General features: G+C 31.0%; 3 protein-coding genes across 4 annotated transcripts in view; 2 read left to right on the plus strand and 1 right to left on the minus strand.

The window, feature by feature from the left end:
• The window catches only part of LOC108917473 (potassium voltage-gated channel subfamily KQT member 1), a 68,872-nt gene extending 50,922 nt beyond the window's left edge, over nt 1-17,950 (plus strand). The window contains exons 8-13 of the mRNA XM_018724091.1: nt 8,292-8,525; nt 11,771-11,984; nt 12,669-12,804; nt 15,554-15,710; nt 16,369-16,491; nt 17,849-17,950. Of these exons, the coding sequence (XP_018579607.1) occupies nt 8,292-8,525; nt 11,771-11,984; nt 12,669-12,804; nt 15,554-15,710; nt 16,369-16,491; nt 17,849-17,950 (966 nt within the window). The remainder of the gene's footprint in view (nt 1-8,291; nt 8,526-11,770; nt 11,985-12,668; nt 12,805-15,553; nt 15,711-16,368; nt 16,492-17,848) is intronic.
• Nucleotides 17,951-25,153: 7,203 nt separating this feature from the next.
• LOC108917372 lies at nt 25,154-45,740 on the minus strand. 2 transcript variants are annotated; one of them, XM_018723927.1, is made up of 7 exons: nt 45,382-45,740; nt 30,523-30,664; nt 28,785-29,058; nt 28,303-28,701; nt 27,710-28,208; nt 26,650-26,899; nt 25,154-26,140 (listed from the first exon to the last, which is right to left on the minus strand). In XM_018723927.1, exons 1-7 carry the CDS (start codon nt 45,413-45,415, stop codon nt 25,561-25,563), a joined length of 2,178 nt encoding a protein of 725 aa, XP_018579443.1. In that variant the 5' UTR covers nt 45,416-45,740; the 3' UTR covers nt 25,154-25,560. The 2 variants fall into 2 exon arrangements, with proteins under 2 accessions (XP_018579443.1, XP_018579444.1); XM_018723928.1 differs by lacking the exon at nt 45,382-45,740 and adding an exon at nt 33,714-33,959.
• Nucleotides 45,741-69,441: 23,701 nt separating this feature from the next.
• Nucleotides 69,442-72,089, plus strand: part of LOC108917344 (general transcription factor IIH subunit 1) — a gene marked incomplete at its 3' end in the record, with an annotated part of 3,024 nt that continues 376 nt past the window's right edge. The window contains exons 1-6 of the mRNA XM_018723892.1: nt 69,442-69,658; nt 69,749-69,921; nt 69,991-70,156; nt 70,229-70,430; nt 70,941-71,172; nt 71,381-71,599. Of these exons, the coding sequence (XP_018579408.1) occupies nt 69,505-69,658; nt 69,749-69,921; nt 69,991-70,156; nt 70,229-70,430; nt 70,941-71,172; nt 71,381-71,599 (1,146 nt within the window). The remainder of the gene's footprint in view (nt 69,659-69,748; nt 69,922-69,990; nt 70,157-70,228; nt 70,431-70,940; nt 71,173-71,380; nt 71,600-72,089) is intronic.

Below are 72,089 nucleotides of genomic sequence, written 5' to 3' on the forward strand. Positions count from 1 at the left end.
GTCAAATAAAGTAGGTAATTAGTATTTTTTTTATTCCGATACACTTCGTTTATTAATTGAAATAATATCAGTAAACCATTAGTTAAGCCTTTTCTTTTATAGCTTAAACAACTTTATCATGAAATTTACTAACAGTTGTTTCAATATAGGTATACAGAAATGATCATTATTCCTTTGCCTTGTTCCAAGTAAGGTAATATAAATAAATATTTATTCAACATACCACCAGAGTTAATATTTGATATACCTACATAGTATAGAAAATTAATTGCAATATACACGCAACTCTTGAATTTATCATTAGTGAGACTGCCACTAATGAGAGACACAATCGATAGAGCACTTTTTAAGCGGGATTAGAATTTAGAGCACACGTGCCTTATTTAAATTCATATTTTTCCTTATTTCAACGGTATGTAAATTATATGTTAATATTCATAATCAGAGTTAAGGTCATTATTTAGAAAAAGAAGTCGTTTAATTTACAAGATTATTCTGAAACAAATGATAAACAACGTACAGTAAAAATGTCAAATAAATGTTTAGTCCCTCCATTCCATATAAAACTTTTCAGATTTAAGCTTTATCCGATCAATAGCTTGTTGAATGCAACGACCAAACTGTGCTCTACATATTTTCCTGGAGTTATGAATGTGGCGCAGTATTTTATTCATCGGAGCGCTCTGCCGTAAAATATATCCAGAAAAGTAAAGTAGGCATTACAGTACAAAATTTTATGACATACATTTTGTAAAAGTTCTTCAAATTTGCACAGTGATTTATTCGAAAACATCCATTGCTTCTTATCTTTGAATAGTGTCATTGTATATTTTAAAAGTGGGAATGGATAATATTGGTATACATACGGGGCCAGTTCAGAGAATAACCGAACTTCTTGAATTATTATTTTATATGAGAAGATATGGCAAGCAGATGATCAGAAATTACTGAACATTAATATGTATACCAACAAATGTTAGTTAGCATCATACAGTAAGAGAGAAACCACCACCCAATTATTTTCCAAATGAGTCACGCTATCTCATCTGTCCCATTTGTTGCCACCATCTTACTGCGACATCAATAAAACGACGCTGAATTCAAAGTAAGCCCCAGAGAGAATTACTATCTATCTTCCAGTATCCGAGATTTTAGCGAGAACGCAGCGGATTGATATTTTTTATGGCACAAAATTTACTCCTGTCGTTATTCGTGAGCCTATATGGGAAAGAATATATGCAATCTGCCTCTCAAAAGAGTTTCCTATTTCCTGTTTTGTCTCTTTTATAGTACGGATGGATTCATCTAGAAATATTCAAGTATGACGCGATTTCTTAAGTGTGGAGTGTGCTACGCATTTCTAACCTAATGTTCAAGACGAACATTTATATAAAAAGTATGATGAAATTACTAGGTTTGGAAGAAACAGGTTTTCAACTTATGTAGATATTCGATATTAAAAAGTATACAAAAATGAACCAACAAACTTCAAGAGCTAATAGAATAGTTAATGAACTTATGTCAAATATTTTTGCCACATGTCCGTTATGTCAAAATGAGGTAAATGAGAACTGCTGATTTTCATAGAACCCACCAAATACGGCTATTAAATGTACTCCCGAAAAACATCACAGCAATCACTACAACAATGTATCACAAACTGACTTTCGAATACAGTCCGGTTTCATAAGAAACCTACAAACTCGTAAAAAGTGTTACATAATTTTTTGTTAAGTAGCTGCCGCGATAAAATACATGTATTTCAGCAGTTCCAAAACAGTTTTAAACAAATTTTTAATTAGCCTCTTTTTCTATAACCTTAAATTTCCGATACAAGTTTGTGACATCAGTTAACTCAGTTTTTGCTAAATCCGTTTTATATCAATACTTGCAATTGGTGTATATGCTGAGTATGCATTTTTTATGCGAGTTAAACCAACTAAATTCAAAAACACGAATACAAAAAGGACAAATAAGAACTTCAATTCTCCCTTACATGAATAAAACTTGACGGAATAGATGGCATACCAATTTATTGTCACCCTTTCATATCTCAGGATAACATCGATTTCTAGCATCTCACTGCGGTAAAATCTGGTCTGGAAATACTTTACTATAGGAATAATTGAAAACTGAAGGTAGACACGTACAGAGCTAAGGAGATGGAGAACGGATATCTCGTTTGTATATTTTTTCCATCAGACCACAAGCCCGGGAAGGTACGAGGGATGACCGAAGTTTATGAACGTAAAGGGTATCCCAAAAGTAATGTAGCATTTGCTGCTTTATAAACGTAATTGCTACTCCAGGCATGGTAAACTGCTTGACTGCTAGACCGATACAGTCAACTGTCAAATATGCTGGGGCTACAAAAATGTTTTCTAACGTTTTTATTTTTCCACTCTAATCGATTCTGGCTTTCAGTCTGACACTTTACGAAGCAGAATAACATTCCAACCGCTTGATTTCCCATCGAGGCTGTTTACCATGGTTGGTTTTTATGTTTTCACCTTGACTTGTACCTGTTCATGCTCAGATGTACATTTGATTTAATGGGTTTACGCATTTGATATAATATCCATGCCTACATGGTGGATGAATTGAATTTTAAAAAGTAATTACTTTTTCTTAATACCTAGAGATCTGCTTGAGCAAATGGGAACATTCAGAAGCAGCCCTAAAAACTCGGACTGATCTTTTACTTTGAAAGAAAAGTTAATTCATTACACATCGTTATAAATAAATTATGATATTTAAATTTTTAGCTTTAAAAAATTGAGTTACAAATATGATTGAGATTAAATTCGTATATACGTCGTAAATCTTTAATGGCTCTTCTATTAATTGCCTACTGGTCAGCCACCGATAGGAAATTTATTACTATAGGTCATAAACACGCACGCACAAAAAGAAGTGCATCACGTTTATATAGCGTGCAGTTAATACATAAGTTACAAAAATCAACACCGTCAAAAAAGCTCCAAAGCCAGATTAGTCTGTAATTTTTTTCAGGAAAACCTACTTTCTACTTTCGTGAGAGTGGTTACGTATTTCGCTAAAATATTTAGAAAGCATTTGTACACAAGTTTATGATATTTGAAATATTACAATGATGGAATTGCAAAACACCCTCTAGCTAATTACAAAAAAAAAATAACAACTATTGCTCAATGAAGATGTTTTGAATACTTATACATACGATATCATTTGCTAATAATTTTTATCACAAAACTGTAACTATAAAGGCTTCTTAAATACAAATGTTATTTCACATAATGTCTTGGCGCCTATAGAATCACATATAGATTAGCCTAACCAGAACAATATTGCACTGGGAAAATAGATGATTATTTGCAATTGCATTAAATATACTTCAATATATCACAAGCCAACGTTTCTAAAACCTTTTCGGTTTCCCTTATAAAAACTTTTAATTAAAATAACTGTAGAAGATAACCATGTTAGTTCAAACCAAGAAGAAGTGTACAAGATTTAATATTAGCACTTAGACAAGCAACTGAGAAGAAAGCCTTGAGTGAGAAAACAGACACACACTTACTTTATGGACATCCAGATGGCTAGATTTAATAGAGATAATGTTTGTGATATATTAAAGAGAAAGAGGATAAGCAGTGAGAAAAGTGTTTGCCTGAAGACTAGGAACAAAGAATTGAGCCCATTCTTAGGATAAATCAGGAGGAATGGAAGGAATTTTGAACTGAAAGAACTCTATTGTTTTTCCTTGTTATAATCAATGCCTCGAAATGAGCTAAAAAAAAAGAAAAGGATGGAAAATGACGCTTTAGGACATTGCAGATTACAAAGTGTAGAATTGCTTGATTTAATGTTTATCGGCGATAAAATAGAGCAGAGATAGAGCAGAGAATTTCAATGCTGTGTACTGAATCCTAAGGAAGATTTAAAAAAATAATCGAAAAAATAAATAAAATTGGAAGAATCTTCAAACAAGTAAATAAGTAAATATAGAAGTAAGTAAAAAAGTAAATATAGACTGATTTGGGTCTATTTTTTCTATTTTAAAATTACATGAAGATGCAGCACATGTGGTAGGTATCATCAGCAGAAAACATTTTTGTACCACAGCTCACAACTAATTCGGTATGTTATTTAAATCCTCCCCGCATCCATCTTCCAATATCATGAAAACAGTTCTGAATACATTTTCATATATTCTCTAGTTTCATACCTACAAATATTGAAACTTTTTAAATTATTGGAGATACAGGAGGTAATTTTATAGTAAATTTAGTTAAATCCTGCAAATCAGACTGGATAAATTCCACAATTTAAGAATACAACCAACATACTCGCTAGGAAAATGACATAAGGTGCGGCTTCTGACATAAACCGGTTTTATTTAATGACCTTCTCTTAAATTCCCAAAGGTTGTAGACAAATCATGTTTGACATTTCAAGAATTATTTGCGGCAAAATACTCCCGTTATAGTTTTTACACAGTTGTGGAACTATAAATCAAGCCAACCTTTAGAAGGAACTTTTACGAGTTACGAGTCCCGTGTGTAGAATCCAATTTATAGTATAAATCAGGGTGTTCCAACCACATTAATCTTGTTAGGAGCATCTCTCGTTCGGGCCCCGGTTAACGCATTATCTGCCGGATCAGGTACACAATCATGTACTCAGCCGTAGGTGTATTACACAGGGTGTCACAATTCTAATCTGCCAAACCCAAAAGTGAACTTTATTTTGGTACAATGTACCTACTTAAAATATTGTATAGTTAGGAATCTATGTCTCCTTTAATCTATTTTTTGGAATGTAATAATTAAGTACATTTTTAAAATAATAATTAACAATAATTGTTTATCGGTCTAACAAAAATAATATTGATTACAGGGCTAAATTACACAGAAATAAACTAAAATTATGATCATAAATTTTTAGGGTTAAACTTGTCCTCAAGGTTATGTCTTCATAACTTTTGCATATCCTAGTTTTATGTAATTTTATTACATTTTCCTGAATCTGCAATCGATTCTGAACAAATAATGGTCTAATAGCTCAAAAATGGACCGTTTTCGAGTAAATTAGGTCTAAAGTATCGACTGCATTAGTTCGTAGAAAAATGCATGTAAAGACTTTATTTCTTGATATCTAGTAGGCACCTGTTATTATAAAAAACAAAGTTGTTTACAAGCGTACATGTCAAAATTCATTACGGTACTCGAAGTTACGAGAAATTAAGTTTACAAAACAACAAGATATTAAGTGTTACCAAATTTTCCAACAACGAATATGCCGATTCATTGGTGGCCTCACGAGAGTATGTACGCAGGTTTCCAAACAGAAGGCAACCTTCACAGCACGTATTCCAACGAGTTTTCCAAAGAGTCCGTAAGACCTGGAGTGTTAAAATTGGAAATACCAGAATAAGAGGTAATTTGAAAGATGCAAGCATTTTAGAAGAAAATGTAATAGCTGCTGTTGTTGATGATTCCACCAGTGTCCGAAGAATATCAACGCAAGTAGGTATTCCACGGAACAGCGTCTGGAGAATTTTAAACTGAGAAGAACTGCAACCATACCATACCACCTACATAAAGTACAAACTTTGCATCCTGGTGATTCCGAAAAAAGGATACAATTTTGCAAGTGATTGTTAGAAAATATCGATAAGTAACGACGAAAATTTCCATCTAAAGATATTGTGGAGGGATGAAACTATATGAGAAATGCTATAAATAATTTAAATTATTTTAGTTCCGCTATATGTTAACCAAATATTAAATAATTCTTAGAAAACTTGTTTAGTTTCTTCATATTCATTGAGCCGCAGCTACATGGGAAACTGTACCTTAACGGTAAAAAACAATATTTATAATGACAGGTATCTACTAGATAACAAGAAATAAAATCTTTACATGCATTTTTCTACGAACTAATGCAGTTGATACTTTAGACCTAATTTACTCGAAAACGGTCCATTTTTGAGCTATTAGACCATTATTTGTTCAGAATCGATTGCAGATTCAGGAAAATGTAATAAAATTACATAAAACTAGGATATGCAAAAGTTATGAAGACATAACCTTGAGGTCAAGTTGGCCTAGGCCGCCCCTGGCGTCAGATCGAAATAAGCACCATGTAGTTTTAATGACCTTTAATAAATGTACACTTCACACAAAAATTACTTAAATCCTTGAAGGGGTTTTTGAGTTATTGCGGAAAAATTTTATTATGTTTTCTAAACAACACCCTGTAGCTCAGTGAGAGTGCACCGCATAAAAATATTTTATAAGAATTTTAACCTTATTTTGATCTGGTCTACCCCCTGGTTATTTTTGTATGCTGACACTGGGACACCCTGTATACCAGCTGATAAATAAGTAGAAAATCATTTTTGGATTGATAATTCATTTTTGACTCGGCAAATTATTTTGTTCGATAGCGATATAATTGGTTTCTTCCCCAGCCACGCTCAGCATTTTTCACGGCTAAAAATCTCACGCTTGAGTTTTCTTAAAGATGCTATCTGACGTTTTTATCCGCTTGGTAAATTGTGTGCAATCTGCTACCGTCCGACTGTTTGCTTCCATGAAGCCGATTTCATTTAGTATTTTAGATCGACCCCTTTTTAAAGATAGAACAATTGAGATGGACCAGCTTACAAAGAATGCTAAGTAAATTTCTCCCCAGAAAAGAACTGTGTTATACGAAGGTGCCTAGTGCCTACAGCAAAATTTTCGGTAGGTGTATAAGTTTAATATAATAATTTATAAATCTAGATAACGTAAGGTTATTCCCAATTTATTTTTGGATACCTACGTTCTGCTATTGTGTTTAGGAAATTGATTCTATTCTGACCTTTCTCGGGTCCTTTTGGTATTTTGTTATACCCTTGTCTAAATTGAATCGTAGAGAAAACACAACGCGTGATTTTATCTATGTGAATACATTTAATATCACCAAATTTAGTTGTTGGCAAAGTATATTAAAATACCAGTTTGGTTTTAAAAATACGATTTAAAATATACGAGGCAAGCTCATTAAATAATAGGAATTGTTTAAAAAATGAGCTTGTGTCCTATTTTGCAACATAGTTCTTCTTTGTAACAAATCCCTTTTGTCCATAAACTTGAGGATGTCATTTGTCAAGGTCTTTCGGTATGAGTTTTGGTGTATGAAGATAGCGCTTTACTTTTTGATAAAACTGAAAGAATGGTTGTGCTTTTTCCGGAAAGCTAGATTGTTTTGAAGATTTTGCTGTTGAGAAAAATCTAATATCTTTCGCGGTTTTCCGAAAAATGCAGAAAAATCAAGTGTGAAATTAGCCTCTTATTTTTTGAAAAGTTTAAAAATATGGTTATGATGAAATTGTGCTAGCTTTGTATTACATTGTGTTTATTACTTTTGCATTTAAAACAAAATTTGTATATGATTTTGAATGCTTTTTCATTCTGGTTTTGATTTCTTAGTTTCTATTTTCTTCTGATTCTGGCAAATTAAAAAGAATGTTACTAATTATCATATTGTCATCTATTTTTTACTTTAGCTTTTTTAATTATTATTAATGGACTAAATTTTGTAGTTTTCTGACATGTAGTGTAATATTAGTCCATTTTTATATGAAAACTTGTAAAATTACTGTAGTATCTGATCTTGTGTGGATTTTTCAAAAACATTCTTTAATTTTTGATACATGTAGTGATCATAGTCATAATTTTATCCAACACTTGTATATGTACCTATACCGTAACACACTAGTACCATAAATAAGCTATATTATATTATATAACATGTGTTTTATAGCAACTGATGTAACTGTAGTCTCTGGGCTTTCGCATCTTTTCTTTTCCAGAAAGATTTTTCGTCTTCACTTCTTTGGGTTTTCAAAATGGATTATTTTGCTACTTCATATACAGTTTTTACTTGGTTTAATTTCTAATTAAGTAATTGCAAATTTCATAGTCTATTGACAGTTAATTGACAGTCAATCGATGGTACTCATCTGTACCTTTCAACCTTTCATACGTAGTTTCTTATGTAAAAAACTTTGAAAATAAGAATTCTGTTCATATCACACAACTCTTGATGATTGGCATGAGGTTACCCAAAAAATGCCAGAAACCTGAAATCTCTTTGATTTGAAAAAATCAGATCTGATCTAAAAGCCAAAATTTCTGTCGGCCTGTGTAACCAAACAGAACACAGTTAAATATAAGAACTATAAATATCTGTTAATTTACCTATTCAACATTCCGTTTGACGCAAAAATGCAATTGCAATGACGTCTCCCCATTTCATTTCAGGGTATACTAGGGTCCGGCTTCGCACTTAAAGTTCAACAGAAACAGCGCCAGAAGCATTTCAATCGGCAGATCCCTGCAGCAGCCATGCTGATCCAGTGTCTGTGGCGGTGCTACGCCGCAGACAAAAGTTTCAATTCCAGGGCCACCTGGCAAGTGTACCTCAACGATGTAACCCCAACAGCCAACAATACTTCCGGTGCGGGAGGTAGTAACTATAACATGCCCTTGTCCAAGGTAAGGTTGAGCTAGAGATGCAATGCTTTTGTTCGCTAGCATTCGTTAGATCGAGATAATTAGTTTAAGGGGCGAAAAGTAAGATAAATTTATTTGGATCAATAAAACGTGTGCGAATGCCATATAACGACATTTCATTTCATCTTTCTGTAAAAAATTGTTATCCAGAGACCATGGATTGACATTATTTTCAAGACTAATGATGAACGTGGAATGAAAAGTCACATAAATCAGTTATATAGGGTGTTTCATTAAGAATGGGACTCGACTTAATTAGGAATTTTCTTACGTCAAAATTATGTGACTGATATGTTGTAATCAAATATAACTTCTCTTGAATATTGCAATTTTTTTTAATTTTGTGTGTTCTACAACGACAATTTGGAGCAAAAATATTGAAATCTTGACTTATTTGACGTATAGTAGTATTACAAAACCAAACCGGTTTTGATTTGGAATATTTTAAAGCTTAAAATGTATGGGACTTAATTTCTCCAACTTCAAAACAACAAATATACAAGGTGTATAAATGAAGGAGCAGTAGTATTTAACCCTACTAGCCAAGAATGGCCATGACTTGGTTACATATTTTCCATTTTATTTCTTATTTTTCTTTCCTTGACCATATTCCTTTTCCCTTCTAAGTCTCTTTCCATCATTTGTATTCATTTGATCCGTAGTCTGCTTTTCATCTGCTACTCTTCCTCGTTGTTCCTCTCGCCAGTATTTGTTTTGTTCTCTCTTGTTCCAATCTTCCCACATCCTCCAGTCTCTTGATTCTTTGTGTTCTGACATGTGTCATAGATGGCTTCCTATAGATTTCCATTACCTAATTCATTTGTTCTTCTATTTTTCAAGTTTGGCTTTCTGTTGTCTCCGTGTATTTTGTCTAAAAAGTTACTAGGGAGTGTTTTTCTTTCATGTTCATCTTGTTTCATTTCCATAAACAAAGGGATGAAGAGCTTGAGTATTTTCATTTTTAAATTATGTATTTGCTATATTCACTCAACTTGAAGCAAATTTTCCATTATTATTGGACCAAATTACGTAAAGAACAAACAAAGCGACTTGAGACTTCTACCGGTAGGTACAAAATCACAACTATTTTTTAAATCTCCCTTAAAAACAAAACATTTTCGAAATACTGCAGAAATTCCAAAGTTTTTATTAAATGTTTTCTGTAATTATGTACTTGCGTCGTTTTTTATTATTTTTTATTTAATTGGGTATTTCTACTACACTTTTCATTTAACATTCCAAAAGTTGTAGCCAATCACATTTTATTAAGGAATGTTTATTCAATCGCCCAACTTTGACCTCATCTCCCATCAAAGTGTGTCTCTTTCTTAATTATTAAACACTCTGTATAACTTGAACATCCCATACTGAGAGGGATTATATTGTTGTATATATATTGTATAGTGTACATTGCATGAATATGTTACGCTAGAGTTAACAGATAATGTTAATTATACATAAGTTCAAACTTCATTTATTTCTAAAGCCCTATTTCGGTTTTAATTTTCTGTTCAGCGAAATGTGCAGTCATGCGAATATTTATTAATTCTGTTTGTAAATTTAAAGGAAAGTCAGTTTATTATAAATATAATAAACATATAAATCCAACAGAATACATTTTTAGGCAAAATTATATGCATATATTTTCAAAAATTAATATCTACTTATAAGTATGTAAGTAATAAGTTATAACTTTTTATCCAAATACAAGAATAAATATTTTGGTAATAAAATTCAAATTATGTCCGCGGTACTGCCAATTTTTTTATTATTGGGACAGAAGTTGATTAAATTGCGAATGTTGTAGCAATCCCTCTGTTGATAAAAATGCATTATATGCATGAAACAATCAACTGTGTATATTTATGAGAGATGTAGATATTTGTCAATTTATTTTACCACATTGTATCACTGTAATCTTGAAATTATGATAATTTAAACATCATCAAATAATACATTCAAAATATGTCATATTGACAAAGATCTCGCTTTTTAGTTCAGCATATATAATAAAGTTATGAATACATAACCTTGAGGACAAGTTGGCCTAGACCAATCCTGGCGTCAGATCAAAATAAGCACCATTTAGTTTTAGTGACTTTTAATAGATGTACACTTCACCCAAAAATTACTTAAATTCCTGAAAGGGTTTTTTAGTTATTGCGGAAAGTTGTTATTACTTTTTTCTAAACAACACCCTGTAACTCAGTGAGAGTGCATCGCAGAAAAATAATATATAAGAATTTTAACCTTCTTTTGGTCTGGGCTACCACCTGGTAAATATTTGTACGCTGACACTGGGACACTTTGTATTATGCAGAAAAACAATTACATTCCTTTAGTCTAATTATTTTGAAACACCATATTAATAATAAATACATCAATTAAATTATAAATAATCATATTATTTACTAGTAGCAAAAATAAGTCAGGACTAATGCATTGTTACATACTGGCTGATTTATTAAAACTATTCATAGACATTTTTATATGTAGGTATTTAACCACAGATTACCTTCATCAAAAGGAAAAACATTTATATTTTCAATCGTAGAGTAAATGAGATCTCAAGATTTTTCCATACTTTCTTAGCAAGAAGTTTGTGTTTTCTAATGAATCTGTTTAAAAATTCATGTTGACCGGGAAAGCCGTTGGGTAGAATAAGCGTATTTAGGAGTCGCTTAAAAATTTATTAAACACTTTCAACTTACACCCACGAAGAGAGACGAAGTGAAGTTTCGAGCGATCTGCTAGGCGGCAGATTTATCTGTCATTTTGGCACGTACTTAGTGGCGTATGAGTGGCATTTCTAGTACCGAGTTTGCATAAAATCTTCAGCGCTTCTCGTGGGTGGTCCACAAATTATTTTTTATATGCACCACTTCATATTAAGGATTTTTCAGTTTCTTGTTTTCTTTACGTCTAATTCAAAGCCCGCGTCAGTTAAGGAACTAGATCGCTATAAAAACAGTTTGTATATTGTATGCGTAGATTCCAAAATGCTGGCGGACCTGATATGTCACTTAGTAAGTCGGCTAACGGTGTATCTCCGTGTGTGGGTGCCTAATGTACATTGTTTTGATCGTGGCCTTTCGAAATAGGAAATATACACCATCGCTGTACATACCAAATCGCTAACCCATGTATATACATGTGTAGTATTTGTTAAGCTAGTTTTAGATGCAGTGTTCGATGTATTGGTGTTAAGTATCCATGCGTTGGGTCAGTCCCTTATATTACAGGTGGCCAAGAAAGCGTCCGTTCTGAAACGAAGAAAATCCCGCAACCGCATGGAAGTAAACACTTCCGGCAATAGGACGGAAACGAACACACCTGGCCCCGGCACTCCGCTGACTGACACTCCTGCCGTCCAAGGACAGAACGCCAGCAGGACTCTCTCGGATACCGACGTCGTGTTTTATATGGAGGAGCCTAAAGCCGGTTAGTTGCGTATACAGAACTAAATAAAGTTTTTGACACACTTGCGTTTTTTAGCACACTAGCGTTGTTGTACGTTCTATGAGGTAATCACGCGACTGGAAATCGCAAGTGTGGGATTGTGAACTTTCTCGTGAATTAACGTAACGATTGAAAACCTCAAGAGTCGCGGGTAAATTAAACGACAAAAAACTGAACATGGATTATTTTCAGGTCATATCTTCTAATCATACCAAACACCACAAACTCTATGTAATACAACCTTATAACTCATTACACAAGCAGGATGATAGGCGTCTATTCTATAATAAATGAAAGGAATACCTGCCTTGTCCCAATTAGACTCCTAATAATCCCGTTTGATATTTACCTCCCAAATAATTAACGTCGTTTTCTTGGTACCTGATGTATTGTCCCTTAATATTATGTTGTCACAAAAAACTAAGAATTTTGAATTGAGTACAGCTATACCTATTGTTAAAATGCCTAGCTTATAAACCCAATGGATTTAGATTTGTGAATATAACCAACATAAGTCGACATAAAAAGTGAACGGCAGAGGATTTTAACCTTATAGGTTGGCCAAGTACAATTCGCAGCCTAGATTTTTTGTAGGTTTGTGGATTTAAAGCAAATTTGATTCCCGGGGGAACTAAAAGTGGCTTTCATTTTGTTTTTCATTTTAAGGGACTCCAAATAGGGTACGTCGAGGTGAGAGAGAAAGCGCTAGAGGAGCTGTATTTACAAGTCAGACAAGCACCGTGACGGAAGCAGCCAGCGACGACATCGACGACTTGGACGCGGAGTTACCTAGAGTTACACAGTAAGTTCGGTGCATATTACGCTGTGTTGCACATTTGGCACATTTACTGAAATTCAGGCTTTCATAATATACCTGCAGAAACGTCATTGGTTTAACCAAACTTAATTGAAATAGTATGTAAGCAGCATATTCCCATTTACCTATTGACATTCTAAACTCAAATTATGCTATATCAAATATGTATCGATTCCTATATACAACTTGTGTAAACTTGTGTAAACTCGTAAACATTTCGTTTTCAATAGACAGGATGTTAAAAGTGAAACGGTAATGTTTGTTTTAAATTCCAAGCATACTTATAATTGGATTTGAGATAATTATGTTATTTATCTGAATTAGATTTAAAATAAAGTAAAATTACAAAAGATAATATACAGGGTGTTCCTAAATATCATGTACATAAGGGAGTAATTCTTTGGCCTATTTCATGACTAAAAATTCATATGAACATAGGTCCGCAAACTGTTCGTTACCGGTTTACAGGGTGTTGAAATTTTAAGAATTTTTTAGTTTTTTCTCCATAGCTTCTACAGTTTTTGATATATTTAGCTCAAATTTGGAATATAGGTTACGCTATAGGGCTTACACTATTGGCCAAATGGTTGTGAAATTCTACAGAGTGATATTTTTTCGGGATTCATACCCTCTTTTCTTCCTCTGAACTTTTGTGCGGTGCGCCGCTGGTAGATTCTAAAATCAAAATTGAATTTTATGTTTTGTTGAGAAACTTTTTGGTATCATGATTTTTTCGTATCTCCGACTGTTATCGAGAAAAAAATAAAAAACGATTTTGTGTAATTCATTAAATGAAATTGAAATTCCTAAGATGGTCCACTAGGTCCTGGATTTATTTGCATAATCTCGCATTTGAAATCGTAACTTGGGTCTACATATGTTTATAAATTAAAAGTTTAAGTTATAAACTGTAAGGTGTAAAATTGTTTTAAATATTCATTATAATCTCTTAACAATGCCAAATTTGACGAATTTTGAAATGGCTGAAATGAATTTCATGTATTCTATGCATTGCGAATGGAAATGCAAGAGAAGCTCTGCTAGACCTCTGGACATGGAGCACTATCCCAATAGAATGACACCTGATAAACGAATATTCTTAAATATTCGTAGGCGTCACTTTCGACAATTGTTGTAAGGTAGTTTCCTTGTTATGGTTATTATTTAGATTTTTTGTATTGTAATAAATCATTGCTACAAAAATCGGGTCATCCCAGCTTTTAACAGGTATTCGCGAATAAACTGACAAAATTAATAGAAACAAGAGATTCTCTAAATAAATCCAGAGCCTACTGGACCATTTTAAGAATTTCAATTTCATCTAACGAATTACACAAAATAAAAAAGAGAAAAAACTAAAAAAATCTTAAAATTTCGACACCCCGTAGATTGCTAGCGAAGCGTTTGCGGACCTATGTTCATATGAATTTTTAGTCATGAAATAAGCCAAAAAATTACCTCCTCCCTTATGTACATGATATTTAGAAACACCCTGTATATTATGTATTTAAAAAATAATTTGAAGTTTTGACACTTTTAGTAATAATTGACGTGGTCTAATATTTCATCATCTACCTCGAATATTATTTAAAAAATCACTCTTGCAAAGCCCTTACTAGCTCTGTTATAATAGAAAGTCAAATTTGAAATAACCGGAAAGAAAAAAAATACGAATAAAAGTCACTACGGTCACACCTGGAACTACGCCCCTGTATGTACCACAGTCGTCATACATGTAAGTTTATGAAAAAAATCAGAATAACGCAATATCTCTATTGATTAATAGTTATTGTAATTGCATGTAAGGGTAACTAATAAACGGTTTGTGCATGATTTTGTTTTTAATTTTGGTTGTCATTAATTACTTTATTTAGATACTATTAATTATGTCGCCTTTTTTTAGTACATTTTTAACTACTAAACGATAATTGTTATTTTAATAAAAAAAATACCTACCTCATTTTTAATTAACAATATGTTAGAACAGCCACAGTAATTATTAATATATAGGTACTATATGCAAGATATATTCCTGGAACATGCAAGCTATATTTATCATTATCAGACTTTATCATAAGCTTCCAACTTCTACAACTGATTACACCCACAAATTAACTTCCCTCAGTCAGTATCGTGTACGTACATGAGAGAATGTTCGTGGTATATCTGAACATTGTAGATACTGTACTTCAATGATGGCAAAATGTCAGAGATCAACTTCGAAGTTAAATCACATATGGTAGTAAAGGTTTTTCATACCAACTTTATTCCTTATTACTATTTATCTGAATATTAAATAACAAAATTTATGACTGTTCCAAAAAAAAAATGGATCAATATTCCTTATTACTATTTATCTGAATATTAAATAACAAAATTTATGACTGTTCCAAAAAAAAAATGGATCAATATTCCTTATTACTATTTATCTGAATATTAAATAACAAAATTTATGACTGTTCCAAAAAAAAATGGATCAAAGGTAAACTGCAGAATGCTAATGTTAATAGAGATTTTAATCAACGCCGTCAATAAAATATGTTTTAGAGCAAATAATTGACGCTCCTCAGTTCACACAGAAGTTATGAACAACCAGAATAAAACAGAAATGTTCCCTAATGATGAATTATTTTATCGATGATTCAGTTCAAACGAGAACCTTTCGCTTTCGTGTTTATTCACCGAAGCGATTATCATCCGATTTGTCCATCTGAGATTAGCCTTTTCATTTCAGACTAACTGAAGCGCACAAGAACGCCATTCGTGCGATCCGTAAAATCAAATATTTCGTGGCGCGCAGGAAGTTCCAGCAGGCCAGAAAGCCGTACGACGTTCGGGACGTCATCGAGCAATACAGCCAGGGACATCTTAACATGATGGTGAGAATAAAGGTAGGTTACTATTATTACTATTTGTATTATTAGTTTTTCACAGTTTTCTCTGGATATTTCTCAATATAGACGGACTAAAACTAAGTCCATCAGAGTTCATTTCACTTGTTTTTGTTGCTAAATTATTTCTGCTTCTATTGTCTGTTCTTCATATTTTTCTTTCTTTTCCGAGTATTTTTTCGTTATATTTTGGTCAGATAATACTGCGCTATATCAACTGTAAGTGATATTTCCCGTTTTATTCCAAATTACATCCGGTCTGTTCTATCCTCACTCTAATTTTGAACATATTTTAATTAATAACATGTTCAATTAATATCTTTAAATTTTGAAAACAGTTTTCTTCGGTATCTTCTGTACAGTTACAATCGATGCATTAGAACTAGCTAGAGTGTTCTCTATGATCATCCCAATTTTAATTGTACGTAGGAAAAGAAGATATTAAATGACTTTCTCTTCTATTCTGGTCTTACTATTATTATTTTTTTCGATGCATTAAAAGTTTTGTATAAACTAAAACAGTACCTGTTCCAAACTTTACTTAAATCTAATGGTTCTCAAAAACTCTCTAGGGTATACATTTAATTATTCCAAGAATAAACCTTCTTCAACATTGACTGGATTATATCAATCATAGTTATATTGCCATACCTTTCAGGAACTTCAGCGAAGACTAGACCAAACGCTTGGTAAACCAGGAAGCTACCTCGCTGGAATTGACAGGGTTGGCAACGTTAAACCTATGACGGTGGGAGCCAGGTTATACAGGGTAGAGCAACAGGTAATTGTTTCATGAAGACTGTCTCATTGTTTTGCATATTATGACTACCAACGTTCATTGATTTTCTACTTTTTCAAATAATATTTTCTTTTTCTTTTCCTTTCAAGTTGATGACAAATATTTCTGAACTGAATCCTATTGAAATGAGAACTGGTAATTAATCTCATAGATATCTACTTGTAGATCCTGATACTGCATTATTACTTGTGTAATAATATAACTAGAAAAATGATATTAACGTTATGAACTACCAAAAATAAGATATCTAATGTTAGTTACATACAAAATTATACAATTGGAAACATACTCGTTTGATTTCGGTGTCGGGTTTGATAATTTGATATGGTCGTTACGTTAACTGGCGATTAAATCAAGAGTCATATGTAACCTGGTGTGACCGATACAATATCTCTAGTAAAGTTGTCTGTCTTTGTCACATCTGTCGTTTAGGTTCTGTAATATTCAATCTAATGAAACATTGTAACCTATTGAATTATGAAAGGGAACGTGATCAAACATAGTATGTGCTGAATTGCAAGATACTTGAAGGACAGTATTTATTTAATATAAAAGTTAAATAGAGAATAAATTGGTTTCGCAATTTGTTCCTTTGATCTGGATGAAGAATAGTAAATTATAGTTCTTACATCACTGGTCAAAACGAACCAATTTTATAAAAATATAATTTCTAAAACCGTGTTATGCATAGAAATAGAATTACGTATTGTTTTAAAATTAATTTCTTCTTGCATTGCTTACCTTATACAGGCTGTCATTACTTCAGCATGAGATAGAGTACCGAATCATAAATGAACAAAAAAGTTGTGTAAGATTAACAGTTTTTAAAATACAGCGAGTATTAATATTGGGGAGTTTCATCATAACGTGACAACAGCGCTTAACTGAATGTTACACAGCTGATGTACACCACGTGTACACGCGGCAGACTTGTCCTACGGAATAACAAAAATGTAAACATTATTGTGAAACATTTTGTAAATTTCAAGACAATTGTTTTCTAGTTTTTAAATAAAAAAATAAAATGTATCGCTTTGTAGTACGAAGATAGTGTTGTGCTTAAATTGTTCAAATTATGAATTTAAAAAATATGTAATTAAAGTACCCAAAGATTCACGTCGTCCAAATAGTCATACGTATTAAAAATAATTTAGGTACTTACCAAAAAGCAAAATTTTGATCATTTTTTTCTCGGAAATGGCTGAAGGTTTTTTTTTTTTGTTTATTTTAATGTATTCTATCGTCTGTTAAAATTAAGGCAGTCAAACTTCTAACACACTTCATTGCTTAGAACGCTCCAGTCTCTGAATTGCTACTGATTAGAATTTACTTTTTGCAGTTGGGATCAATGGATAAGAAATTAGAGACTGTATTACACGTTCTGAATGTGTTAGCACAAAAGCAACATATTGCGGTTCGACCAATTGAAGAAAATGTTTGAACAAATCCATATAATTTTGTAAACAATCCGTATTTTAACAAACGTACAATTCATAATACTTTATAACATTGTGAAATAGTTCTAATACATTTATTTGCTCTAATAAAAGTTCATTATATGTTATTGGATAGATCATCACCCAATAACAAGCTAATAAAAAGAATATTAAGAATAGGTATCATATAAGGACAAACATATAATTAAAAATATTAACTCTGAAATTGTTCCAAAATAATAGTTATCAAAAATAGTACACAAGTAAATTGAAACACATTTTGAAGTTGATAAATTCTATTGACAGAGCTTAGAAGTAATTGGTAGTTGATTTATATATTTATATCTTTGCCTATTCAATAATATAAAATGAATTAGATATTAGTTGCATTGTTTCAAGTATAACTTTTGCCTATGTCGCACTTTTAAAATAATACCTAAAAAAATGTCATTATAGTTGTATGAACTTTCTTCTATTCCATTTTATTTGGGATCAAAGATAATTTTGGTACTACCATTAAAGTAAAAAAAATAATTAACAGGTTTCATAGAAACAAATATATTTCTGTCTCTGGACATTACCATGAAAATCATTATGATTAATTCATGAAATTTTTTCAGTACCAAGAAAAATCAAAAGCTTTGTATAATAAAAAGGTTATAGAAGAAAGGTCTACACTTAAACGCCATTGACGAGCATTTCATCGACTTACTTTTTCCTCTTGTGATAATTTTTCTAGTCAATAAAGTTTTTAATTAAACCTACCGAAATAATACACCTGTAATTAAATAAAATATAAGGGCAATAACAACACCTACAAGAACTGAAATGAAATAACATATCTAGAATAATATTACGTTCCCTGGATAAATATTGAATTTCGTTTATCGCGTTTCCCAGAGTGGCTTTACACTCTTGTTGATTCTGTGTCATATTTGGCGAGAAATTCGACAAACAAAGCTGAAACCTGAAATATGACGATATAAAAGGGATTTGTTTTATTAGATTTGTTTTATACGAGCTCGGCTTCAGAAAATAAATATTCTCGTGAAGAAATATATTAGTATATTCATCATTAGTTCAGTCGTGAAGTATAATAGTTAAGGAAAAGGTATAAATTTGTTTCAAAATGTGGACACAGGTTATCTATTTGTTTAAAATGTTAGTTCAATTGCATTCGATATACTTAGTTGTACACTTTAGTTTGCTTATTTGTATTGGTAACAGTACCCAACTAAGACAAGTGACAAATACTAAAATAAAAATCGATGTATCTTAGAGTTAACACTCGTGTATAGAATAAAACTATAAATGACTCATTAAGCGAAAAAATACTTTGTCGGTTTTGAACAACAGTCACCAGAACGTCAAAACTATTTTAAATCTGACCAATACTAACATTAATTCACTCAATCGGATGACAGTTTTTTCATTAATTTATTTCGGACATTGATTTTAGAGCAGCCACATAAAAAGTATGGTTCTGAGTACTTCATGATATGGTAGTATTGCAGAAATTTTTTCATCGAAATCCGGGTAGATTTCAGACAATTGAATTGTTAAATAAGAAAATACAGAATTATATTTATTTTTCAATTCTCTATCACGGTACAACCAATAATTATTTTGAGCTCCCAATTTTTATGCATACCCTTTGGAGTCTCAACTATCAATTCCCATTTAAAAATTTTCGATTTTATCCATTTTAGCAATAAGTAGAATTTTTTCAAAATTCCTTCGAAAAAATACTTATAAACATTTACGCTGGAGTATTTGCATGTTCTTCAAATGTGATTATAGGATCAAATAGAAGAAGGATTAACGAACAAAATCTTTGAGAATCTGTAATTTAAAGCTAATGACATACAGATGTAGTAATTTGTGATTTATTTTGAATATCCAATAAAACTTTTCTACCTGTTCTAAAAATATGAACTGATGAGACTGATTCTTACCAAATATGACACGGTTCCTACAGACGTTGTACAAAACCATGCTTTCATATCTAAATATGAATGTAGCTTACTGTGTAAAAGACTAGAGTAATATTGTTAATTATCATACACATAGTCAATATTGATAAACCATATTCTTAAATATATGAATAAAAATTTCGGCACACACATATAATCCTAACGTTAGCGATAATATTATTAGTATTTCTACAGTACTTTTAGATGTGCCTATATAGTTGAACTACTACAAATCCCTGAATATTCTTTAGACTATAATTCATTTGGTATGGATAGTCTATTGAAACTAAATATCATATCATGGCTTTCCATGATCACTATGAATAAGAAGGTAGATATTTGACAATCTGTATTTTTTTTAATTGTAGGATATGTCTTAGTATTAATACGAATTTAGATTGTAAAATAATATTATAAATTGAAAAATTTTCATATAGTGATAACTTATCTTTAGATAACTTTTTAATCTGTTGCTAGATTTTATAGTTAAGATATATTGGACTAACTATCATCAATTTGTAACATATAGGGTCCAATAACAAATTTCTTTCCATTTGTTTGTATGTAAATATAATTCTAAAGTAGTAACTTACTAATTCTTACGCAAATCGTTTGTTGTGTTGCAGGCAACAGTTTCTGACAGCCAAATGCTAGCCTAAAAGACGCTTTTGTTTTGTAACTAATAATCTACTTATCTTTTTAGTTTCATGTTTGGTTCTGTTTGAGCAATTTTACTATCGAAATGTAAAGCAAAAATATTTAAATAAAAAAGAACATTTTAATATCATACTTTAGATCAAGGCCTAACATACTTTTAAAAGCCTAAAAATTCACACAAGTGTAATTTCAAAGCCTACTTTATCAGAATTCAGCAGCTAAAACAAGAATTTTTGGGATGTTCTGGTTCGAAAATTCAAAATTAACGATGACAGTGGCAGTAGTTGTGCTTTTCAGAATCTGCCGCCTGCAAAATTTAATTCTTTTTTGAATTTTAGGATGAGTGCCTCTAAATCTGTGATTTCGTCTTTTTACTTCGCGTACTAAAACCGAATTACGATTCCAAACCCATATAAAATATTGTATCTACTAGTGAGGACCAAACAGAACAATCTAGAACAGAAAGGAATTAATCAATATTTGAATATCTGGACTAATGTTAAATTAAAGTTAATGTCTTAATGTAACGATCTCACCTGAAGTCAGACATGTAGCTTTTAAAAATTATTTGCAGAGTGGGCTTTCTGGAAAAAGAAATGAATTTTGGACAGTTACTTCAGAAAAATTTCAGAAAAACTGTTAGATACCGCGTCTTTCTCTTTTTCGGCGCAAACAAGTTAAAAAATTGTCTAATATTGTCATTAAAACGACTACAATATACACTTTCTACGCTACTGAAATAAAAACTGCATACAAATTAATATAGCGTGCCTTCCAATGTATAATGAAAATGTTGAAAATCACCTTCTGTCAAAATAAAGAGTTCTAAAATTAGCATTTCCTATTTGGCAACGAATGGTAGATAGGGTTGGTGAAAGTGAAAAATCCCAACCCGATTTAATGTATTTTTTGTCAAAACTGTCTACAGAGTGTTCTGTATATATCTTGAAAACCAAAAGAGATCTTAAGTTAAATAAAATACATTGTATTTTAAAAACTAAAATTAAAATTAAAGATATTTATGTACATAAATATCTTTAATTTTGTTGGTATGCAATTAATGTTATACAATAATAAATAAATATTGTAAAATAACTTTCTAAAGTAAATAATTAATTTTGAAACAGTTATAATAACTTTTAAATTTAAATATCTGGGAAAATAATATTTTTGAGAATTGCTATTTAAAGTTATACTACACAACTTTTTACAGGCCCTAGATATCTCCTTCGATTTTCGAGATATTGATCTGGGGAGCATTAAAAAGAACACATTGTATATATCAATAACAAAACAAATGTAGCTATCTTTCTATCGATTCGAAGAAAATGATTACTATTTTTGACATTCTGACTATAAAAACATACATATTTGTTGATATTTTTAAAATATGTATAATCAACACAGTTTAGGTATTTATTTTTTTAACTTAAAACCCTGCAGACTGAAAAGAAACAATATTTGATCAATCATGCTATTTTGACGTCGGGAGTTTCTCAACAAACTGTACTTCTTTTTGGAGCAGAGAAAGTTAATATATACAGGGCAGGCCATTAGTGTGAGAGCGTAAAATAACTCCCTTGTTACTCACAATACAGAAAAAACAATTATATAAAAGTTGTACAGAATCAAGAAACCTAAAGGACAAAATTAATTTGAAATACACAGGGCGATGAGTAAAAATGGGACACGCCAAATATTATATTTTTTAAATGGAACACCCTGTATATTTTTAAACATATGGATATCTGAGAAAATTCTATATATGGCAATATAAACAGTTTAACATTTTAGTGCGGGGTTGCCAAGTTATGTCTTCTTCAAATTTTGGAAAAGACATGACCTCGAAGAAGTTGTATTAACTTTCAACTACTAACACTTAGAGCAAAAATATTTTACAGTTATAGACAAATGTTAGGCAAAGATTCCTATATTAGCTAATATCAATATTTTATACAGGGCATTTTTTATAATTCGATCATTTTTAGAAACTTGATTTTCTAAATATTTTGATTCTGTACAACTTTTATATAAACTTTTTTTCTGTATTATGAATAACAAGGGAGTTATTTTACTTTCTCACACTAATGGCCCACCCTGTATATAAATAAAATCTTCGAAAGGTATTGCTGCCCCATCTGTAACAAAAGTACTTTGCCTATTACCCAACAAATATATTTATATATACCCAAACTGACCAAAAAAATGTGCAAGTGACGTGGAATTGATATACTTTTATACCTTCGTACCTAAACATTATGCCCACTCTGTAGAACCAGATTAAATAGTCGGTACGTTTTGCTTCAATACATCAGTTAGATAGAGAGAAAATAATTCTAATAAGAGAGCAATAATTTTTAAAAAGTACTCGATTCACATTTCGCCGAAAATTTACCGTTATAGTCACGATCACCTTCTGCAGCTAAATTTGTTAAATTGGAAAATAATCGAGTGATTGTAATTCTTTGCCTTTTACCTTAATGTGCGATCTTGTTTGATTGGTATACTGTAAATATGAAAATTAGTTTTGTAAAAAAAGTTAACAAATAAAACTGAACCAGTCTTTGTCCTCATAAAGATATACACACAACACCATGAATATTACGCTTCTATTCAGGTTATTTGTTAATTTTTTGTATTCGTAATACTCTTTTCGATCTCATTTTGTATGATTTTTTTTAACCATATTAGATTTTAAGGAAACGTAAGCTGCTATGCCCATATACCTACCGTAGATGCCTACTTTTAGATGTAATCCTAAATATTCCATTTTTAAACTTTGTAACATTATAGACTAGCTTATCTTTATATTATTGTATTAAGGACTGACAACTCTAAGAATTTATAATGTTTTTAACAGCGTACCTTTATTTTATGTAAATGGGATATTTATTAGTATAAAAATGGCTTTGTAGTTGCTGATTCAAAAAAGTTAAAGCTGCTTATAAGTTATTGTTAAATATTGAGGGCAATAAATAAAACGATATCTCTAAAATCAAAAGAGATATTTAAGTTTAGCAAAAATGTTGTGTAGTGCTTATAGTGTGTCCACGAATGAATTTGAAATGAGGGAAAACTTTTTCATTTTCGCGTTAAGTAAAAAAGTCATTTTTATTGACAAAATTGGTTAAAATATAATCTTTAAAATATTTTTATTTCTAAAAATTTGCGTAGAAATTGTTTTCAGTATAAGTAAAATACTGTTTTTACATATCTCTTTTACTATTCGAGATATTGTCCACTGTAACTTTAAATAAAATTTAAAATTTCTTGAAATACCATTGATGAAAAAAGTAATCAATTGTTACCTTTTTTAGTGCGTATTGTTTCATTTTACACTCAAGTGCGTAAAATTAAATACTTATGCGTAGAATAGCTTGTATATAATTTATAATATATTCCCGTAGTAGAAAAAAATATTCGATGCAATTCGTCCACGTAACTTTTTCTCCTGTAAATTATTAAATAAGAAAAGAGTTTCACTTGACATACCTGTGGCGGAAATAACTACTGAAAATTCTTAAAATATCTTATAAGATCAAAATCAAATAAACCTTAGTCTTCCACTGTTGCACAAACTATTCAGAATTTATTTATTTCATCCAATAGAGGAAACAAATTATTTTAAAACTGGACACATATCATAAATAATTATAAGAACGGCACAGAACTGCAAATCGTTTCTCAAAGCACCAAATAACAATGATGTCCATTTGTAAAAGATAGATTCTTAGCGTTGTCAAGGAACTATAGTGATTGATTTATTGTGATAGCACCTTGTTCTCATTTCCACAAAGATGTATTTATATTAAGTTGTTGGATAGACTGTAAATAATTTCTAGTTATTATGCTCACAAAGTTCGTGATTTTAACTTTTATCAAATAGGTGGATGTTTACACTGAAAGTAAACATTAACCGTATCAATTAATATTACAGCTATTTATTGTCGTACATTATAGTGATTTAGACTTTCCTTGGTGCAATATTTAAAAAATGTAGGCATGTATAAGCTTATGGTGATTAATTAATTGTATAATAAAGAATGTCCACGAGGTTGTTTATTTTGTTCTCTTACATTTCAATATCATTTGCCCAGAAAAGACAGCATTTCAAAAAACACAAGAATAATATCTGCAGAGTGAGTCAATGCAAAAGTACCACAAGGATCAGTTCTTGACCCAGTTCTTTTCCTAAGTTATATCAATGATTTACATTGTTGTTCGAATTAATCAGTTACTTGGTACTAAATACTATAATGTATTACTAAAATAAATTGACATTTACATTCTAAATTTTTTTAATGCACTATAAAAGAAGATACTTTTCTAATAAAGCATTTTATATTTTGCATTATCTATTTTATTTGACATGTGGAAACTAACTCTTAACTGGGAAACTAAAGCAAAATCTGACTCATCCGTACAGTTAAATTTGTAAAATTATTAAGTAAATGCTAGTGAATTTAGTAAATGAAATTTTCTAAAAATGTTTGTTTTAAACTTAACGTTCTATTAGTTCTATTATGGTAAGTAATAAAGTAAAAAAAGAGGATTAATCAAAAATATTTTTATTAATAAGTAAATTAACAACAAATTATTTTTAGAGTACACAGTACTAAGGATAATATCATAAAGACTAGATTATGTTTATTTTTATATAATAAAAATAATGTCAAAATCTTAACCACAATATTAGCACCACTTCAGAGTCTTAAAAATTATTGCACCCTGTTATAAAACGTTTCTTCACTTATATCTTTGGTTAAAAACGAAAAAATTGTGTTATATAAAAGGTTTGTTGTCATTCGACAAATATTTTTAAACTTTCTTTTATTTTGGAATATCATCATAATGTCTTTTTAGAATAAAATCAATTACTTTATGAACTTCACCAATCATCCAAGAAATCAACTTATTAAATCTTCTGCTGTCTAGTAAAGTTCTAAAAATAACCGAATTGATAAGTGTCGAAAATATCAAGTCAACTAATGCACGTTATTGGCAGATAACTCATTCGAATGCACTGATAAGTTATCAGTATTATCATGAGACAAGTCATTTATGTTAAGTTCGGCACTGTCGCTAGTCCCCCCTCGAGGCTGTTCGCCCTCCGCCAAATTTCCAGGCAGGTAATCCTTCCACGACCTGAACAAATACCGAGTAAACTTCCGCAGCTGCCTGAACTTGCAGTAAGTGGCTCCCTCTGCGCTTTCCGTCTGCTGCGTCTGAATCAAGAACCCCTTCTCCTTGAAGGTCTGCTCCAATTTCTCCCTCTGCAGGCTTTTCCTCGACTTCCTCTTCTTCATACGTTGCGAATTCAAGTCCTGAGTGGTGTTCTGGGCCGCTCCGAAAGTGGGGACTTGAATTTCGGGACTCAGAAGGAATTCCGAAGAGGATTTTCCCCCGGGGAAGTCCACTGGAGGTAGTGGGTAAATTTTTTCGCCGCTAGCTTGGAGAAACGCCCCCGTGGAAGAACCCTGGGTGTTGTTGACTTGCTGTTGGAGGGTTTCCCTTGGGAAGAATTCGTAACCACGCATTGATTTGTCTCCCGTTCCACTGTAGTACCTAAAGCAAGAAAAATAGAATTACTTACTAGAAAGAAAGTAGAGTGATGTGTGACATATTTTAAGATACGACTCCTTTTGTCATAATAAGCGACATGTTCTCCTGTAAAGATTCTAAAGGGCCTCTACGAGAGACTAATACAAATGGGATAGACCAGAGCTTTTGTTGTAGTTCAGTAGTATTAGTGAATCACGTGTAAGCAAATTCTACCTGGTGGTTTCAATTTGGAGGTGTTTAAAAGACTAATTGTTTGAACAACCTGCCTGATATGAGGAAGATTTCCTTGCAAATAAATTTGCAAAAAAATAACATTTCTATTTAAAAATGTATGATTTCCAATCAAGACATTTGTCTCTCTTGAACTTTTGGCAAATGTTTGGTAGGAAACATTTTGCTAAAGCAATACTTTTTCAAAATTCTTTTGACAAAGAAGGGTTCACCTGTAGACCAAAAGATGGTGTTTTCTCTGAGAAAAAGTACAATAGCATGTGAATTATTTAAGTATATACCTGAAATTTCCTCCAGAATCCACAGACAGCATCTTTTTTTCCTGTAGGCTGGGTTTGGCTCCTCCGGTAAATTTGAATTTACAGATGCTAACCTCGGTAGCGGGATTGGCAGTGTTTTCAGCTGGTATCGGGGGTATGAATATTGCTGATCGCTTCCTTTTAGTAGGTGTCTTTTCAGAAGAAGCGGGAGCATTTCTTTTTTTCAGTTCTAGAGCTGGCAATTGTTGCAAATCAGTCTCTTCGGTGCTTTCTGAAATAAAATGATTTTATAGCAAAATTGGAATTGTTGATTTAATAAATTGACTCATACTAATAAACAAATGTATAAAAAATATAAATAACTTCAAATATTTTGTAACTCTCAATGTAGTTCTTTTATATTTTTTATAACATTTATGAAAACAAAATTATACACATGTTATTTTGTCGACATGTTATAATTGTGCTTAATTAATACATTTTATATGAAAAAAATTGTTTATTGATATTTACATTAATTAATCATGTGTTGAAATTTACTCACAGCCAGTTATAAATATGTATAGACACAAAAAAATTGGCCCACACTTCATATAATTAAACAGAAACTGTCACAATCAATAATCAAATATATTGATTATGCATTTCCGACCTAGATACTATTTTTTTATTTGCGTTGCATATTTATTTTGATCTATAACAATAGAAACATTGTTCTTCCTTCCAAAACCTTCTGTAATAGAATTAAAAAAATATTAACCAAAAAGTAACTGTTGAATTTTTTTTTCTTTAAACACGAATTCTAAAAAATAATTACTTGCAATATTGGTACATTAAATAAGGTAGATAAGAAATAAATGTCATTGCAATTATTTCGCTACAGAAAATTTCACCTACACAAGATGGTGAAAAAAAAATCAATTAAATCGAACTATTTAACAAGCTTATTAAAATTTCTTCTTAAGGATTATGCAAGGACACATATTAACAAACTTCTAATGTGGCAAAAATGAAGAAAATAACCTCAAAGGTCTGAAAGGCCCCATAGAATGACTCCGTGACATAAAAAAATCAAACTTACCTCTATTGCTAATATTTTTGGGTTTGATCAATTTTGGTACTAGTTTCCTGAACTCCGCTGCGCTGCTATCACCTTTGCCCCCTGGACTCGCTTCAGGGGGAGGTTTCGGACTGTGATTAGACGGCAGGATGTAACTATTGTTATTGGCCATTCTTTGGTACATCAGCAACTGCTGCTGCAAGGCTACGGGGTGAATGAAGACTCCTGCGTTCGGCCAATAGACGTAACCACCCGGAGCAGTTGCCCCGTCGGGTGTTTTAAGGGGATCCGGACTAGGGGTCGATAGACTATCAGGGGTCACGGAGAGGAATCTGGATTCATTTTTTGCGCTGACGGATGGGCTGGGCGTTTCGTGAACGAACTCCACGTCGTCGTCAGACTGCGGCTCTGATTTGATTTCGGAGGTGTAGGTGTTGTCGGTCTTCTTTAGAAGACGAATTTTTAAGTGGTTGAGGTCCCGTATACATAGGTTGAGAGGTTCGTTTTGGTCATCGGCCACCTAAAATGTATTTAAAAAATATATCACAAAGAAAGGATGAAATTTTTATCTAATTTCGATATTGAAAATGGTATTTAAAAGATGTAGTACTAACCTTGGACTGCGCTCCGGTAGTTGTAACAGTAGTACTGCTTTCCTTCGTCCTTTTATATTCCTGAGTCAGTCTTTTTTCAAGTAAACTAGAAATTATCCTATTTTGAACATCACTTCTATTGATACTGTCCTCCTTCGTTTCTAAAACGACGGACTTCTTCAAAATGCCATTGTCTTTTTCTAAGTAACTACCGGGATTTGGAGTTCCAGGGAATATCGTCCCGTAATTTTTATAAATCAGGTGGCAAATATCAGCCTTCTTGGGCTTCCTTCCTCTCCTGGGTTTTGAATTGTCTAAAGTCATTTCTCCCATGTAAGGTAAGTCTTGGTATTTAACAACTCTGCTGCTATTAACTGAAGAACTGTTGACTACGGTGGTTGCCATGGAGTTATTAGCGATCTAAAAAAACAATGCTTGTATAATTCATAAAACAAGTCCAGTTTAGTTACTCATACAAATCTCTTACGAGTACATGCACTTACTGACTGTATATGATTTAAATTTCCACTGGAAGTGGTACACTTCTTTTGGATTTCATTTTGCATGTCTGTTATTCTTTGCAGCCAACTCTTTATAGATTCGCTTGTGCTTTGAGTCGGAATGCCGCTGAAGACAGGTTGATTAATTTCGGATTTTGGTGTATCTGAAATGATGCATTCGTCTTCGTTTTCTTCAGAAGACTCGTGACTGGTCACTTCAACCTTCTCGATGTCATCTTCCAGATTAATGCCTTCAAATTTGGTCGTGTTTTCAAAACTGTAAAAAGAGAAATGTAAGAATATGCATTGTGTGTCAAATTTAGATACACAAGTAAAATAATATAAGAAATAAAATGAAAGGAATAATAGAATAAGGCAGAAGATAAGAGATTTAGAAAAAATAAAGGACTATTTCAGTTTGTGAGGCAATGATGTTACTCATAATTTCGCAATATGGTACGAGGTGACACATTGTTCTGCCCCCATCTATCGCGAGTTTATGTTTAACTTAAAATAACTTCTGTGTAAAGTTTTTGTTCTCTAATTTATCCTAATCGAAGTTCTACTTCATATTGTACAAGTGGCAATAACAATTCTTTCATATATGCTGTTAAATATTAAAAAACCGGATTGTAAATTGAATTGAGAGCACGCTTTTTGAAAACCCATATACAAAAAGTCAAAATGACAACTTCCGCAAGAAGGAAGTGAACGATTAACATAAGCCTCAACATGTAGACGACGAGCTTTAAGACCATTACCATTGGCATGTCCGTACATAATATGCATATATGCCATTTCAGCGTTAATGGCAATGATGAGGCATTATTTATGTGTTATTAAATAATAATAGTATTAAATTAATTAAATATTGAGATTCGACTATTTATTTCACTAACAATCTTTACCGACCTTCGAAACAGATGCAGGTGAAAGATAAATCTGTCACTGCAAATATTTATCTCATCATGTTGTTCATTATACCCCTATTTGAATGAATATTTGGAAAAAGTTCAAATTTCTCACGTCGGTGTCGAAAATATTATGTTTAGATGTTTGTCCGGATAGAGTGTTAGTGCCAAAAAAGTTTTGGTTTTGTTGATAAACAGATTTATTTAAAGAATATTCACTATTTATAATTTTTTTAATATAAATTCAGTATCAGGTTAAGTACCTCAGATTCAGATCTGGACACTCTTACTAGTTTTGATACTATTCAAACTCTGTTTTAACTTTTTTTCAGTTTCATATAATTGCTATAGATGATGACTAAGCGGTATACCTAATTTAATTTTAGAAATTACCAGCTCCTGTTTCTATGAAAATGTTATTTACCTAGTTTTTGCGACGATTGAGAACGTATTTTTGAAGGTCTACAGAAAAATATTTCATGAAAAATGTATGGAATTTATTTCTGGGCATTCAGCATAATATATTTATGAAAATAACTTCAGCCCTTGAACCACATTACAAAGAGTACAACCATATTTTTCTAAAATATAATTTAAGAAAGGTGTGCTATTAACAATTTCCAAAGACATCACCTTACCTATAGAAATAAAATTTAAAAATAAATAAATAAACTGCGATATATTGAACACGATATACTGAAAACTCATATAATCGTATATTATCGTATTTGTTGATAGTGTCATCAAAATCATTCTGATAAAAATTCATCTATGCCCATAAGTACACGATACATCTTCTGTTATGAAACTTATATTATATTCATACATACTTTGCATCATCTACCGCTGGTTCCTCTTTCATTTCGGGAGAGCTGACGTCCTTTTCATTGAAAGTCATATCGCTAGATGAAAACGCAACAGTTTCTTTACCCAGAGCTTCTTCTAAATCGTCTGCTTGCATTGTTGACTTTGCTGCAACAAAAATTACTGCTATAAAATAAGGCCTACAAGATAAAAAAAGACCTATTAGTAAAACATATTAATATAGCTTGTAGCAGGATTTAATATTCTTATATGTTAAGTAGATTATGTGTAATAATCTAAAGCCAGTCTTGCATATCACGAACAATCAGTTGCTGAAAATTTTTTGTCGGATGTAGGAGATTTCTTCTGGCGGGTGTAAGATTAATCTATTTGCAGCAAAAGGGTGCAAATAGGCTCTATAGGTTGCCGATAAATTAAAAAAATACATATAAATAGTAATTAGTGCTCTTTTAGTAGTACTACTTGTTAATTCTGCAATTTCTTATCATCCCATCTGTAACTAAAGAAAGCACTTCATAGAAATGTTCTCTGGAAACGTTCATTGTTGTCGTAAGTAAAGCTACTAATAAGGCGAAAGACTAAAATCGTTCTTCAGATGTATGATCGGCTTAATTAAGACATTCAAAAACTAACATAGGTATGCTTTTGACATGTCAATTTTAATTGTTTATGAATTTATTGGCATAAGGAATGGGGCCGCATGTCAATAAGTAAAAAATAAACAATATTTTGTTTACGTTAATAGTTTGTTTATATGTAAAATACGTTGACATAAAATTGTTTATGCTAGAATCATAATTTGTAATATATCGTTACTTTATCTGCATAATTTTTTATATAAAATTGCAAATATATTATTTTTTTGCTGATAAACTGTGGCGTCTATCAATTATTTGATTATGGAATGATGCATTTATAAATTCTTCTAAAGCTGGCCCTTTTATAAGAAATAACTCCAGGTTTATAGTATTGACTTCTTGAACATAGCATGATTATCCTTCCAAAAGATACATTGATTAAGATGTTTAGGCTGTAAATAAAACGTTTCAAATATCAAATATTTGCATCCTAAAATAATCATTGCTAATAAGGTACGTTGTGTTCATGTTGTGAAAGAGATTGAAAAACAAAAATGTCCAAACATAGTTTATAAATAGGGTTTTGTGATGCATTTGAAACATTATCTGTTTTAACTAGTGTATAATTTTTTAAATATATTTTTGTGGTTGTTTCATATTAAAAAAACAGGGTAATATTATGAAGATGTAGTTTCGATAATTAAATGCATTGATAGATTCGTTGATACATTGAACTTACGCTTTAAAGAATTCATTAGAAATAGATACACATATGTACAATTGTACAGGGTGATTCATTATATTTTGCCCCCGATTAAGTTTTTTGATTTAAGAGTTATAAAAAAATGTGAAATACAAAAGTTCCATGCTTTTTATGAAGTTTTCCATATTTGGATAGAACGTTCCCTGTCGAGCATAGTCATATTTGGTTTGTTGGGTCCATCTCTAACAATAGGCGAGATAATATTAAAAAACGAAAATATGGTTTTTTATTAAGAAAATAAGATATCTTGTAATTGTTAGACCTTTTTTCCAATTACGTAAGGATTTAGATTTAGTCGTAATATATTTTGACATATCGGACATTGATATAATTCAAAATGCGTATAAGTATTTTAACTAAATCTCGCTAATTAGGCCGTGAGAGGCCTATTTACTCATGGACAATGTTATATGGTAGGCCGTGATAGTGACAGGTAATGTTATGACAACATTATTATTGTTTGACAGTTTGTATTATATTTAAAATAGAGTAAATTATTCTCCACACTCTTACAAGATTATTTTTGTACTGAAAAACCTTCTTTTCGTTTTTTAATATTATCTCGCTTATTATTAGATGTGGACCCAACAAACCCTATATAGCTATCTATGCTCAACAAGGACTTCATTTGTTTTTCTACTATCATTTACGAAAACTTTATAAAAAATCGTGCAACTTTTGTATTTCACATTTTTTTATCTCTTAAAACAAAAAATTTAAAGGGGGGGTCAAAATATAGTGAATCACCCTGTACATCATTCAATTTGAAAATAATTTATTTAAATAGCGTCTAATATGTAATAAAACCTAAACATCTTTATAAAGGAGAATACAAAAAGGAAATGGACTTTCCTTAATAGCATTATTTTTTTTGTATTAGTGTATTTTAAGAAGTAATTCTAAGTAATTATTTTTACGATATTGTTTTTTCCTAACTAAAAATCTTTCACTGAACGAAACAGGTAAATAAAAATTAAAAACTATAAAATTTGTACTACATTATTTCACTTTAAGATAATTTTCTTTTCGAAAATTAATACATCTTAATGTTAATTAATTCAGTTGGGGATGCTTATATTTTATTTTTTATTTGGCTCTCTTTTTTCCATAAACGATTTTTTATCAGGCAAGAATTTTACGTAAAAATAACCTTTGACTGATTCTTTTCATGCAAGGTTTATAATTTTGAAAATCACAACCTATTTAATTGTAAAAATTATTCAATTTTTTAATATCATTATAAAATTGAATTTATTATTAAAAAATGTACAGTTTCTCTCCTGATATGTTAAAAACAGACAGGTTTATTTTAAAGGATTAATTAAAGTAACTGTTCGTTCATGATTGTACATTATAAACTATAAATTAATATCAACAAAATATTTGCATATACAATTTGTAATGCCTATAAGGACTGATTTTGTTTCAAATGTTAATGAAATGTTCTATTTATGCGAGTTCTAATATTCAGTAAAGTATAAAACTTGTTTTTTAATACCTACTTAAAGTCTTGATATACGTGAAATATGCAAAAATAATCAAGTTATTCCACAATACATCTGCCAGGAACATCTAAAAATTTCGTTTTATTTTTATCATTACTATTTGTCAATGTTATTTATACCTACGTAGTTATCTAATTTCAAAAAGAAGCTTTATTAGTTGCTCAAATTAGGGTACCGGCAAAATCAATCGGTGCAAATTTTCTTGTTGAAATTATTTATTGTCAGCATCAAATTTATTTTTATGGTATTTCACACGCTATGGAGAGTGTTACAAACCACGTGTACCACGTCAGTGACCCCATATTAACAAAATATCCATCACGCTGTACTCTGAACACATATCAACTTACTTGTGATCACATTTTCTAACATTATCAACACTTCGAAAAATTACGCAACTCACGAAAGTAAAATATTTAACTCAATGAAACAACAACAAACACACATAGTTTATATGATATCACAGTCGACGCGAATTACTAATTAGTCTTAACGTGATTACGAATTGGCACAATTACTTAATAGGGTGTCCATCGCGGTCTTCATTCATGAACCGGCCGAAGAGCTCCAACAGCGCAAACTTATTCATATCATTCTGTAAAAACTATGTTCAAAAAGATTTGCACAGTTAGAATGCGTAAGGCGCCTTTGCCGTACAAGGCGTCCGCGGGCTATTTCTGGCGTCGAGACGCCCCCTTCCTCTAACTTAGGTATATTCTGAAAATGGACCTGCTGTAATCCGAGATAGTGCCGTATTTGGAACTACGCGGCCTTTCCTGGGTTATTAATAACACGTTCTTATGTTGCTTCTCTTCCCTCCATCTAGTTTTATGCATTTACCGCGCTCACTAGATTTATTTCGGTTACATCCTATATTATTTTTGTGTGTTCACAGGATGTGCGGTTGGCTGTAATGAGATGTCTTACGGCCGTTGCGCTTATCTATCGATGTTGCCGTCTCTGTTTCCTGAAATACGCGATGTTTATTGACCTATTTGACGGATATCGATTCAGATAGAGAAGGATGTTGCGAAACGCCACCTTTAAGGATAACTTAGTGCCTCTATCTTATGTAAAATACTTACCTACCTTATAATAATAAATCAGCCTATGGCTGTAGCTAAACCTTTTAAGAGTAAAGTATCTTTGGAATATGAATAATTTAAGATAAATAATAATTTTGATAATTTGTTATAATATTTGAATAAAACTGAGTACTTTCACTCAAATATAGATACCCGTTAAATAAATTCAGCAGATAAACTCATACTTTGGCACTTTTAGCTAAATCGAAGTAAATGTCCTCATTATAGAGTTGTCGTGGGTTGTCTGTTCCCTTCGTCCCTATTAGGTCATCTCTTGGTGTTAGTGCTGGATAGTTAGATTGTTACCTTTACTTACTCACGTACCTGTAACGTACAATATAGATTATGGCAGACATTTCAGAGACCGCCAGGATCAAGAAACGAAGACAACGACACACACACACACACATACACACCCCCCATACCCTCCTTACGCTAGCCTAAGGACCACCTTAGTAAAGCGCATCCCAGGCTGCATAGCCGCACCACCCTACCCAACCATAAACATGACACCACCCCCGGGGTTTACACAGACGAGCCGGCGAAGCAAGAGGAGCGCCAGAATAAAGGGTCCTAGCCGGCGGGGCCCAGCCAGGACAAAAGGAGGTCCCACAAAGCGCCTACACCGGTCGCATTTGCGGTCGGGGTAGACGACGAAGGCTGTTCAGGTCTACACGAGATGAGGCAGGATAAAGGGGGATAATCCCCCTCGATCCCAAATCATTGAGGCCAATTTCTAGCCATGGAATAATGGCGTATGGTAGACTATTCGTCCGATCAGTTAACCAATTATTTTAATCGATACCTAAAATATTGTCTCTAAAAGAGATCTGCATAGAAACCACTGTGACAACTTAGTAGTTTATAACTTTAATACAATTATATTTAAACTAAAACTTAAAGAGAATATAAACCACGAGTAAGTAAAAAATTACAATAACAGTTAAATTTAGAGAAAAAGTCAACTCTTAACTAGTTTTACATACTCATAATAGAATCAGAAATCACTCACTAGATAGCAGAAACTCGGATTTGAGTAGAATGCACTCACTTCTGTTGCAATAGTGTAGACAGAAATTGATACATTATTGAATAAAATTGAGTGAAATTGAGTAATTTTTTTTACAATGCAGCAGCTAAATTTTTGGTTCTTCTCTGTTGATGGCATAGTTTATGTGACAATAAGTAAAAAGCTTCCATTTTCCAAATAAAACTAATCAAAAGGCACATTTTTTAAGATGTTTTTAGTAACACTGTAAAATTGTCGTGAGTTTGTCCAGTGTTTAAAAGTGACTCAGTAATCAATTAAATATCTATTACATTGATTTCAGTATTTTATTTGAAATAATACTCGTACTAGAGAATACAATATACACATATGTAAGATGCATGATACCCTAACAACATGGTTTTGTAAAAAAACGTAATACAGAAAGCAACTTTTACACTTTAAAAAAATCGGTGTGAGTGAAAATAATAAAGGTTCGGATTTTGATCATTTTACTCATTTGTGGTTATATTTAAACTAAAACAGAGTACTTTCACTCAAATATAGGTACTCTTTAAATAAATTCTTCACGTAAACTCGTATTTGGTTCACATGTACCTAAGTCAGAGTAAATGTCCTCATTACTGAGTGATCCCACCCTTTTTCATATCCAGATGCATTGTCTTTGTCTGTTCCCAACATCCCATTAGGTTATCTCGTGACCCTAGCATGGTGGATGGCAGTATGGCGTATGGTGTGTTTTGAAGTTGGACAAGTATCGGTTTATCTGGTTATTCTAGTGAAAATTGTATTTAAATGCAGTAAATAACTCTTTTTCAAATTTTGTATTTTGTAAAAGTGGCTCAGTGCCTGATATATTCAATTATAGATCTATTGCATTGATTTCAGTATTTTATTTGAAATAATCTAAGGAATACTTGTAAAAAAACGTAGTACAGAAAGCAACTTTTAATATGTAACGTAATAAATTAACGTAACTTTAAATTTGTGTGCAACCGATAAACTTTTGATCCCGTTTCAGATAAAAAAAAATACCTGCCTTTGGAATTTCCAACTGTATTATGAATTTACTCAAATCTTATTCATCGAATCGCGGAAGAGAAAATTGAATGGAAGTACCAAATAATCTGAGTTTATTGGTGGTTCTGGTGTGCCACAATGATCAAATCTAAGACCATATTGCATTTATTTTTCATTATTGCTCCAAAATTATTTGAGAGCCTGAATATATGGTACATAAATAATAGATGAGTTATCAGATGAGTTATTTTTGACACAAACTAACATTCTCTATTCATAAAAAAAATATATTTGTATTCGTAATAAGTAGTACCAAAGATATATCAGTAAACACAATTTGTAATCCTAATTTTGAACTTATTAGAAGTAAACCCGAATACTGTAGTGTCATTTGGGATCCTTACAATATAAATTATATTGAGATTGTTCAGAAAACATCATTTCTACCTTGGAAAAGTCTTAATTACGATAATTAATTTTACTTCGCTCTGTAAATGACGAGAATTTAAGGTCTTGAACAATGTATGTGATATGCTTATTAGAACGAATACATTTCAGCATACCGAGATAAGCATCTAGATTATCAAATGTTTCATTTTCACAACTTAACTTTAATTCTCCACTTACAACAACATACAGAAACTTTAATAGAATCCCTGAAGATGACATTTCCCATTACGGCTCAAATAAATTTAGGTCTCTCCTTTTAAACTTGCTTGCTAATTATATTAATAGCTCTTCCATTACATTATTGCAGGTATAAGAATTGAAGATGCATGTCCTTGTGGAAGCTTAAGCTTTATTGTACTCCTATAGATGGGCTTTGACTACTAGATGTATTTTCATCAAGTAAATAAACGAATAAATGTAGAAATTAAATAATCCAATGCTGGTCAGATCATGTAGCCAGCAAACTAGTAGTTTCTGGCAATACCGTCAGCTTGACATACTCTGATTGTATAATTGTCGAGAGAGGTCGCACTAATAGTGCCTGAGAAATAGCAGGTCACTTTCTACCGGTTTGACCATACTGAATGGTCTAGATGGGAAGCTACGGCAATTAAATTACCTGATAATTGTTTTAAGTAATTGGCGAATGCGCTGGGCTGAATACTTCAGAGAAAATATTTTTTATAGCAGAGTAACATTAATTTTTAAAGGAGTTATAATGATTTTGGGGAGATTACAGAGGCTTAAATTGTTAAACTATGTTCAAATCAGATAGGCCTAACTTTGTCCAACACATCATGCCAATACAGTGCGATGTAAATTAACGAAATTGAAGAAATAAACAAATTTAAAAGTGCATATGATATATTTATATAAGGTGAAGAAAAAGTACATTTAAACGTCATAATATCAGTTCTGCTCATGTGAATTACAAAGTATTAAAACATTAAATACTAAAGTACTTTGAAGAAAAGCACAATTACTTAATTAGGTATTGCTTTGAATTTTTTATTTTTTATATAATTTTATTGTCGATCTTCTTGGACTAATTTCTCGATAGGAAAAGTGAAGTCTTTGAAGTGATTTCGTTGTTCCATGTTGACTCAAGAAAGTAGGTATATAAAGAACAAGCAACTTTTGTAAAACTACAACAGATAAATATATCATCAGTACATAGAAAATTTTTGTTTATTAATTTAAAAAGTACAGCAGAGTAAATCACACAAACCATATTTTTACACACAAAAATCTGGAGATATACAGAGTGTCCCAGAATAACGTGTACAACGGGAGACTACAGACTCGAAAATAGGCAGATTTAGGCTAATTCACCTATATCCGAAATCGCTTCGTTTGGCCGCTAGCTGGCCTAAAAGTCCGTGAACATTTTTTGAATTTCGTAACTAACTCGAATACGTATTATTCGATTTTGATTATTTTTGGGGTGTGCACTTTTGCTTTGAGTCTACACATTTTGGTGTCATACAGAGAGTTTTTTAAAACTTTCAACACCTACAAAATTGATGATGTATGGTGGTAATATCCTTTCATAACTTTTTCCTCTTTCAGGCAATGTTATTCTGGAACACCCTGTATACTATAATGCCTATTGAACATTTCATACATTTTCCAGTTTCTATTGCTCATGTTCTTTGTTTACCTTTTTTTACCGCAGTTTTGAGTCTTGGTTAACTGCGTATTTATTACAACTATGTGAATAGCTGTTATCATAGTCAAAATATATTTTAGCTACACATTTGAAGTAGAACTACTGACCTTTTCATTTTTTGTTCTATCCTGAACGCTTTCAAATACAAATGTGATGTATAAACGTATTTCTTAAAAATGTAATAATGAAATAACTAGTACTTCTGATTGTGCACGTATAGTTTATTCATTTCATTATTCCGTCGGTCAAAGGAATTTTTTTCTCCATGTGAACAGCTACAGCATATACAGAGCAAGCGACTTTGTAGAACTAAAATATAAATAAGTGTCAAAAACTTTCGATCTAACACTAAATCTGCTCCATTAAACAAGAATATCACCAATGAGATTATACATATTTTACCTTTACAATCAGGGCGCGATTAATAGGAAATTCCCGAAATGGTGACAGTGTAATAGGAATTCCCGCATTAAGGAGAACGCATAGAAGAATTTTTTGATTAGTTAAATCAAACGTATACCAAGGTAGTGCACAGAGTATGTAGTATTCTTCTAAACTCTGAAATAAAGAAAGTGCAGTACTCTACGAAAAGACAAAGTCAAATTACCGGTTCATGAAAATTTTCTGCTTACTTTTTCTTCTATCCATTGTCCAACTTCAACAATTATAAGACAAGCCAATCCACTGGTAATAATTAACAGGAACACAGCAGGGTAATATTTATTGATATTCTAAAATAAAATTACTATACTTTTACAAAGATCAATTCAAGGCAATCCTGATTAAAGGCAAAGGGAAACAGCAACAAGGAAGTGGCGAGAGGAGATGGCATGATCATTAAGTATTTGACATGAAATTTCATCTTAGTAATTTTACCTGTCTAGAGCTGCGACGTCATCGAAATTATTTTCCTAGTTCAACAATTTTTTTACATCATTGTCATTTTTTCAACAACTTTTACTAAAGCAGATTTTCGACATCTATTCTCGCTCAAAAGATACAAAATGGTATGGACAAACACACTGTTTTAATCAAGTCTGTTACCGATTTTATTAGTTCTATAAATCAGAATCACATTTTTCCCTTGAGATCACACAAAGCAAGAATAAATCTGAGTTAATACAAACATTTTGTCAGCTTATTTTTCTTTGTATAGTTATCCAGTCCTAGAAATCGCCTATAGTATAGACAACCCACTCACCATTTAGGTTTCAGTAGAAATTTTAAATACGTTTAGATATATTCCTTCATATAAAAAAAAACAAAATACTAAATTCGTGCCCTGATAGATGCGTTTAAAATCATTATGTATTTGAATATATCCATTACAATTTGCTATCACTACACTTAATTGGAGAGTAGAAAGTACCTGTATAATATACGGAGTGTTCATAAAGGTAAAAGAAAAAAAAATTAGAAATACTTACCAATTGCCATGATCCAACAAAACAAACCACTAATAACATCCCAAGTACTATAAATAACACCATAAGGGGCTGCAAGGCAGCAATTTGTTGATTCGTTATTCTGTAAATGTTATTTATCATATAATATTAAGTACCAAAATATTATGAAACTGCGAAACTGTTACCTTTTTATAGTCATACCCCGCATAATACAAAATCGAAATTTCTGAAACACTCGCTTTTGATAACTTTCCTTATAAAAGAGTTCGTTGTCCTCAGGGTAATTTTCAATTATTCTTTTAATATATTCGCATAGTATAGCTGACTGGAAAAATATATGTGCCGTGACGTACATCATAGCGTATATTGGCATCAGCATTGAAAGAATCAAGTAGCTTATACTGGCATAAAATGTTACTATAAGTATACCAGAGTAACGAGGAAAATGTTTTTTAATGAAAGTTATTTGGTATATGTCTTCCCAGTTGTTATCTCTTGTACCTTTCATAATAACTGCAACGTAAGTCAATAACCCAAGGGTTAAATTAATTGTTGCGATATACGTAATATACCTCATAGAACATAGTTCTTCTAAGTTCCTCGCTCACTGTGTTGAAAGACCAGAAAAGTTTTTTCTGATACCAAAAGAACAGTCGCACGTTCTTTGCACATATTGTGGGTAGTAACATTGATATAAATGCCTACAACAAACATCATTACCCTTAATCATCAGAGACCACAAATAGTTATTTTTCCCAAAAGATGTGTTTCTCTGACCAAAGGTACGTAGTACTATAAGAACGGTCACCATCAATGATACGCTAAAGATACTTACGAATAAAAGTATAAATGAACCTGGGCCATACTGTGCCACCATTAAAAGATCAAAAGTTTTAAAGTACTGATAATATTGTTCAATCCATATTGGCACATGAAATACCAAGTATATGAAAGTACATATTTTAGTATACTTGTGTCCATAAAAGTCAATAAACAATATCCTCACAAATTTCAAGCAGTCATCTAAAAAGTAAAATATACATATTTAAAATAATAACTAATATCTATTTGGATTTACATAATTTTTTGCTGTAAACTGTTGCCTATTCAAGAGTCTGTTTTTTTTTCTACATATTCGTATTGATTCTGACGATAGGATTCGTTGAAATTAAGCCTTTTCTATCAACTGAAAAAAATAAATCAAATAATAAATGCAACTACCTTTCAACTTTTCCATGTTATCTGGATCCCAGTCTTCAGCCATGCTAGATTAATGTGCCAGTCTTCGCAAAATCTAAATTAATTAATTTTCTCAAGTGAATTTATACTTGCGTCATATTATTAATCAATTATTAATTAATGGTCTCTTCGCAAACAATTTAAAAAGTATTGGTTCCAGTGATACAAAAAAACGTTCACTTTTATTTAACTTAAGTTACTAACAGATTATTTTCTACTTGTTTTGAATTAGATGCCAATTAGTTAGTAATTACTATCAGAAGTAATAATAAAATAATTGATTTGCCGGATTATTCTGAGTTATCACGTATATAAAAAGGCATCATTACTAAATGATTAAACGCTGAAAATATGTATTAATTTCAATAATTCGAAGTAAATCTACAGTGTGTCCACGGTTAGAGTGGAAAGGAGGGAAAATATTTTTATTTAACATTTTACGAAAAAAAACGCATACTTGATAATTTTTTGCTTGTATTTAAAATGCGGTTGGCATGGAAAATTTTCATCTTGCATGTACAGGGTGAACAGAAAATCGGTAAATATAAAAACTGTTCAAGAATAAACTACCTTTGTTTTTAACAATACAGAAATATGTTCTTAAGGAATGTAGCTTAGAATTGAAATTTATATTATAATTTTAATTTATATTGAATCGGCCTACTTTGATAGAAACGGACAGTAAAACATTTTTATTGTTCATTTTACGAGAAAAAGGCATTCTTGATTAAAATTTTTGCTTATCTTTAAAATGCGGGTGGCATGGAGAACTTTCATCTTATATGTATAGGGTGATCAGAAAATTGGTAAATATAAAAATCGAAAGAATATATGCCTTTGTTTTAAACAATACAGAAATATGTTATTAAGAAAAGTTGCTTAGAATTCAAATTTATATTATAATTTCAATTTGTGTATGAATCGGCATACTTTGATAGGAACGGACAATAAGAATTTTTTAATCATTTTGCGAGAAAAAGACATTCTTGATTAAAATTTTGTCTTTAAAAACATTTTAAATATATTTTAAAAACAAGCAAAAATCGAGAATGCCTTCTAGCTTGTAAATTGTACAATAAAACATTTTTTCCTCTCCGTTTCTACCAAAGTAGGCCGATTCATATACAAATTGAAATTGTAATATAAATTTTAATTCTAAGCAACTTTCCTTAATAACATATTTCTGTATTGTTAAAAACAAAGGTAGTTTATTCTTGACCGATTTACCGATTTTCTGATCACCCTGTACATGCAAGATGACTGTTCTCCATTCCAACCGCATTTTAAAGACAAGCAAAAATTTTAATCAAGAATGCCTATTTCTCGTAAAATGAAAAATAAAAATATTTTCCCTTTTTTCCACCCAATAAAACAAAATCAACAAAATTTTTAGTTGTATTAATTTTTGTATCTCAAGAGATATAATTTTGATGTCTGTCGAATTATTATTAAAATTTAAATTATTTGTGTTTTTTGTACTCAAACGAATTAATAATGAAAAGTAGTTATCGAACTTTCTTGTTATTACAGTATTTAAAGGAAAAGTTTGAAATATATTACAGTAACATATCCATAGAAAATAATTCAAATCAGAAAGTAAATACAAAAAGTTAATGTACGGCAAAAAATAGTCCTAGGTAAAACTAGTTTCTAACTAATTATTTATTCATTAAATATATGTAGGCAATTTCGAAGGAAAAAGATGTTTTCAAATTCTCTCATGTAATCCTAGAAACATTACAGCCATAAGTAAGCAAGTAACTAATAAAAAATGCCACAAATAAATAATTACAGACAACGTATTCAAAATAGTTTTACGTTACACGATCGGAAAGTGGAGTATTGCAGGTCGAGACTAGTAGACAGGAGAAACCTGCAAGCATGATACAAACCCCTCTTTTTATTATTTTTACATTATAACAAACAACAATAACTAACTAAATAAATCATTTCGTATTAATTATATTAAATGTACAATAATTTTAATTGTTAGCTTTCAAATGAAATGAAGATTTGTCCAAAATGCTGGAAATTATCATACTTTTTGTTGTGGTACTAACAAAAATGGGTTGTATTTCTTTGGAACATGCCGCTTGAATATTCTTTGCTACATCAACTTTGTTTTAGACAGAATCTTTCAGGTAATCTTCCGCTACGATGGAAGATAATATACATCCATCATGACTTTTTAAAAACCATTAAAGTTGCAAAACTCTCTGAATTTACAATAAATAATCCGGTGGTATTCGTTTTGTAACCATAATCCACTTAAAATGTGCACATTTTTATTATGGCCAGCATGGATTTATGTTTCCATAATGTTGAAAAGGTCAGTTTTTTGGGATTTTTCAATAAACTAAGCCAAAGGGATTTCTTCACCTTCGGATCTTTTCTGGACACCAAGTCATAAACACCATGTATGTACAACATCTTGTATCCAGCAAAGTATCGTATGTCGTCTTCATGCTTGCTTTCAGCCTTTCTTGTGGAATTTCATTTTCTATCTCGCTTTAAAATCTGGATCCGAATTTGAGGATTAACTTTTGAACTGGTGAAATTACAACATTATTATATTTTATGTGACATAATATTTACCACAAATCGGTATACAAATGGGAAACAGGGATCGCTAACTGTTTTTACCGATTCCCGATGTCCATTTTCCAATCTTGACTGATAAAACGTTAATTTCTGATAAAAAAAATTCATCAGAAATCTGGTCAGTTAGTTTAAGTTTAAAAATTATGGCAAAGTCAGAAACATTGTTACTAACGGAATGAAAATCAGAAATTTTTACACAAACCCACTCGCATTTATTTGAAATAAGGGAAAGACGAATAAATTCAACCTTTCTACGATTGGAAACCTCTATAGTCAATAAATTGAAACAAAATAATGTACTGCTGCCGACCAAGAGATTTTAAGTGGCACAATTTTTTTAATTTCAAATTATCCCCCCCAAATCTGTAAATGTAAATAACTTTTTACGACAGTTGAAACTCCTCAAATTCCTTCTAATTCTGGCATGATTGAGTTTTGTTGAAATTTTACATGAAAGCAGCTACTGTAAGAGAACTGCAAGTCTACATCTTATAAAATATTTGTCTTACAACTTTGGCTTGTTTTTAAAAGAAGAATCAGCCCTACAAGTTGTCACAATTATGGCCTATATTTTTTTAGTAAGTATTATCTTGTACTTAATCGAACGTCTATTACAAACAGTGTTTTACAAAAACTTCTTACAGTTCTATCAGTGTATGTATTAGTTGTTTCTTCAAATTATAATTTTTTACAGTAGAATCAGTTTGAAATTTATTCAAACTCACCTTCCTAAGTCTGATTCATTCCAAATCGTTCAGGTCAAAATATCTCTTTGATTACTCATCTAGCAATAGAAATCATTCCTTCTAAAATTTTTTATTATACATCCGTTATTTTAAAAAAAATAGGTACGCACAAATGTACTTTACACATCTCATATAAGATATATTATTATTTCTGCATTTATAAATTAAACTTGTTTTATATTATTCTATGTATTCAAGATGCTGTAATTCTAAAAGTCTTGAACGAGACTTGTTAATATGTATTAAATTCCACATATCCTTCTAAAAATGTTATTCATAAATGCTCATCAAATTTTGAGTTTGAGCAAATTTATCATAACTGCTTCACTTGTAAACTTTCTACATCGGCAGTGATTCAAGTTTTGATAAGATAATTGTAGTGAATATCAGCAAATCCCTTTGAAGAGTAAAGGGAAACCGATAAATTATTTATTTTTTAGGGCAAGTTGGTTTCTGAATTACAAGTAGTATGTAGTTTTAAGTAATATAATAGTATCATTCCCTTTAAGACTATATTGACATTGATATTAGTCTTTACTGTTTTTTTTTTATTTCTGTATGTTTCAGAACCATCTACGCACAGCAAAAATGCTTCAATGTAATTTTGGACACTTAAAAGTTTTATAATACCATTATAATACGTAGCCAGAGTTTTCTTTATTTATATAAAAACTAAGATGGTTCCTATACCGTTACCTTCAATTATATTTATATTTTTTATGTTCAAATGAAAAGATTTCGCAATTTTAAATGTCTGGTTGTAGATGATCATTTATGAATGCAGTCGGCTTACCTTCAAGAAGTAATCCATAATAATATATCATCATTCTGCCATGATGTCACGATCAGCCAGTCACTAGCAAAATCACTATTTTTAACACACTTTTGAATTCACACGCGCGCACTATATCAGTTTTCGATACCTACGCGCACCACGAGCACTATGTTTACAAAATAACGAAGTTAGAATTTTTCACTGCTACATTTTCGGACACATCAACAATTATCGACGCCTGTCGTTAACGATAACTTTGACTTGCACACAATTACACTAGGTACATGGTAAGTAGCTTGGGCCACTAGTCTACTCGGCTTCCGCTAATTTTTCGAAGAGATTCCAAAGAGACAATCCGCTTAGCAGAAAATGTCTCCTTTCTGCCGTGCATGCCTCAATTTACTGCATTAATCACGTAAATACTTTAAGAATGTGTAGGTTTTCATTCAGGGCGGGCTTTGCGGCTTCGGCAAATTCCCCCACGCTGTTTTGGATCTCCAAATATGAACCAGATTTTAAATTCATATTTTAGAAAGTCGTTTTCCTACCAGCCCCCATATATTTTTATTTAAAATTTCTAACATTCAAAAGTACAAGTACTTTGAACATTGTATTAAATTACGTTTGCTGAATGTTTTGGTTTATATCATTCCTACGCATAGTTTTGAAGTGTTGGTCTCGATTTTGCAGATCAGTCGTTTTCAAATTCGTGGTAATTCTATGTTCTCATCTCTCATGCAATTATTTCAGTTTTCTGAAACTTTGGTATTACTTAATCTTATCGGATAAATATTCCATATCCGAACCAACACTTTGGTTTTGTAGATGCTGGCTCCAGCCTTTTCTTCTCGAATACTTCCACGTAGATATTTGCTACAAGAGTAATTTCAATTTGTTTACCCCTAAAGGATGGAAAGATCCATCTAGTTAACACTGTCGACTGTGACGAGCCTTCGATGAAGTTCTTCTAGAGCACATTTAATTAGTTCTTTTATGAATAATGAAGTCGTGTCACCTGAACTTAGGAGGATTTCTTTGCTGTTGACGATAAACGCTCCAGCGTTTTTGACATGGTTCTGCTTACGGCTGAATCAACTCTACTCAGTTGGTCATTTATATCAAAAACGCGGGAGATTTGATCTATAAGATGCTACCGGATCTAGATTATATCCTAGTGTTTTTATTTTAGTTTTATGTTACAAAATATAACTTTTTTAGTTCAATAAATAAGGAATAAAGTTGTCAGTACTACTAATACATCAATTAGATATGTTCCAGAAGAATTTTAGGTCAGGTATTTAGAACAAATAGTTACAATTGCACATAATAAAGTTTTGGCAAGAAAATATAATGTTTGTGAATCTGATGAGCTCTATATTTCTAAAAAACATTTGTACTTACTTTAAGAATTTTAAAATGTTTTATTATATTTTTATATTTAAACCTAACTATATTATATTTTTCTTCAGTTTTAGATTTCTAAATTTGTATTTACGACTGGCGTTTATTACTTTCGTAGTTATAACTGTTTATTCCTATTACATATTTCTCTAGAGTTAGTAATACTATTCTAAAATAAAAATAAATTTAAACTTGTTACGCCTGATGAAGTTTACACTAAAGGCATAGGTTCCAAAATGATAAACAAATGTTTGTTACAATTTACACATATCTTTCCTACAGAAGAAATAGATCCGACTAACTAAACTCTTTCAGGTGCACTTTCCTTCGTACTGACGTACATTCGTGTTTGTTGGAGAAGCTGGTCGAGTTGACCGGTGCCCAATGCCGTTCGGCTCGTATTTGCAGAACAGCTTCATGAAAATAGTGGCCCGAATGCTGTGTGGAGCTGTCAAGTGTGCACGTGGGTGGACCAGTGTTCTATCTCAGTTCCTCTCCCCTCTCTTGGTGTGCCATTACCTCTCCCGCCAAGTCGGAATCTTCACACCTTCAGCGAAAATGCACATACATTAGATTTCGTGTATAACGTTGGTTTTACGATACACTCGACAATTATGTAAAGTAAGTGACGTTTGTCAAATTAGGTACGATCTAATGGTTACAGTTTAATGCTTTCCTTAAAGGTCGACGGAATAAGTTCTCTCTGAAATATAAATGGGTTTCAAAGACGTTCCAGTCGCTCGGATTAATTTTTTTGCAAAACTGAAACGGAAACTGAAGAAATTACCTATGGTTTCGATGTAATATAATTACCTATAGCATGTTTTATGTCACGAAAGAAATGTACGTTTACTTCAAACCTCTATAAAATACATCAAAAAGATATTTCACTACATTTATTTTGTTCAAACAATAATTCGTTGCAAATGATTTTTGGTTGTAATTTTAATGAAATATTTAGATATGTAAGAATCTCTTTATAAACGAACATAATTAACTTATGGATTTAAAAAGTGTTGCAGGTTTCTAATGAGGAAAAACACCAGAACCTAGAAGAACATAAAGTGAAAGAAAAAGAAGTCTGAGGCAGATGTCTCGTCTTGTAAGATGAACTAATGAAATTTCATCCGAATTTTATGTAGAGTTCATCTAAAATATGTCATAAATTATTATTTGATATATAATTTTCATTAATCTCGATACCAATGTGAATGATGAAGAAGTGATCACCTAATTCTATCATTCATTTCGTACATGACTATTCTGTGGATTAAAATAATGTTTCATGTTTTATTATTTCCTGATTCTTGCAAACTATGGACTATTCTTCTATTGATGTAGACTTCTGAACGACGTGACTGAATATTGCGATAAAGGACTCGATCTAAATTTCCTCATATATCCAATTTTGGAGAACTACCATGTGGAATGTCATTATTCTGAAGAATACCCTCCTCGTACACTTTTCTTCTGTTTTAGAATAATTTTTAGATCATTCAAAAACAAAAATTGTGTTAAAATATCAGTTTTACTAGTTCTATTTGAATTGAATATTATGAAACCAAACAGATCAAACTTGAAATAAAATTAAAGCTAGTTCTCCTAATCATGAACTGTTAAGTTTTTAAATAGAGAAATTATTAAATTTGAAATGAAGCAGTCAGACTTACACAACTTATAAATCTATTAGATTATACTTAAGTACCTACCTATGTAGTTACTAAACTAATATGTCAAGTCAGTGTATGTCATAATTTGCCATGTTTATATGTTTTTTATTTACTGGCACCCAGACGTCTTTAATTTGTCTGATTTAGTGAAATCCATGAAGAAATGTTACTGATTTGCCTAAGTACTCACAGAATTCTTTGTATGTTTGTTAATTTTGTATATCTACTCATAAATGTAAAATAAAGCACACATAGTGAGCAGTAAGTAAATATCTCGAAAGAATTACTAAAATGAATGAATATGGTAAATGAATTTAAGTATACAAAGCAAATATAACCTGTTATAGCACGTGTCTCTATCTAAACTGTTGCAAAGTTTGTTGTAGAAGTTGCTGTAAAATTATGTTAACATATTATCTAGAATTCTTGACTTATTCTAACCTTTATTTTGTATACTAATATGTGTTTCTCGCTCATAACCTTAACATATATTTCAGTACTTATAGTAAAAAAGAATTTTTCTAGCACGTGATAGTGCCATAGGGTGACATAAATATTTTAGATTGGTCAGACTTTCCATTGCAGAAAAACCGATACTGTAAGTGGGTAGTTGTTCTAGTTACTTTCAAAAATACCATTTAACTTTTAAATATAGTGCATGAAATATTCATGATTTCGTAGAGAAAGTTTAAATATTGTTTTTGGAAATGTTATCATATCGTTTTATATTTCTTAGAAAATTTGCAAGTAGAGAATTTAGACAAAACAGAAAGAAAAAGAACAACATTTATTAAGTTGTTTCGTGTACATAAATATATTTTTGATATAAGGTTCAAAATATCCATGCATAAAATAATCTGAAATATATTACGGCTATTTATACTACTAAGGTGGATGTCGAACCATACAAAATTCATTCCGTTAAATTTAATATCGCGCTGGATTAAAATACTAATTTATGCAAATTTAAAATGTTATTTCTAGTTCGTTTTCATACTGATTGAAAGATAATATAATTAAAGGAAATAATTAAGTAGTTACCTGATTGTCCCATTTGATATAGCCAGGTTGATTTATATGAAAAACAAACAAATAACCCAAAAACATCAGGTAATCATGAAATTTATTTAAACTTCAGCAATATGCCAAATACATTATTGTAATTCTGAAACAATCATAGAATTTTCCCTAGATTTGGCGAGATAAAGCAATCGCTGATTGGTTGAATATAATCTCGTGAAAGGTTACACCGAACAGAACGTTGTGTTTAATGTAATCTTATCATAGGGCTTATCTTGAGAATAAATGTAATGAAAACTTACTAAATAGATTTTCACTTCTTTTTTATATAATGATTGTTAAGGTGTTTAACATTTTTGACAAAGTTAGTCCTATTTTATTTGCTGTAAATAACAGTAGATTTACAACATGCAAATGAAAATATATTAAACACATGTCTAAGTAGTTATTTATTATACACGTTTGAAAAGCATCGCTTCTATTTACGAGTTGTTGCTTATGAAGTGATGTCTAGCTGCATCTTTGTAATATAAGTATAAAAATAAAATCACATTTTACAATGTCTCAGACAACATTTTTATGTCAGAACAAACATTGTAACAATCAGACATCAAACAGTACAAGTGATATTTATTTTTAGTAATTTGCTTTAAATAATAACATCAATTTTATTATGAGGACAATCAGAACAACTTTCCTTGAATATTAGAAGTACCTCTAATAGTTCATAAAAAAATTAAAAGTATTTCCCTATGAAAAGTAATATACGTAACGTACTGAAATTTGGAACTTTTATGTTTTAAGTATTATGTCTTAGAGTTTTGCTTGATCTTCTCTTGACAAGGACATCTAGGGTACTATTTTCTTCCATCGCTTTGGTAAAGCTAATATCCAGATGTACTCTACTGATGTAGTTTAACAATCCCTTTTTGTGGTTGCATATATCCTTGGCTAGATAAAATGTGTCGTCAGCATATCTCAACCAACACTGGCCTTTGACTTGACCCCAAGGCTTTCTTCTCGAATGCTTCAATGTAGATGTTGGTTCATAAAACAAGTCAACTAATTTACCATAATTTTGCTCTTCAATGAGTTTTTGATGTTCTCCCAAAGCTTCTTTAATTAATAATTTTGAAAGTAACGAGATCACGTCAAAGCTCACTAGGATATCATCTGGATCTATTTATATTCTTTTGATCTTTTCAATAAAATTTCGAGATTTTTTGACATAGTGTTCGGTTTTTAATTTAATGTGATGCGTATGAGGCAAGTGGTTGATCCAACTGCATTATTGGTTCCTTTGGAAGGTAATGAAGTTGGGTGTCCTTGAATCATTCGAAATAGATTCCCTAGGTAGTTTTCTGGGAATGGTAAATACTTGAATCGCAGACGCCACCTTTTTGTCAACTTTCTTGATCGAGTTCTACTTCATCTTGTACACCAGGTTCTGTAGTAACTTCTCCGCTTCGGATATGTAATCTATTATCTCCAAATTTATAGTCGCATATTTTCTTGTCTTTTAACTTTCTTTTTTTTTTTCTCTCTAATGGCTTGGACTTTTTTTCTAGATATATAATTGCAAACGAGATTGGAATTGGAAGTATGTAATTCAAATTTAGAAACAACTCATTTGTAAACATTTTTATCGGAATGATATGAGCTAAAAACTATGTCATGCACCTAAACACTCGAACCAATTTCTTCGGTTTATTCTTATAAGATCACCTCTTTTATCTATTTGTGACATTTTTATAAATGATGCATCCGTATCTCCAATTTTTTTAGTCGCCATTTGGCGAAAAAGTACCAAAGCGTCAAGGAATATAAATAATCGGAAACGTTCGAATTCTTGTCAACAATATTTATGTGCACTCACAATAACAGTGGTCGCGGAGCACTTATTTTTATTTGCCAAACAACGTATAGTGCCTACTTATTTTCTATATTCGTAGAATATGTGGGTTTCGAATATGGCACTATGTATCCACTAAAATAATGCGCCGTTTGTTGTAAATTATTGGACACTCCCACAGATGAAAATTTCGACACCGATGGACGTTTTTCTACCACAATAAATTAAAAATAATCGATGGATTATTACCAAATGCAATGTGTAACTTGTACTAATGCGGAATGTTTAAATTAAAGATTAACATAATGCTAACCCGTGGTAATGGTTTTCCGAATCACTATTTGTCCGTATTTGGTAAATACATATGGGTGTCAAAGTGTTAATTCTTAGAAAATATTGTTTGCTATGAGCTAATCAAGGACAGCTTGCTTTATCTCAATATGACGGTGTAGTATTTGTTAGTTGACCAGATGCTCACCTTAGAATTACGCAAAAACTCTAAACCCAAATGGAGATATAATTTGGCACGTGATTCAATATTTTTAAATGTTTTACAAATTCTTTTTTGTACTCTTGACACCATCGTCAGAACAAGTACGATGTAAGACATAAACAAGAAGAAAAATAAAACTGCCCGATTAAACTTAATTTACATCAATTCTCAATACCTTCTAATTAATTACATGCAATTTAGTTTGTAATACTTATTGTAATTGCCTGTGAAGTATTGTTATACTTGGAGTAACTTCCTAATTTCGTTGTTAAAAATCAGCTGAAACATGCCACTGACTTTATTTCTGTTTGACACTTTCAGGTGCTGTCAATTCTTCAAAAGGACAACTGAGAAAAGACGACGTCTTAAGATTAATGTCATCTTGACACTGGAAAGGCATTCCATCTCTATCTCTATCAAACCGTAGAGACTCTTTTGACATCTCTTCCAGAATTGCGTTGAACGATGTAGAACCACGTAGTTTAATTTTAGCTTTTATTTGTATGATGTTTCCTACTTTTCAGATTTTTATTAAAACAACTTAAAGAACGACAACTTGAACATTTAACAATCAACCAGTATAGAAGTGAGAGCAGACTTATAAATCTATATCAACCATGGCATTGAGACCAGTAATCAATGTAAATCAAAGGCGTCATCAAACAAAGGAAAAATAATAACAATAATATACGCTAGGTTCAAAGATGCACTTTCATTGGCAACTAAAGATATAAGGGACACCTTTTTGTATTGCCATGAAGATACCACAGCGATTGAAATTCGTAAATAGTTCGTAGTATATGATCACATCTACTATATTTTTCAAATAAGGGTCCTAATAGCTGAAATATGACGCCATGTTCTTCTGTTGCACAATTAAAATTACACACAATTAATAACAATGCACAGTAAACAAAACCTAGAATGACCGTTGCAAGTTTATGCAGATTTTTAACATAAATACGCATTTGATCCTACGTTAATGATCAATTAACATCTGAAAAATGTATATTGCCTAATTTACATTTTGTTTTGTATATATTTCTTATGCGGCGTTACGGTCTTGAATGCACGTTGCAAGTATAAATCAGAACAAGTGTATATGCACCTGGATCAAAGATTTAACCTTAGCGGACGCCTACGTCGAATTCAAATTTTTGTCACCTTAGGTGTGTCACTTACGGTAATTATTTTAATGAAACTATTACTATAAATATTCATAGTTGTTCAGATAAAGGTAGATATGTAGATCAAATATCAGAAACTGCCGTGGCCCGGGCAGCAGGTATGCAAAACTTGGACTTTCACAAGGATCATTATATTCCAGCTCAAAAAATGTTACACCTACTATATATGAATAAAATTCGATGTTAAAATGGAGAATAAACAAGAACAAAGAATGGGTCTCAGAAAAAATGATCTAATTGTTAAGTGGAATACCAGATTCAGTATATCAGCACTGGTATCTCGTTTATTATAGAAGATGGTGAAATAATCAAGTTCATAATTTTGCTACAATTTAAAACACTTTATCTTCTGAAAAGTATGCCACGGTCTTTCATGCTTCGCTAACTTTCTTAGCAAGAAAGAAGCACAAGAAAATCTCAGAAGGAAATTCAGCTTATTCACACAAGCGCACAGGTCAGGCGGCTTTACAGGTGCCTTTGTCCCAACATTACTTGGAGTATTTATAGTCCAGGAAACCTAGGGTTTCCCCATAGACCTAGTTCATAAGGTCTATGGGTTTCCCCTCCAAATTCTTTCGGATAGAGCCGATTGACGTGAAATTTGGACTGTAAGTAGAAAATAGCACAAGAAACAAAAGTTATATAGTGCCAATGAGAGCTTTTGCCCAGAGGGTGGAAGCGCCACCCCTTCTAGGGGGTCAAAAATAAAATATTGAAAATAACCCCAGGAATCGATAAAGCAATCAATTTTAAGCAACAAGTACGGTATGAACATTTTTCGATAAGCCAATATTATCCGAGTTATTGGTGATTGAAAATGTACATTTTTTATTAAAAAAAAGTTTTTCAGTAGTTTTTCTCGAATAACTCGGAAAATAGACATTCTAAGTATGAAAAAAAAACATCACAAAGAAAATGCAGCGGCTGGTTGAAGATAATTTCATGTCCGTCAGAAACTACATTGGAAGCATTTAACGTAAAATAACTAAAAAAAAATTCGAATGTTCAAGAAAAATGCACAGAATATTTTTTAAAGTAATTCAAAAAATCTATAAAATGAACTTTACTTCAAGTCATTAGCATAAAAATTAACAGAGTTATGATCAAAATAAAACTGTTAATTTGCTTTTTCGGAAAAAAATCTATACAAAAACTGATGAATTTTTCACAATATTTAAAATTAAAAGTAATCCTTCTACAAGTTACATTTTTTTATGCTACCAATATATTATACAAGTTTAAGAGGTTTAGAATGCATATTTTTGAAAATATTACGATTTGATTTAAAAAAATAACATATTTTTGAAAATATAAAAAATAAAAAAGAAACGAAAAATATTTAAGAGTACAAAAGTTATTTTTTTTTTCACAGAACATTTTGTTTATTATAAAAGTTAATAGAGATGTCGCTGCTAGAAGTTTGCAGTTGAGGGCGAAGGTCATGATTTTCAAACCTTTTAACCAAAAAAATCTCAAAAATAACGCGTTAAAAATATTCAATTTTACAGTACTTTTAACTGTTTACTTTTCCGTAAAATCATTTTTGGATTGTCTTAATAGCTTTAAAATCAAGAAAGTTATCATTAAAAAACCAACGGTACCATACCGCCAATAATAAACGAGGAGGAAGAAAACGACAGTGACGTTGATGTAGAATAACATTGGGATTGATACAGGACTTTTAACATATGATGGATATCTTAACAAGAACTGGGTTGAGCATCAACATGAGATGTAGGTTATATAAACAAGGAAAGTTCCATATACATGTGTGTGTTTCTTAAATAGTAAAATATCGCAAATACTTAAGGGTAGCACTTTTGTCACCTTAGGGTATCGGAAAGACTATTGGAACTCCCACTAGCGACATGCAAAATAGGTCCCGAGACCTGAATGCTGAAGATCACCGCACTGCGTTTCACAACAACCACGATATGCAACAGCGACGTTCTGACAAACTTTTAGTCATTCTGATCAAAACAAACCAACACCAATAAGGGCTCTATTATGATCCTTAAAAGATTAGAAGTGGAATACAATTTTTAATCAATTATACAAGAATGATTGAAGATGTAAACTTCAAATTTGCCACAGAGCGTGGAGTCATGTAAAATATCGAGCTAATTCTTAACGTTCTTCTTCCCTTTTGCTAAAAAAATATTCTACCCTATAATTACGTTTATTGAGCATTTGTCAAAACAAAAATAGGCAAACCGTACTACCTACTCAAGTTTTTTTAACTCATTGTAATATAATGATTAGAGTAATTACAGTTACTGGCCATTACGGAGTTTTACTAGGTAGGTTCGTAAATTAATGAAATCTTTTAACCACCGCCATTAATTAAGCCATAAGCTGTACCAGTAACTGTCTAGCGAAGTTATAACGTTCATGTTTAGTGCAAATGAACTGCGCAGATTGCAGTCTCATTTCTAATTGCCCAATAATTTCAGAGATATATATCTATTGTTTATAGATTGTGTCATAGAGGTACCTGCAAATAAAATAATTGATAGTTACACAGTGCTTTGTTATGATCGCGGCTTATATAAATTGCAAATGAAATATTAATAGCCCTACCACGCACCAAACAACCTGTTAATGTAGCGAAGTAGGTATATATTAATAAAGTAATAAACAGATTGTTATTAAGCAACAATTCCTTAACTGAAAAATCTGTGATCCCATGTGTGAGCTGACACCTTCGCGAATTAAAACTTGGGTTCGTGAATGCTTAATTAAATACCATAACGGAGAAATCAATTCAGGTAAACACGGACTAAAAATGAGAATCCCACGATATATACAAATAAGGCCTATCTTTAATACATAAAATATTGCAATTTTCAGACCGGTTTCTCCGCTACCCACGGTATAATTGTGCCTTTTTATGTGGAAGTGGTTCATAAAAATCTTTTAGAAAATGTATCGGTTAAAATGTGGGCAGAAAACTCCATTAGGAAAGGAATTTTATCAAACACCAGCAGCTATTTGTCTTCTACAGACTGTATCTATTCCAAAAATTACTTCCTAAATATTTCTTGCATTGTTCGCAACTAGCCAAGCAAGTCGAGCACCTTGAATTGGAAAGGAATGCAAATTTGTGACTTATTATTAAGAATTATTTTTCTCGTGTCATTTTTTCCCTTGGATACCTACAAATAAAAACTGGTGTCAAAAAAATAAATAATGTAACAAACTTCGGGGCCGGCAATATTCGTCAAAATAAGAGAAAAGGGTCCTTGAACATACCCTCTAGAATGTGATACAAGGAAGATACCGCCCCTTAAAGCGTAAATTAAATTTTATAAGTCTACAACTTGTGTAACAAAATTCATGTTTAATAAGATTTTAAAAAACAGTGTTAAATTTTATGCGAATCTTATATTAGACCAGGGCGGATCTATTTTAAGGTATAGATCCTTAGATCTGGGTGAGGTCCGAAACATTTTGAAAATTGCAGAAATGTTTAAAAAATACCTACTTTATCTGAGTTTTTTACTTATATCTTGGAACCTATTCATTTTGGAACAATATTGAAGAGGAAAAAAAATTTAAGAATTGAATTTTGCACAATATACTGAAAGTTAAATTTATTACCGATGTTGCAAAATAGCAATTATTGATGAAAAAAAGTCAAATTTTTTTGGATAATTTTTTTAAATATTTTAATTGCTCCGAGGGCATTCTAATTTTGGTAAAAAAAAAACTTTAGAGTATAATAAAACAACACACCAAATTTCATTAAAAATCGGTTCTATAGTTTTCGCAAAATAATTTTTTGAAAAAAATTTTTAAAAAAAATTTTTGAATTCTCAAAATGTTGACAGCCTCAAATAAAGCATCTATATACTTGAACATTTTTTCACATAGAGAAGACCGCTCAACCTTTCAAATGGTTTTGAAAAATTGAAATCGGTTGATTAGGACGGCCACAGTACATTTTTAAAGTTAACATTCTTTTTTTTATTTTTAAACAATTAGATTACATTTATCAACTTGCAATTTTTTTCAAAAATTATTATTTTAAAGTACCATTTTTTCTTAATTTTATCTGTATTTAACAAAAAAAATAATTTCCACATAAATTTTTTTTTTATTTGTTTAAATTATTTAAATAATTGTAATAATTATAACTAAATGTATTCTTATTCAGGGTGTTGAAATATATACGTAAACAATTTTTTTCATTGAAAAAATGCAATAGCAATAATTTTTGTGGAAATTATTTTCTTTGTTAAATACAGATAAAAATAAGAAAGAATAGTACTTTAAAATTATAATTTTTGAAAAAAAAACTAAATTGCAAATTGATAAATGTAATCTAATCGTTTAAAAATAAAAAAAAGAGTGTTAACTTTAAAAATTTACTGTGGCGTCCTAATCAACCGATTTCAATTTTTCAAGAACCATTTGAAAGGTCTTTTCTATGTAAAAAAAATATTTAAATATAGGCTGTGCAGCATTTTGAAAATTCGAAAAATTTTTTTTCTACATTTTTTTCAAAAAATTATTTTGCGAAAACTATAGAACCGATTTTAATGAAATTTGGTGTGCTGTTTTATTATACTTTGAAGTTTTTTTTACCAAAATTTCTTTCATTATAATGCATTATTCGCAGGAACTTTGTCTAACTTTAACTTTTTGAGTATTAGCAACCTTCAAAGTTTGCCACATTTTTTCTTAACATCCACTATAAATTTTCCTTAAAGTGTAGTTTGAGTAGAATGTTCCAAATTAAAAAAAATAATAATCTACTGAAAAACCATAATCATTTTATTAAATAGTTTATTCTCTCGCATATATTTGGTGAAGGCTTCGTATCTTCTACATAGATAGTAGTGGAACATTAATTAAACTTTTTTTAAATATTGATAGGTTTTATGAGGCATTACTAGAGTTTCATATGGCAATAAAGTTTTATGAGGCAGTAAATATTAAAAGTAAAACATATCTTATTCGATTTGAAAGTTATTAGTCTATTTTTTCAGTAACGCCCTGTATTATGTAAATAAATTTACGTACAATGTGTCCCACTAAGAATCAGCTTTGCAATTTTTTGTTAAAGATCGATTTGAACAATTTTGAAGTGAAATATAGGACTCGAAAGAACTGTATTTTGGGAGAACATTATGTTGAGCATAAAATTAAGGTTATGTTGTTATTGTCACACCTTCAAAAAGACGAGTTATACTGGTTGCGCAGTATATCGACCATTCCGATATGCCAGAAAAAACACCCTTCTTTAATTTCTTTTGGTCGCAAAGATATATACTGTCGATACAATTGGAGAGCGTGCATTTTCTTCCACAATAGTAAAAGATTTTAGTATTCCAGTTTTTGTATCGTTAATTTTTACTATAACAACGATTCTTTTGTCATATATATCATCTATCGAGAGCTTTACCAACTCATCTCTTCTTAATCCTCCAAAAACACCCATTACTAGAACAACCCACAATAACAAAAACCTATTAAACACATGCAATATAGCCAATTATTTCCTATATTACCTTTCTCAAAAGATATGTATGACTTGATGCTTTTCTAATAAATTTCAAATTATCCTCTCTTGTCAATATTTTAGATTTTTTTGGAATATATCCTCTCAACATTTGCTTCAAATAAGCCTCTAATGGATAATGTCCTATATTTACTTTCCTGCGCACTAATAATGTGGTCTTCAACATTGAATACTTTGTCCACAATGTGTTAAGGCTGAATGCTTCTAACTTCTAACTAAAAGTATATAAAAAATATAAATAATCAAAAATAAATATAAGTGATAAAAGGTAATACACACCAGTTCTTGGACTCCCTGTCACTGAATTTCTGTTTGTAAAAGTCTCAAAATATTTATATTCTTTAACATAAATAATTATCCCTGTATCTCCCTTGGTACATTAATAAGTATTACAGTAAGTGTACATTGGATATCTGCTGGTAGTGTAGGCCTTAACAAAGTTCGATTATTGTGGAATCATTGAGAGAGAAAACGTTGAACAATTGTTTTGGAAATTTTTAACTCGTTTCAACGTTGTATGAACTAGTTAACATGCGGGATAAAAAATCGATTCGGTATGGGTGGAATAAACTTTTGCTCCAGTTTCAAAAATCCGTTGTCAACAGTTAGTGGAACTAGTTAAATTAGTATCACTTTTAAAGGAACGCCTTCTCAGAGAGATAAACCTACGCAACATAACTTTTATTTCGTTAAAATTCTAACAGTAGATATACATACATAACAACTTCATACATAAATATAATTAATTTAATATTTTTTATATAATAGCATCTAATAATAATAACGTAGCTATCTGTCATGACCATTTATGATGGGAAAGAGTTATAAATATCATGAATATGTTATATCCTGGTATGTGGTACAACAATGAACAGGTGCATATTTCAATATTTATGAATTGGTTGGGTACCTCTGCACAATAAAAGTTAATTTCTATAGAATGTATGCCAAATGGGACGCCCACCACCTATTTCAATACCATTCTTATTTGTAAATAGAATAGTTACCTTTACGCTATGCTAAGATATAATAGATTTTTTAATTTTTTAACTAAAGCGACCACAAGCTTCCACTGATCGATCAAAGAAATCGATAAGGATACCAGAAACAAATGTAAGAACATTATCGATAAAATCAAATTTATTCTATAACTCGGACATAGTTTAAAAATAGAATACCTACTACTAGATTGCTTGGTTATAAAAAAGACGTAATTACAACTAACAACGAAAGTATATCATCTTAAAAAAATAAATGATTGACAGTTTTGTCATAATAATTGGACAAACGGCAATATACTTACATGTGGGTAATTCTTAATTAAAAATTTATCGATGTGTACAAATTTAACCATAAAAAATAAAGCAAACAGATCTTGCTGTGAAACAATGCATACTCAATTACACTAAGCACCCATTTGTACTTATGAATATCATTAAAATAATAATAATATCAATAATAAAGATACAAACGATTATTATTGGACATGGCCTAATTAAAACGCACCGTTCTTATACTAATTTAAACGTTTTTATGTGTACCACTTCTGGCCCACGTATTTTTTCGATTATAATTTATTCATCCATCCTCGTTGTATTAGACCATATTGCCTTATTCAAATCATCTTCCTACAAGCGTAATTCCCTACTTTAATCATAATAAAAAATAAGTTTATATTTCTATATGGTGTTTAGTTAATAGCTATTCAAAACATTCAGGGCGTTCGACAACGCGGATGTCGTTTTGTGCCAATAAAAAAACAGAATTGTTTAGTTTCACTTCTTGATTTTGTAAATAATATAGAAGAATAAATCGTACATTTAAGTTAAAAATTATTTCTTATAGATAGACATTAAAATTTTAAGGTAGTAATAATAATCAGAAAGTAGACGTGATGGCCACTGAATTCTGCAGCAAATATTTGTAAAGATGTTTGACGTGGATAGAATTAAAGTGGATATTCAAATCGGTAAATTTGTCAACATTATTACATAGGGACTCGGTAACATTTTTATTTAAAATGTAATTATACCAATTTATTGAAGATATTTGGAAGCCCTTAGGTACTTGAGAATGCCGTTAACTTTTACAGTAACATCCCCTACCCTAAATCATTCTAAAACTCTCGGTTATTCATAACATGTGTTAAGTTATAAATTCCAAAAAGTATTGTCCTATGACCCTGTTATCTATTATTGCGGCTCAAACCTCACCTTCTCTATTAAGTTGTGTATTGTGAATGAAGTATTAACGTAAGTTTACAAAATGTCCAATTAACATTTGCCGTATATGTTCATTCACGAACTCTAACTATATTTTTACAATTTTTGTACTATGTTTTAACAAGCATATTTGCTTTGTTATGTAAATCATATTGTAGAACATCTCTCTAGGAATCCAGCAGGTAACTTTGCTACTCAAATTAATTTGTCGAAATAAGGGTAAGCTAAGACATTCCTTTTAATCCGGAGAACCTACCTATAAATACTTCTAAGAATCTATAAAGATTATTGGCTCTTATAAATTAAATAATTTTATATCGTATTAATCTGAGTATTAAATAGTAAACCTTAATTTCAAAATATGTTTTCAACGCGCTTGGAACAACAACAGTAAGAACAAAAAATTGCTTTTTTTCTGTTTCTTTTAAATTATGTTGCAATTAGGTATTTTAGCATAAAACCCAATATTCCATAAATATGTTAAAGTAAAACCCAATTGGTCGCCTCTTTCAACAAATATGTAGTATTACTATTGTATAGTGAATCAATACATGGGGGAATTTAAAACTACCTTGAAAAATTTGGTAGCTACGTTATTGTAGACAATAGTAATAAAAATACCATTTCCTTTTTCCACTCAAACCTAAATAAGTTGAAGGTTAATTTAGTGTTAAATAAATTAAAATAAAACACGTTCAGACATTAACCGAAAATATTATGCGTACATATCCACCAACATTTTCCATTTTTAACCAATTTTTTCTTTTTATTTCATGTCAAACATCTGAACCAATTATAGATAATATAGTGAGTGTAAGTATAAGATCTCAGTAAGCATGTATGTATATAAGATGTAAAAAAATCATGTAACACATTGTGATCGTTAGTAATAATTACTGAGGAAAAAATTGTATGAACATATCGTCTAAAAAACATTTTTTGAAATTGGTTTGTTGAAGATATAATAGATTTAAAAGTATTCACTTTTCCTTCAAATATGAAATCTGTAATACCTTTTCATAAATGGTAGTAATAATGATAATGACAAGACAAACTAACGTAGAAATAATGTATTCTGCAAACCACAAGATCTATAGGAAGGAAGTTTGAGTTGGAATAACCATATCAAAATTAAATTTGGCATATTTTGACTTTAGAAATCTTAACCATATCATAAACTCGCAAATACTTGTTAAATATCTGTTATTCATTGGCTTAATTTTACTTAAGGTACATATTTGCATTTATTTGGGGCCAGGCTATCAATTCAGATATAATATGGATTTTGCAAAATGCGAAATAAATCTAGTAATTTTGTTCTAGTAAGTAGGTACTTGTTTTTTAAAATTCACTACTACAAAATTGATTTTTGGTGATAATATCATAACTTTTTCCTCTTTCGGGCAATAATGACAACTATTTTTTATTTGACAGGTGATACCATTTGGAAGTTTTTGACCTCTTATAGAATTTTGATTAAATGAGCGGTTTGGGTACAAAAAAATATTCTTCAATTGTCTACCTTAACCACTCATATTGCAATACTTAACAAAGTGCTTGTAGTCACCGACTTTCTAGGTTGACTGTAATTTCAGTTTGATCTTTAAGTCATTGTACCTGCCAATTCTTAATGAATGTTTACTACGACAAGATATGCCACATGCTGGAGATAAAAGTAACAAAATTGAGGTTATTAAATTTTTTATTATTATAAAAACTGTTCAAAATGATCACCGTTGTTTCTACAACAAAGGTTAATTCGGCGAAGAAAGCTAAAGGACACCCTTTGCAGTTCTTAAGGGCTATTTTTTAAACATTTATGGCATTTTGGATATGCCTCCACAACTTTTGTTATCATTGATACAGAATTCAGATATTGCCGGACATTTACGGTGAAATGTGATGGAGCGCTATCATGCGTAAACCACATAGCTCTGAGTAATAACGGCACATCTTCCAATAACTTAGGTTTTGCAAAAATTCTAAATAAAATTTCCTACTCAGTCTATGGGTCAATAGAAATGCTGTCCCAGACAAGATCAAACTGAAATTATAGTCAGTCTACAAAATCAGAGCCTACTAGTACTTTGTTAAGTAATGTAATATGGGTGGCAAGATAATGTATACATTTAAAAAATATTTTTTTATACCCAAACCGCTCAATTAATCAAAATTTTACGAGAGGCCCAAAAACATCCAAATGATATCACCTACCTAACTAAAAAATAGTTGTCATTATTTCCCTAAAGAGGGAAAGTTATGGACGGATATTATGAACATACATCAATTTTGTAGGAGTTGTAAGTTTTAAAAACCACTCTGTATAATACCAAAATGTGTAGATTGAATGTAAAGGTTCACACTCATAAAATAATCAAAATCAAATAATACGTATTCGAGTTGTTTACAAAATTCAAAAAATTTTCACGAACTTTGAGGTAATCTAGCTACTGCCAAACGAAGGGATTTTGGATGTAGGGGAATTAGCCTAAATCTGCCTATTTTGGGTCTTGTTATTCTGGGGCACCCTGTATGTACATAGTAGACATATTTTACCATATTTTCAAGCTTGCCTAATTTTACGATACGGGTCTTTCCCCATTGGCTGCTTTCCACATAATGGAAAATAAAAATTCAGCTCTAATTACCATAAATAATAATTCGAACGTCCTTTAGAATAAATCATCAATTTTATTGCGCTACACGCCACTGTTCACGACCTTCCAGTGAGATACGGCAAGCCTTTGCCCTAAAAAGGCAACAACCACCACCTCCGCGGTTTCCGCCTCCGGTCCTCAGCGAAAACATCTACCCAAGTAAAACCGATGCGAATGCCGAGCTATTGCATATCACCTGAAAGATTTCCATAATGTATGTGTGCAGCAAATCTGCAAGTACGACGTATTATTATACCCTTCTACATAAATAAAATAACTGCATCGAATTGAATACGATGGCAACACTATTAACTATTTATTTTAGTATTTTAGCACCGACTCTTTTGTTAAAAGGGTCAGCTAAGGGTTTGTTTAATTAATTGTTATCGTTTTGAGATCCCAACAAAGAAAACTCAACTAAATTATGATAAGACAATCAGAAAACTTGAATTTTCAGGACATTCTTTGTTCGGAAGTAGCATTTTTCAGAGTAATTGGGGAATTATTTGATTTTCAGAGCATATACTACATGTGTTCTAAGGAAATATATTTTATCTACAATCGGACTTTTATCCACACATATGAACCGTCTAAAGTGATGCTTTATCCACTAGTGGAATAAAGTATATCACATTTAACGTCCTTTCCTTTAATAACAACCCTTGTAGCATTGTTGCCAACATTTTCGGAACGCATAACATCTTCCGAAGTTTGTGACGAATTTGCACAAGTTACGGATGTGTCTTCTTGTAAGGAACAGCTATATTTTCCTTGGATTTTCCTTGCAACATCAAGTTTGTTAAATATAGACTATTCAACATAACATTCTGCTACAGAGTAGCTTTTCCATCCACCCTGCTGTTTGATGGTTTTAAGATCAGCACCTTTATTGGCCAATAAATTTGTTGAAGTGTGCCTCATACAATGGCCAATATATGCTTCTGGATTTGCGATATTCAGGAATGAAGCAACTATTGAGGGTACCTTCGCCAATGTGTTGATTTCAACAGGCTGAGAAGTACATTTTTGATTGACGTATCTTAAAAAGAATCTGTGTTATGTTAAACGATTTGGGCGCTGAGAAATATATTTTCTGTATACTTCAACAGCATTCACGCAAAGTCCTTCTTCTATAATTGTCAATTTTCTTGAAATGCCCGTGTCGGTGTCAGGTTTTGAAACAAGTAGGTAATTGCCAAGGTCCTGTACGTCACTAATTTTCAAATTTGTCAATTCGCAGCATCGACAGGCACCAGAAACCCCCATTATTAGTGCAACCTAAAATAATTCAAAGTTCATTATATACCTAACAACATGTAAAAGGTAAAGAGATACTACCTTAATCATTAAATATTATATCCTCTCTATTCACTCTTCAAATAAGCACTAATCTTTTTATATTTTCCAATATCTATATTTTTGTAGACCTTTAAGGTCGATATTCGATCAACATCGAATACTTTGATCACATAGTAGTATACTATCACAGACAATATAGCTGCGATAGCTACTTTGTCTGTGATACTATATTAGATCTATGCTTTTTCATTTATTGTCATTACTCTCCTTTTTTCCCTCCATTCGTTAAATTCGGCGAACACTTTTTCGTAACATTCCCTGGATTTCGCTATCAATAAATGGAAAATTGCTTTTTGAGCTTCTTCAAAAACAGCCACAGGAACACAATTACTTTCTTGCATTTTTAGCAAATTCAGATAGAACTGTTTATTAAATAATTGATAATAAACAACGTACTAAATCAACCAGTAGTTATAACAAAACCTACCATGTTTTATTGAGTACTAGAAAGAAATATCAAGTTATGCGAATCTTTTTTTATTAAGTTCCAATAATTCTGACTCCACAAATATGATTATGATGTGATTATGGACAAAACGTTGTATTGCATTCGTGTTTTATCCACTTAAGAATATTAAATGCTGGAACTACGTTTTCGCGTTTTAACTTGAACAAGATTAAAAAATAAGTGTGGTATAATACTGTCCCCTATGAACAAGTTCGGGAAATATAAAAACATCAGTTTTTATTTTCAGAATTCTTATAATTTTAAAATACATAATTCTGTTCTTTCATAAAACTGGATAAGGGATATTTTTTATCAAAGCAAAATGTTTATTGTTGCAATACACTAAAATGGTCATAAGTATGTACCTACATAAGTAGGTACCTATAGTTGACATTGGTCACGACTATGTCTAAAACTATACAATTTCATGCAATTATTTTATAATTTAAAAAGCATAAATTGAAAAAGTAATCAAGAATCATTTAAGGTACAATATGCAAATACGTTATTAAAAACATATTTAATGATAATGAGTGGTATATTTTAGAAAAACTAGCCAACACAACTGTAAAAAAACTTGTAAAAACAAAGATTAAAAAAGAATTCACTCTTTAAATTCACGGGAATAACATTCCATCCAGATTAACAGTTCTGAGACTATTCAATTGCTCTACCTTTTATTCGAGTAAATAAGTAATTTAATTATAATCGTTACAGACACATGTTTGATTGTTCTATTGGCAATCACAGCCCTAGATTCCTGGAAACTTTATTGTATGAGGATTGAGAGCAGGTCAAAAGGATAATCTTATTGCTATTAAAACTTTAATAGCTGCATCTGGAACCTTTCATTTGTATGAAATAGTGTTGCATTGCATCTCAAACCATATAGTTACATATTTAGTTCTTCAGTGTTAAATATTGTGTAAAACATGTCATTTAGTAGGGCGAAACGGTTTGTTTACAAGTCCCCAGGTGAGTATTTATTTCATTTAAATATACGTGCATGGTAAATTTAATAATTATGTCATCTGTGAATTTATATAAGCATGAGAACCTGATCGATGATTTCCGAGACTTCACTAAATTTTTCCTTGTAAATATAAATCATTTTACTAGTTTCTATATCTGGTACTGTTTGCTAATGTTTATTTTCTACTACGGAAATCGTAAAATCTCAGGAGAGCCAATTTTATAAAAAAAAAAACGTGTCTGCCCTCAGTTGATATAAATTATCATAATTATTATCATCAGAATATTCCTCATACACATATAAACTACAAATTAGGGAGCGTTGGGGTGTACCTATCAAATACACTTACAACGACCTTATTCTATTTGCACTGTATATTTTCTAGAAAACTATTTCGAAATCAACCTGTCATCAACTCAGACATAGCATATACATATAAGGTTATCAATGATTTTGGGTTGCAAATTATCAGTGTCACAAACATGTTCGATACCAATTTATCTTATTTATATTACACCAAGGTAACGCGACTCCTTACACATTTTAATAGTCGCAAAGATTGCTATCTATGTTGATCCCTTGACACAAAAAATGATAGAAAGAAAGATATATACGTTTTAATGATTTTCATCATCAGTCAATTTAATCTGAGAAAATAATGTTTCTGTCACGTGTGAGTGACTATTTATTTTTAGTTTGTGATTTTGTCATTGAATATTTCTGAATACTTTTTATTAATCTAATTCAATTGACTTAGTAGGTACTTAGTTTATTGCAAATGATTAATTAATATTGATATTTGTGTTTGTTTATTTTTCATTATTTTTTGTAGTTAGTTATCGGTGTGCATATCTCCTATAATCAAGTCAATCAATCATAATACCATGGATATATTTGGTAAAACTCCCAATCCAATCTATGATTAGCTTTGCAATAGCGATGTTAAAAATATTTTAATATATGTTATTACGTCTAACTGCATTTTCTTTTTTTTTTCAATTTAGCTGTTCCAAATAAAAAATTATGAAAGATTTATTAAAGTAAAATACAAATATTCTTTGTGTTATTTTTTATTTATTCTTGAAGTTTGTATTATTATATTACTGTAAATATACACCTTGTTCCGATTTCGTTATTTCTTTGTGTTACCCTTTTAGTTAAAATTAATTTATAAAAATGCAATGTACTCCAGAATATAAAAAAAGTATAAATATTTGACATTTTCCCGTTTACTTGATTGCTGTTGAAATATTAAAAAATGATTTTATAATAAAAACTACTATAGAAAAAAAACTTATTTGGTGAAAAACTCTTCCATCTTTCACGTTTGTATTATGGCATAAAAACTTAAATTAAGTAATAAATTATCCTTAAATTTTTTTTGTATGGTGCATACGTATAAATCATTTTCATAAATATGTATATCTTTGTTTCAGATGTGGACTGTTCCCCAGCGGATTATTTGTTTTCTTTGGGACTTAAGAAAGGTTGCAGTATATCAAAATCATCTAGATTTAAAAAATCTAAAGAAGTTGACGACAATAGCCCGAGTTGTTCTCGACTGGTAATAATTTTATTAATGTCTATCGAATAATAGAATATGCTTCAGTTCTGCTTTGTTTTACTTATTTCCACGTCTATATATTGTAAGGACACTTTTTGCCATCTTTTGCCAGATATTTCATGCTTATGCCACTTCTCAAAATTTACATTTGCTTCTACTATAAATTAACAAACTTTCTTTATTTTCAGTCCCATGCCTATTATTCAGGACAAATTAACGGTGAAAATAAAAATTGCACAAAACAAACCAAAAATGCAAACAGTGAGAAATTTAATAGAAATGACGCTTTGCGAAAATCTATTAAAGCTCATAGAAAAAATGATAATATCACAGCGGCACATTATAATGCAAATATACAATGTCAAAATGATAGAGTCAAGAACATGAGCTTATGTGAGATTGAAGAGTTTATCGATGATGATTATGGAAGTATGACGAGTTCCGAAGAACTGTACGACCTGAAAAATATTGAAGACTATGAATTGAATGAAGTGTACAATGCTATAAAAACAATCCAACAAAAAAGGTGCGCTACCCCTGCAAAATATGAAACTTTCAATTTTGAAGGCACAGTTTTGAAAAAATTGGATGACATAGACAGAAACGTAAATACCATAAAAGAAGATATCGGTTATTTACCACCAACAACTTTTCTAAAAGGGTTGCACTACCACCCACCAAGGGCTGAAAATACGAATCTTAAAAGGTATTGTCAAATTCACACTGCGAAAAAAAATCGAGAGCTAATAAAAAATATAATAATACAAGCGATTCAAAAGCTGATCAGAAACTTTGAATACAAGACAAAGTCAATTAAAAAAATTAGCGAGGAGCATATATTAAATATGATTGCTGATATATATGCAACTAATAACAAGTCAAATAAACAAATTAAAGAGTTATGTAACATGACAGCTGAAGAACTTGTGGAAAATTTGAATAACATATTACAAACTTCGATATGTGAATGTGGACAAGGAAGTGAAATCGAAAATATGTGGAAAGAGCTTAAAAATGAATGCCTCACTGACAAAATATTCCACAATAATTGGAAAGGCGACATCTTGCAGAATCTAATAAAAGATTATTTGGAAAAAACTCATGAAGTTGGTCAAGAACTAGAAGAAAATATCTCAGATATTACCCTAAAATGTATGGATACCCAACAAATGGTAAAGTATTTTTCTTTACAATACAAAAATTGTTTAACTATATGTTAAAATATAAATATGTTAAAATATTTCGTTTCTTTTTCAGCTAGATGTCCAAGGAACCCTCTTAGATGAAATGAAGAATGAAATTGAAAATTTAAAATCAAATTTATTTGAGAACTGAATTTTATACACTATGTATTTACTTATTTAACAGTTAATACTTACCTAATATTTGCCACTATATCCATTACCTATTCTTAGTTAATTGGTGTATTTTTAAAATGTAAATTTTACTTAATTTGATTGATATAATTATTCACGTGTATTGTCTATAATAACAAATATGAAGAACACAGAATTTTATTTCTTAATTTAATTTAAAATAAATAATGAAAACAGAACTGTTTTTGAATCCGTGTTAAAACTGTACAGGAACCTTTTAAACTAAAGAAAAATTTGAACCGATGTACGTAAGAGGAAGAAGAAGAAGACTATGAAGTTAGCTAATTCGCTCAGTTCAGTTTACTTTTGCAATTTTGAGAGGTTAGAAATTACTTAATATTTGATTTTAAATTCAGTAAAGTTGTAAAATAAGGATTAAAAAAAAAGTTTAAAATATGTCTACTTCTATGGAAGATGTCCTTTTGCAAGTTTCTCAAGTGAGATATAAAAAAGGAGATGGTACACTTTTTCTTATGAATCAAAGACTAATTTGGATGGTAGAAAATAGGGATACTGTAGCCGTATCACATCCTTATGCTGATATTAAATGTAGGTATATGTCTTGTGTAAGATATCTTTAATCATGCAGTACTAAATTTTATCGAAGTACAATTACGATATGCTGTTCTTGGATCTTAGCTCAGAAGATTTCCCCAGAAGGAAAAGCCAAAGTACAGTTGCAAGTTGTACTGCATAATGGTATGTCATCTACATTCCACTTTACAAATAAAAATGGTTTGCAAGCTCAACTTGCAGATAGAGATAAAATCAAAGAAATGCTCCAAACCTTGTTGCCAAAGTTCAAAAGAAAGGTTTGTTATATACTTATGCATTTTATAATAAAAATATTCTTATGTATTACTGTAATGTTTGTTATGTAGGTCGATAAAGAACTGGAAGAAAAAAATAAATTACTTTCAAGCAACCCTGCACTGCTTCAGTTATATAAAGATCTAGTCATGACGGAAGTAGTTTCATCGGAAGAGTTTTGGTCTCAACATGCACAACAATACACTCAAAAACAAAAACAACAGCCTCAGGAAATAGGTCTGAATTTACCCTAATTAATTGTAGCCTAATATTTATAAAACATCTAGAAATTATTGACATAATTTTTAGGAGTTTCTGGAGCATTTCTAGCTGATATTAAACCTCAAACAGATGGGTGTAATGGACTGAAATATAATCTTACTTCTGATATTATTGAATGTATATTTAAGACATATCCTGCAGTAAAGAAAAAGTATACTGATAATGTGCCTTCAAAATTAACGGAATCTCAGTTTTGGACAAAATTCTTTCAGTCGCACTACTTTCACAGGTACGTCTCTTATAAACTGTATAATTAGTTGATTAGAAAGTGACGGCTTGTAAGGGGTGTAGGGTGACAGAATATTTTAGAAAAAATTGTTCCATGAATATATATTCTTTTAATGATCAGTAGAAACATATAATTTGATGTAATTTCTTGAATAAGTCTATTATAACATGATAATTTGGAAGACGGCTAGCTTAAAATATGGAATCATCTAAAAATTGAATATAGTATAATGTATATTATAGCATTGTAGAATATTTATAGATTATATTTGATAATGATTAAAAATAGTAATTAGACCTAGAAAATACTCTAATTTTTACAAAGTATTGTATCGACACTTGGTGGTTTGCCTACCCAGTATATATTTTCACAAGCCGCCACTGCTGATAAAATTACAATTAAATGTTACCGATAATACTTTATTGTTATCGCTAATATTAAGATTTTGTTGTGATAACATTCATTCATAGCATTAATTATAAAAATAACAGTAAATGTTTATAAATCAAGAGATCGCAAGTATGCAGAGAGCAAGGACATTTTTACTGAATGTGGCAAACTAGACGACCAAGAAATGAAAAAAGATATACAAAAAGGAGTGGATGATCCATTAGTAAATTTGACAGAATTTGAAGACAAGACTTTGGATGAAGGGTATGGTACTTCTACAACAAAACTATCAACGAATACGGGAACTGTTAGTCAGGCTATGATAAAGAGGTTTAACCAGCACTCGATAATGGTAAATGTTTTAAAATTGTTATTTCTCGCATTTATAAGTATTGTAGATAAAAATTCGTTTAATAGGTGTATTAAAACTGAGATCAAAACTTAAAACTATTACATTCAAGATGCAGTGTCAAGTATTTCATAAGACAAATTTTTTGAAAACAACATCCTAATTTTTCATTATTAATAGATTGATATATAGCAAAGTATATTGTTGTCAGGTATTGAAAGCAACAAAAAATAAGGAAAATGACACAGCTGCCCAAAACAGTACTGATTCAAAGACTTCTGCCTCAAATGATTCTACTGCAAATACTTCTGATAAACAAGAAGGTCCTGTTAATAAGAAGCAAAGGATTCTCGAAAAAATCAGTTACGATGACTTGGAAGATACTGACGAAAATAAAAATAGGGCAGCCAGTCAACTAAGTTTGTCCAAGGTAAATGTGCATGTGGATATAAAAAAAATGTCATTAAAGTATGTATGAGCTTGACTTTTAAGGCCAGCAGAATTTGCTGGCATTTATAGCCGGCTTTCACTGTAAACAAAGTAATACTTTGTCTTAGTAGGCATTGTGTAGCAGTAACATTTAAAACGGGCTACACACCATTCAACCTGGTTGGGCCAATGGACATAAAACAAAATCGGGTGTTGCATCTGGTTGCATCCACACTACTCGATTTATTTGCTAATTTAGCCACTTTAAGTCAGTTGAAACGTGAATTTTGTTTCTGCAGAATACTTATAAAATATATTAAAGACTTTAAACCAATAACCATAACTTGTAACTATAGTCTATTAAAGAAAAATCAGTGATTCTCTCAGTAAACTTTTCTAAACAATTCAGACTGGTTGGTTGATCGTCCAGTTGTGTGGTTTGCCCATACAACTTTAGTTAACGGGCAAGAAACCTACACACAGTTCGATTT

The sequence above is a fragment of the Anoplophora glabripennis genome, unplaced genomic scaffold, assembly GCF_000390285.2.
Source record: "Anoplophora glabripennis isolate ALB-LARVAE unplaced genomic scaffold, Agla_2.0 scaffold4, whole genome shotgun sequence".
NCBI lineage: Eukaryota > Metazoa > Arthropoda > Insecta > Coleoptera > Cerambycidae > Anoplophora > Anoplophora glabripennis.

Coding starts and splice junctions, on each gene's coding strand:
- LOC108917372 (XM_018723927.1), bottom strand. CDS start 45,415: ATGATGATATATTATTATGGATTACTTCTTGAAG. Junction 30,665..45,381: donor TTATGGATTACTTCTTGAAG/GTAAGCCGACTG, acceptor TTTTTGTTGCAG/CAAAGTCAACAATGCAAGCA. Junction 26,141..26,649: donor GATTCTGGAGGAAATTTCAG/GTATATACTTAA, acceptor TTCTTGCTTTAG/GTACTACAGTGGAACGGGAG.